This window comes from Oryzias latipes, chromosome 19 (genome assembly GCF_002234675.1).
Source record: "Oryzias latipes chromosome 19, ASM223467v1".
NCBI lineage: Eukaryota > Metazoa > Chordata > Actinopteri > Beloniformes > Adrianichthyidae > Oryzias > Oryzias latipes.
This window is the reverse complement of record NC_019877.2, coordinates 11259924-11320871: the sequence shown is the minus strand read 5'-3', so window position 1 is coordinate 11320871 and position 60948 is coordinate 11259924. Positions and strand designations below refer to the sequence as shown.

The 60948-nt window shown below is 36.3% G+C and overlaps 4 protein-coding genes across 7 annotated transcripts; 2 read left to right on the top strand and 2 right to left on the bottom strand.

The window, feature by feature from the left end:
* The first annotated feature begins 366 nt into the window (after positions 1-366).
* Positions 367-3369, top strand: LOC101172938 (leucine-rich repeat, immunoglobulin-like domain and transmembrane domain-containing protein 2). The gene is made up of 3 exons (XM_004080557.4): positions 367-550; positions 722-1503; positions 1596-3369. Exons 1-3 carry the CDS (start codon positions 441-443, stop codon positions 2372-2374), a joined length of 1671 nt encoding a protein of 556 aa, XP_004080605.2. The 5' UTR covers positions 367-440; the 3' UTR covers positions 2375-3369.
* Positions 3370-4151: 782 nt separating this feature from the next.
* Positions 4152-17854, bottom strand: cdhr1 (cadherin related family member 1). 2 transcript variants are annotated; one of them, XM_011488254.3, is made up of 18 exons: positions 17599-17854; positions 17088-17183; positions 16816-16961; positions 16680-16730; positions 16385-16474; positions 16166-16252; positions 15344-15460; positions 13513-13656; positions 13353-13431; positions 13134-13234; positions 12847-13050; positions 12462-12614; positions 11793-11957; positions 11182-11249; positions 9294-9522; positions 8404-8658; positions 6314-6545; positions 5722-5805 (listed from the first exon to the last, which is right to left on the bottom strand). In XM_011488254.3, exons 1-17 carry the CDS (start codon positions 17657-17659, stop codon positions 6348-6350), a joined length of 2244 nt encoding a protein of 747 aa, XP_011486556.1. In that variant the 5' UTR covers positions 17660-17854; the 3' UTR covers positions 5722-5805; positions 6314-6347. The 2 variants fall into 2 exon arrangements, with proteins under 2 accessions (XP_004080604.1, XP_011486556.1); XM_004080556.4 differs by lacking the exon at positions 6314-6545 and having other exon boundaries at positions 4152-5805; positions 17599-17849.
* A 2567-nt stretch (positions 17855-20421) lies between these two features.
* Positions 20422-24604, bottom strand: ghitm (growth hormone inducible transmembrane protein). 2 transcript variants are annotated; one of them, XM_004080433.3, is made up of 9 exons: positions 24474-24604; positions 23985-24150; positions 23496-23598; positions 23263-23374; positions 23025-23166; positions 22829-22937; positions 22272-22460; positions 21106-21277; positions 20828-21019 (listed from the first exon to the last, which is right to left on the bottom strand). In XM_004080433.3, the coding sequence occupies exons 2-9, from the start codon at positions 24114-24116 to the stop codon at positions 20932-20934; spliced, it is 1047 nt and encodes a 348-aa protein (XP_004080481.1). In that variant the 5' UTR covers positions 24117-24150; positions 24474-24604; the 3' UTR covers positions 20828-20931. The 2 variants fall into 2 exon arrangements, with proteins under 2 accessions (XP_020567581.1, XP_004080481.1); XM_020711922.1 differs by lacking the exon at positions 24474-24604 and having other exon boundaries at positions 20422-21019; positions 23985-24116.
* Positions 24605-24930: 326 nt separating this feature from the next.
* Positions 24931-31756, top strand: LOC101162162 (carbohydrate sulfotransferase 3). Of its 2 annotated transcripts, none has more exons than XM_004080432.4 (3): positions 24931-25435; positions 28750-28965; positions 29077-31756. In XM_004080432.4, the coding sequence occupies exons 2-3, from the start codon at positions 28886-28888 to the stop codon at positions 30293-30295; spliced, it is 1299 nt and encodes a 432-aa protein (XP_004080480.1). In that variant the 5' UTR covers positions 24931-25435; positions 28750-28885; the 3' UTR covers positions 30296-31756. The 2 variants fall into 2 exon arrangements, with proteins under 2 accessions (XP_004080480.1, XP_020567580.1); XM_020711921.2 differs by lacking the exon at positions 24931-25435 and adding an exon at positions 25639-27544.
* The last annotated feature ends 29192 nt before the right edge of the window (positions 31757-60948 follow it).

The following is a 60948-nucleotide window of genomic DNA, read 5'->3' as shown; positions in this document are numbered from 1 at the left end:
CTGACTCTGCTTTTTCTGACCTGAGAAAGAACCGGTGTTCAGATTATTGAGGTCAGGCTGAAGTCCTTCCCAGACATCTGTCTGTCTCGCTGCAGTCCTCTCTTTCAGGATTGCTAAGCCTGACCGGCCCACTTATTATAGCCCTCCTGTCATGTAAGCACTGTGACTTTGGAGGGGTGAATTAAATCAAACGGATACATTATGAAGTAATTCCAGCACTAACAATGAATAATGGAAAACCTTGCATAGGAAAAATTTCTGAAACACGCCGAACAATGATGCAGATACAGAAGTAGACCATTCCTATAAATACTGTTTTCCTGTCTCACTTGTCTCTTGGTGTCCTGTGTTAAGGAGGATTAAGGTAATAGGCTTTCTTCCACTCAGCTCATAGGCATGTTCTGCCCTCACAGGCCCATTTCACATGCTTGTCCAGGAACATGGATGTCTTTTATGTTGTGTTAGGTATCTCGCTAGTGTTTTGTGCTCTCAAACCTGGATATTCGTCTTGTCCCTTGGGTTGCTCGTGCACAGATGACAGCATGGGGAGGTAAGCTATCCCAGAAGCTAGAAATTTTTTCTTTTAAACTTTTTAGGCAATTTTTGGGACCCACTTGTTGGTCCAAAAGTACTGTAGCTTTGGGATGTTTTTCTTTGTTATTTTAAAATTCAAAAATACAAAAAAAAGACAGTGAGATTCTTTTCTTCAAATGTTTTTTAGATCTTTACTGTGCATGGGGACCTCCATGGACGAAATGCCGGAGGACATTTATGACAACTTTACCAAAATCCGAATAGAAAACTGTCGCCTGAGTGAACTACGTCAAGGCTCCTTTTCTCAAGTTGGGGACCTGGGGTTTCTCTGGCTCAATTTCAATGAGATCACCTTGATGAACATCAAGAGTTTGAAGGGTCTAACCAACCTGACAGAGCTAAGATTACAGGGTAACAAACTGACTTCTGTACCATGGACTGCATTTCAGGAAACGCCTAAACTAAAGATTTTGGATCTAAAGCACAACCGCCTGGATGCTCTGCCAGAAAATGCTCTCAAACACCTATCTTCCCTGACCTACTTAGATTTATCCGCCAATAAGCTCAGCATCATATCAAAAGAAGTGTTCATTAATTGGCCTCTTTACCGAACAGCAGAAAAAGTGTGGGACAAAGACGGGCTGGTCTCCAATGTGGTTCTGGCTCTGAACGAGAACCCCTGGTTGTGTGACTGTCGCCTCAAAGGCTTTGTTGAGTTCATCAGGGAGGTTGGCCCTCCAATCATTCTCATGAACTCTTACTTGAAGTGCTCAAGCCCAGATTCCAAAGCCAACAAGTTTTTCCATGAGATCCAGTTAAAAACATGCATGACGCCAGTGGCTTCTGCTCCAGAAACAAGCTTCACTCTACCTCTGGGAACAAACACGACTTTAACGTGCATAGTCAAGGCCAGGCCAGCTCCAACCGTCCAGTGGATGTACAGTCTGAAAATTGTTAGAGGATTTGTTGGTAAGTTATTTTTTTCATTGTGACTAATTATACAAAGTTGTGAGCTTATACCTTAAACTTTATGCTCCCTGTATTATCTATTCTCCTTACAGTTAAACAGACCCAACTAGATGAAGAGACGGTCTCTTCCCAGCTTTTGATCCCGTCTGTACACGTCGCAGACCGAGGGGTCTACACTTGCATCGCCAACAACTTTATTGGCAATTCCTCTGTCAGTGTTATCCTCAACATCAACTCCAACAACTCCTCTATGCCACTTCCTCCTGTCCCCATGGTGTCATCTAATGACAACACCCACATTGAAATCCGCATTGCGAAGCAGACTGTTTATGGGATCACCTTGGAGTGGTTCGCAACAACAGATAACCCTGGAGAAACATGGTTCACCATCCACTTTGGCAAATACAATTCACCCAAGAAGGAGATTATCTATATTGGCCCTGGCATCAACAGCTATACAGTTAGCAACCTGTTTCCTGTCACCAAATACGAGGTGTGTGTTACTCTGAAGAACCACCCACCCAGAGACAGTCAGTGTATTGTATTTATCACAGGAAGTGACATTAGCGAGCTGGAGCAAAGGGAGAAGCTCATTCATATCATAGTCATCGTGTGTGCTATGGTACTGGCTGTGCCAGCTGGCATGTACGCGTGCACCACAGAGGCGCGGTTCAGCTGTGTGGACCTCTGCCTGGATATGCGGAGGAAGTTAAGAATGCAACGAGAGAACACACAAGAAACAGAGAGGCATGCCACCTTTGACAGTCTCCAGACCGCCAGTGATGAAGCCTTCTGCCGGAAATCCCTGGAGAAAGTGAAGAGGCGCAAGTCTGAGGACAAGTGTAGAGGAGGAAGTGCAGCTCAGCTGTAGTAGCATCAGCTGAAAATTGGACAAAGACAGACAGTTTTTTTAAACTAAACATTTTTTTCAACTCTATTTTGTGCCATTTTTTTCTAAACAATGTCTTTGTGACAAGTGGAACTAGCTTGAAATATTAAATTGGTCTCATCTGAAAATGAAGATGCCTTCCATCTCTCAGTTAAGAATAGTTATTTTTGTCTTTTTATCTGGTCAAAATTAATACGTTTCATTGTATGTCTTTCTGAAACTATTCCTGTATTTCTATAGGTTTTATCAATTTATTATACCATATACACCAGAATAAAGACAATAATGCTAACCCACAAATTATTACAAACATTAATTTTATGAAGGTATTTTTTCTGTTGCGTCTGTTTTACTTAGGTCTTCAGTGTAAATGAGAACTAGTTCTAAAGTGACCTTTCTGGTTAAACAAAGGTTTGCTCACATCTTTACTACAAGAAAAACATGATTTTCAATTTTTTTTTCTCATCAAACCCCAAACATCTTATTTTTCACTGGTGAAAATTTTTTTTTAATGTGGATTAAGGAGAAGACAAATGCTGATATGGTCAGGTTTTTACAGTACAATCATCCGGGGGGATTTGTTGCGTAACCAGAACCCTCCCATGATTTTATGCATACACTGGTAAGAAGATTAAAGTGATTTTCTGACTTAATACTAGTCATTGAAACAGGATATTTCCATTTAATGCAACTTTAAATATTAATATGAGCAAAGGAAATAAAAAAACAAGCAGATGTTAATTAAGATTAAATGATTTTTTTGGATTTAATTAAAATTGTAAGGGATAACAATCTCTGCTAAGAGCAGCGATAAGGAAAGCTCAGATTTAAGACATAATTTATATCATAAATATAAAATATAAAACACATTTTTATTTTCTGGCTTTTAACACCACGTGAGTTGTGTGGTCCTCTGTTTTTTTATCTGTATTCTATCTGTATTTTTATGTGTTTTTATCTTGTTTTCAATTATTTTATTGTTGTATTTTGTTTGTTTTTATTTTGCTTAAAATTTTTATCTAATTTTAGTCACTGTACAGCACTTTGGAAACTGTTTGTTTCTCTATAAATAAATTGGATTGGATTGGATAATTGTTCTAACTATACGTTTCTAATTTACTCAGCACTTATACCTTCATTACACTGGTACATTTGAAAGTAAGATGCAAGTTTCTTAGTTTTGTGATTCCGTTTTTTAAGAAAGGATTTTCAGTCGCAGACACCCCTTTGATCAAATCAAATTAGTACCCTAAGGGCCAAAGTGGAAAATAACAGTACTGCCAAGTGGATCTGTTTAACGAGGAAGTTTTCGAAAAATAACGTATGTGTCTTAAAGTAGTCTTAAAAACCCACTTCCATCATCTTTTGATCTAATTTTTTGATTTAATTAATTAAAAACCTGTGTTGCTTTCTATGGCATATTTTCAGCAGAGCGACAATTTTCATTAGAAATTCGCCTCTGAGTTGTTGACGCCACCATTGGCGCGAAGAAACCCCGCCCCCCTGTCGAAGAAAAAGCGGTTTGCACACTCTCCAGCTAGAGAAAACCCACACATGCATGAGGAGAACATTCAAACTCCACATAGAAAGGTTCTGGCTGGGATACAAATCAGGGACTTCTTGGTGTGAGGTGGAAGTACAAACCACTAAACCAACGTGCAACCCACTTCTATAATATGTGAGCCCCAAACTTGACCACACATTGGCCCAAATTAATAAGGTTCCTTCCGTTTTTGGACAGATTGAAGCACACACCAAATTATTTTCAAATATTTATTTTAAATAAAGACGGTACAAAGACGGTACAAATAAGTAACGTTAAAGGACCAGGCGTGAATAATCCATGTTTAATTCTTATATAGTCAAACAGAACTTCTTTAAAGTTTGTATAAAGTTAAGATACAATCAAATACAAGTCATTTACTACCACCATCACAGCGCATTTGCCTACATTTGAAGGCATTCCAGAGTAACATGGAGAGTGAGGATCCCTAAACACAGACTTGACATGTTTTACTACAGCCGTGAAGGTAAGGACCAAGCGGGTTACTAACACGTGAGTTCAAAATGTTCCTACAGACAGCTGATTTTCTGCAGCTGTATGCCATGATGAGAGCTGGTTGGGGTGGTTTGCATCTTGTACTGCTACACAAAGGAATTTTTAAGCAATTCTTTTAATACTCAAAATTAATCAATGCTATACACATAACATGGACCCATGTACACTTATATTGAAGCATCTTTTCTAGTTTTTCAAATTAAGATAAGCATGCTTGTGTTACTATAGTGGCACATTGTATTTATAGAAAGGAGCAACTTCTCAGCTTTGAAGCGGCTGTTGTAACACCGTTAAATATTAACACACAGGTCCTTTAGCACTTTATAATAAGCTTTTTTCCCCCTCACATGACCGTGTCCTTTAAGCTGCTTCATTTAGTAAACAAGAAAAGTCTTTCTCTTCAGGATTTACTGAGAAAAAATCATACTGTGTATGGAAAACACTGTATATCCATTTTGCGCGTATCCTAAATCTTTGTAATTCTTTCCCGGTACTTTTTCTTACTATTAAGAAAAAGTAATCTTCCTCAAGATGGCAGTGCTGTGAATCTTTTGCAGTAGCAGCACCAGCTCCAGATCTCTTCTCTTTTTATATGAACTGGGTCAATTGAGGATGCACTGCAGCCCGATTTTTTACAGTCTTGACTTAAGACAAACATGTCTGCAAACCTTCCTGTTGTACCTGTAGCACAGGAATAGTCTCAACCAAGGTCTGTGCATCAGATAATGCACAGATGAGATGAGTTTACAGCAACAGAGTCACAAAGAAATGACCAATCAACTTCACAACCATCTATATCAATGTTTTTTTCTTAGTAGTAACCTTGATTGTTCTCATTGATTTTTTGCTCCAACTTCATTTTTAGCTCAGACACTAAAGCAGAGCTCATGTTTCCCTCTCTGCGACGGCCAGACTTCGCTTTCTTGGATCCTTTGGAGGCCAGAACACCAGATATTGTTGGGACTGCCCGGGGCCTCTCACTTGACCGTGAGCTGGACGGAGGTGGAGGCGGGAGACAAGGAGCTATAGGAGGTGGAGGCTTCAGTCGAGGACTACTGTTGGCTTTTGAGGGGCTGTTTTCTGGATCACTGATTAGAAACTTCTCTCCCGGGTTCGTAAACTTGATAACAGGCATTTTGAAGCTCCAGGGCTGCTGATCTTTAGCTCGCTTTTTAATGATGCGGCGTACAGGCCCAATCCTGTTCGACTTGGTGTTGCGCATGAACATGACCGTGGAGATCAGGGCTGTCACTCCAACCAGTACAGTGATGATGAAAATGACCATCCCTAATGCTCTCAAAGGATTGTCCCTACTTTTCATTAAAAAAGCTCCCATGGGCCCCTTGAGATGAGCCTGTAAAAAAAAAAAAAGCAAAAATTGAATTATTTGAATCTGAATGCAAACACTAATGTCCAATTTTCAAAAAACACACAAGCATGAGAAACAGATGCGCAAAGCACTGACAGAGGAGGGCCAAACACAACTACGAAGCACGTAACGCCGGTACACAATCACTTGTTCACATCAGTCCTTCACGATGAGAGTGCTAATACAAAGCTAGGATCCAAGCACAACACTGACTGACTGTTGGGAATGCGTCTGGCAGTGCAGTGCGTCAGGAGTTGTTATCTTTTTAAAAAAACAGAAGGTGACAACTCGACAACAGAAGAGTTAAGTTCGTGGTAGTAAAGAAATCAATTTTTCCAAAATTTCCCTATTAGTGATCAATAAAAACAAATTTGAATTTGAATGGAATTTCAAGTAATTGATAAAAGTGACACCATAAAAACACTATAAAAAGAGCTTTTTAAAAAACTCTTGAAATGTTTCAATACTCTTTTACAGACAACAGCCAGCCAACCTTTACAGCTGGAAAATGGCCCTCCAGCTGAGTCTCACTTTACTCTGCGGACCACTTTAATATAGTTGCTCTCTGGGTTGATTCGGGACTTTTTCACAGCGTTACAGTACAGGACTGTGGATATGCAGACAGTCGATAAAATGAGGGACGTGACAATGCTGAAAAAAATTCCAAAAACCGTCAGTGGACGCCTGCTGAGGCCCATCAAGTATGAAAAAATTCGACCTTTGACCTGAAAAACCACGATACACAACACAGAAACAAAACCAAAAAACACTGGGTCATCATGGAGACAGAACAAATGGACAGTGACAACATAAAGCACAGAAGAAGTGTGAAGTTATGAAGGAAAAAAGACAGTAATATACTTTATTTAACCAAAATTTTCATATTTAATATCTAAAATGATAAAACTGGCACAGATATGTAAATCATGCAATATTACAGATTACATAAATGGCTTTTACGATTTTTGTGTGACACTGCCACTGACAAATATCCTAAAAATTAATATAGCAGTCATTTAATGATTGTTGGGACCAAAGACGACAAATATATAAACCTTCCTGTTTTTGAGCTTTGTGGAAAGCCTCTGGAACAAACCTCAATTATCAAATATTTTGGACACTTCATTACTGATGATTGGCGGGATGACAGAGACATTCAGTGACAGTACTGTAAACTCTATGCTCAGGCAAATGTGCTGATGAGAAAATTCAGTACGTGTTCTCTTCAAGTGAAGTGTTCATTGTTCTGAGCTTACTGCACTCCTCTTTACACGACTCCTCTGTGGTGGAGTTATGAACATGGGACATTCTGTTAATTCATAGTGGCTTATAATGATGCCTTTAGGCTTTTGCTGCCCAGGTGGTACAGAGCCAGTCAACTGTTTGTGAATGCTCACATCCCCACCTGTGAAGTACTACCCACTACGTAAGCTTACACACAGCCTCATGGAATGCCTGGACAAATCTAAGAATTCAATTATCATGTCTCTGACTGATCCCAAAAGAACCTCATGCCGCTACATTTCCACCTTGAGTAAACACAGGGCACAGAGAATACTCTTTTTAAATGATTGTAAATTGTCGTTTTTTTGTTATTTTATTAATTTTTTTATAATGTATGTTGTATCTGTATTCTTCTATTCTTCTTCCACATCCAAGTCTGAAATAAAGTGAATTATTATTTAAATTTGATTGTAAACTTTTGCAAGGGTTTTTATTGAAAGGGAACAACAAATAGTCGCTGATACAAACATCAATAGTAGATTTACGTCCTCTGGTCATCCCATGATCACTTAGAGTTTTATAGTCTCACTCCAATCATCTTTTGATCTATTTTCAAAGCGTTCCCAGTGGTCTTTTAATCATGAAGAAGCCAAAGTTATTTTCTAGTACATTGTTTCTGGAGGGCAGCAGGAGTATACTTAGAAGTTCAACTATGAGTTGTGGGTGGGACCATTGGCACGCAGATTGCCCTTCCCCTTTCCATTATCCATCTGTTTACACTCTCTCCCGTTAGCTTACAACCTCTCAAAACCCCAACCTTACAATACAGTTGCAACAAAAATGGCGAGCAATATTGGAGCTATCCAGCTGTACAGTTTTGATCCAGATTCCAGCTCAGACAATGAAAATAAAGACGTAGTAGTCCAAAAGCGCATAAATCAGAAAGGAGCGGAGCAGGGAACCTGTGGCCCGCCAAGAGTATTTTCTACGTAACTATATGCTGTTTTTATAACGTCGTTTTTTTTAAACTGTTCCTGATTTGGATAAAGAAATACTCAGAAATGCAATGTGAGCTTAATTTTCCTAATAAATGTGTGGTTTGCCATAGCTGTTTTTCCATCACACCTACAAGTTTTTTCAAAAGGTGCTTTTTTTTGTCTGCTCCTGATTCACTATAATTTGAATGAAAAAATTCATTTGGAGCTATCAAACAAGAGAACAGTAAATCATTACATTGAAGGTTCTTTTCTTTTTTTAGACTTGTAGCAAAGCCTACTATTTATGCTAAACTGCTTCAGTCTATACTGCAGGCATGCAATAAGAAGAACTGCAAGCATCTTGTATCTGAATTGGTCTTACCGCCTCTGTGATATCGATATTGACCACCGCCGTTGTACTGAAGGACGGAGAGCCTCTGTCTCTAGCCTGGACCACCAGAGACCACCTGCATTCCTTCTGTTTGGTGATGTTCTGCACGATCTCCATGGACTTGATGAAAGGCTTTAGCTTGATTTCGCCTGTGTCTGCGTTAATATCAAACGCGTTGTCGGGATCGGCTGTCATGATGGAGTATTCAATGACATTGTTTGGAGACTCTGCATCCTCGTCCACTGCCTTGAAAAAGGATCAACAAAATTCACAATGTAATTAATTCAGCAACACAAACATTTTCTTTTCCTTTATTTTCTTACAGTCCATGATTTTTCTTTTTGAAAACTAATAAAAAGGCTTGAGATAGGGATTTAAACTTAAAGCCCCCCAAAAAAGTCTAAATTTAATCAGAAAAAAAAGAAAACTTGAATTTTCAAACTAAGACAGAAAACCGTTTTCACAGATGCATTTATATATTTAAAGATAGTTTTAACAGTACAATCATACCCACTTCTAACATATTTTAAACTTTGTTTTTTATGTCTAAGTTAAAATTTAAGGAAAGGGGTTGTAATGACCTTAGACATGTATAGAAAATTATTTTATCTGTTAAATTGTAAGGTCTCTCTCTAAATTTCTTTTATTGTTTGTAATTAAAAAATATATTAGTAATAGTTAAAAAAAATAGTATTATTTTATATTTCAAGAATACTATATTTTAAAATGTTTTTTTCTAAACCTTTTAGATTAGTTTAAAACACACAGCAGATAATAAAAAAACAAAAAAAACATTTGGAGACAACATAATCATCCTTTCCTACAATGTTATCATTATAGTCTGCTCAAAAATTAGATAAAAAAGATTCAGTATGATGCACCTCGACTTTGACAGGCATGCCAATAATCATGGTCTTCTCCAGGAGACTCTTGTCAAATTCTGGAGAATGGTCATTCATATCGAGGACGGTGACAAAGACCTCCGCCAGGCTGTACTTTCCCTCTGAATCCTCAGCTTTGACATAGAAGTTATACTTGGATCTGACCTCTGCATCCAGGCTGGTCCATGGCTGTGTGGTGATCAGCCCAGACGTTGGATTGATGGAAAACCTGCAGGTAAGATCCATCACTTCATGACTCACAGTAACAGATACGACATTAAAAGATTAAGAAAGTTATTAACAGGATAAACAAGCAAATATTTACAAGAAAAAAATTACAGAAAAAACTTTAAAAGGGTTTGGGAGACATTAATTTACAAAATATTTATTATTCTTTATGTAAATTTAGGCATCTGAGACTCAAAAAGAGTGATATTATGACAACTTTAAGTTAGCAACGGAGTATCCACTCTCTCTTTAATATGTCTCCATGAAAAGTTTTGTCTTTATGGGGCAAACAACGACAAAAGAGAGCGATAATTAAAGATAAGAAGATTTTTGTACCATTTCTTTTACAATGTATCATTACAACAACAACAAAACATCGAGAAAGTCTGCTTGCAAAGGACAAGAGAACGCCCCAAAAGCATTAAGCAGGAGAACGCCTCAGTTATGAGTAATTCTATAGGGGTCTTTCTAAGTGAAAAACTTTACCAACAGCGGATTTTAAGCCTAATATTATATTGCATTGTGACAGGCAGAACATACAATCTCATGCTGTAGTCCAGTGCTGACTTGTTAGCTAAAAACTGTATTATTCTCATCATTATAATGGCTGGCTAAATCAAGATACCTTAGAAAATGATAGGCACAGTTGTTATAAAAAAAAAGAAATAACCTATTGAAAGTCTGCAGCAAACAAATAAATTTTGTCCATGAAGTTAGGATTTGTCTTAGTACTCTTGGTGAATGCAGTTTAGAGTTAGAAACAATAATGGCAGCATTGATGGATGCAACGCTTTGTTGTAAGAAGTGATTATTGTGCTCTCATTAATAAATGATAAGAACAAATGTGTTTTTGTTCACTAATATATAATTTATTTGTCTAAATTGAATTATTTTAGTTCTGTGAAAATGTTTGAAATCACAGCTACTTAGCTAATTGAAGTAATTGACAAACTCTGATTGTGTTCATGTGTGTGGGTTTGTGTATAAATAAGCCAGTTTGAGTTACTTTAGTTTATGAATATTGTCCTGCAGGTCTAATCCTATAAATAAATTCATTTGCTTGAAGAACTTATAGAGACAAACCGGATGTAAATAAATTCTAAATAAATATATAAAGTCCCAATTTGAAAAAAAAAAATATTTTTTTGAAAATAAATAGCTTTGATTTTCATCAAACACACTGTAGTTTCTGAACATTTGGTTCAGCATCAGTGCCATTTAAAAAACGAGATGACTTTCCCATCCCATTCTCAACGGTGAGAATTCACAACTAGAACTGACAACTTTCACACAATTAACTCAAGCATAAATTCTCACTTTCCTTCACTGCATGCTGCTTTGCTTTGCAAAGCTACCGTTTTTGTACCTCCAGCTGTCACATTGCATGTTAATTGGCTCTGCCTATGAGAGACGGGCCAGGCCGACTATTTTTAACCTTCCAATCCAATTAGGAGATTAGCCAGCATCTTGCAGCCATTTTGGAGCCAGTCGCTTGTGCAGCAGAGGGGCCAATCAAACAGCTTTCCTTTTCCATCAAAGTCGTAAAGATGACTCAAGACCAGTGCCCTGCTGGCCAATGTTTTCCTCTTGAGTCAGACTTTGAAAAATGACATTTCATCACATTAAGTCACACAGCCAGGAGTAAAATATTTTTACTTACAAATCTGAGCCTGATCCATAAATTGTGTATTTGACTTCACCCCATGGTCCAGAGTCTGGGTCCTTAGCCTATAAACAAACAACACACCAAAGATACAGCTAAATTTAAAAATACACACAATCATCTTAAATATGTGCATTTAAAAACCTGACTTTTAATCCTTTTTTTGTTTATTTTACTCTGTGACACCATCTATACCTTTTTTTAAATTAATTATTTTTAATTGTTTATGCAATAGTGTGTGTGTGTGTGGGGGGGTCATTTAGTGTCCTGAGAGGGGATGTAAGTTTGTTTGACTTGCAGCGTAAACAAAAAAAAACAACAAAAAATACAAGCATGCGGTCTAAATGAAATGTGAGAGAAAAAAAGTAAGAGGTATAATAAAAAACAGCTTCTACACGCTGCAGTCAGGGTCCATGTCTAAATTTGGCACAAATGAATACATTTTATTGGAAGACACGGCAATAAAAAGAAGCTTTTATTTTAATCTGGCTCCAATCTGCTTTCAACTGATTAATTGCACTGAGCAATCTGCATTTACTGAGAGGGTAAATGGATTGTGTAATCACTTTGTTTTGAATTAAAGTACAGTTTAATTGGGATTGACTCACAATTACAGACACAACACTGGAGCCTCCAGGAGAGTTCTCAGGAACCCTAGCGATGTAATACTCAGATGTGAATGTGGGAATGTTGTCGTTTGTGTCCAGCAGGTTGATTACGATGTCAGCCGTGGCGCTAAATCGCTCCGGAGTGTCGATCTCCACTGCCAGCAGCTGCAATGAGGCGCACATACTTTTACGTTTGCATGAAGAAATGATGATTAAAAATCTAGATCTTAAAAACCAAAAATTAAACAAACATACAAGTTTGTTTAATACATGTATACAAGTTTAATACATGTATACAAGTTTTATTTTTGTTATTTGAAAAAGTTAAAAGTGGTTTTTATCCAAAAATTGTTAAAAGTTAAATGAATTTGGCTAATTTTCCTACAAATTATTTTGATGCACAATTTCATTTTACTCAAATAGCCGTTTTATCTTCCCACTCGTATAGTCCTTTCTAGCTGCATAGTAAAACAACAACAAAAGAAATATAACTAAAGTAACCCTAGCCTCCTGGTAAGAAGCAGACAAATAATGGGATAAAGTGTAGGAAGCTTTTCCATACCTATTAGCTCAAGTACAAAAAGCAGGACAACTGCATCATGGCTTAGTTTCAACACTATCTGCCCATAAGTCCTGGACTCAAAAACATGGCTTACTTTGCAGCATTACCTTAAAAGTGAGAGTGGGTCCTTTTTCAAAGTCAATGCCAGATGTGTCTTCAACAATAATAGTGACTTGGGCTTCATTCAAGACCGTCTGGGGAACCACTCGAAGGACTCGGCTCGGCCCGACCAATCTCAGTTTGAATTTGGCATTTGCTCCCTAAATAGCAAGCAGAAGATCAGTAGAGTTGAGACAAAGTTCATTTGGCAGTGAAAGGAATTATGGTGGAGAGGATAAACATGACAGTTGAAATGTAATACATGAGATTTGTCGGGGGAAGGAATAACCAGGGAGAGATGACAAAAAAAGTCAACAGATATAGTCACGTGACACCACATCCCACCATATGCTAATGATCAAAAAGGAGTGTGAAGTTTGGGAATACACACACCTGATCAGAGTCATTGACTGTGATCTTAAAGCCTCTGAGGATTTCCCCTGCAGGTGGATGCTCATACATAGTGACCTCAAACTTGCTTTGTGGTCCATTTTCTCCATAGAAGGTCGGAGGATGGTTGTTAAGATCCACCACTCGGACCGTCACTGTAGTAATGTCAAAGTCCAGGAGCTGGTTGTTAAGCCCAACTTCAGAGGCCTGGATCAGAGGAATATTTTTTAGTATATATTAGAATATAAAGGGAGAAATCAACATAAGTGGATGAGAAGACAAAAAATTACCTTGACTTTAATTTCATAAAGTTCTTTTTTCAACAAAGATGGATGAGTTGTCAAGGTGATGCATCCACTGGTGCTATTAATGTCAAAAACACCATCACTGCCTGAAAAATAAGGCAGAGCTTCAATGTGACATGTTGGAATCAGCATATCATCTTTAAACCATCAACTATGGAATGAAAAGGATAAAACATCACAACTATGATCAGTTTAGCATCTTACCATTCATAATAGAATAATGGATGGGGTTGGGATTGCCTTGATCTCCATCTTTTGCATATACTGTATATATTTCAGAACCCTGTAATAAAAGAAATAAAATGCACATTTAAACAAATGCAAGAAAGCTCTAATAATAAAGAGCAAAAAAAAGCATTCTTACAGGAACTGAGACTTCATAGATGTAACCAAAATATGGGGTTCCTACAAAGGATGGAGGCATGTCTTGCGAGTCAAGAACATTGATTGTAACGGTAGCTGTCGAGGTCAAAACCTGTTGCTTCCCTTTGTACTTTCCTCCTCCATCCTGGAAAAACAGACAGTATCTTTAGAAAGCAGGGTAATAATGTTTACATATTTTTTACATCTTGTTTAAAATGCCAACTAAACTGCAAAAGTGTCTTTCCCATTCTTTTACTTTTCACACTGCTAATCATTCAATTCTGCTGCTGAAGTACATCTCACCCATCTAAAGACAAAATGGGAATTATTGTAGATGTTGGATACCTCATCTACTGCAATCTAATCCTGTCAGAACAATTCATTAAATTATTACATCTACACAAAATTGCTTGTTATGGACAGGAAGCCATCAAAAAGCACTTTGAGCTGCTCTTTGGCAGAAGTGCTGTGTAAATAAAGTTAGATTTTAATTTGAAAATTTCGAACAAAGTAGTTGTTGTGTGCTATAGAAATAAACATTTACTTTACTTTAGTTACTGACCAAATAGCAAAGGTCAAGATGTAGAAAAAGAAAAAAACCTAAAAGCAAAAGTTTCATGGAAGGAATTCTGTATATCTTGTTTCCTTTGAGGTGCAACCTGTAGAGGTTTACAGCCGAAGCAAGGAACCTTGGAGGGATGCTTTAAATGTAACAAGAACTAATAAAAGACATATGCAGGCAAGATTCTATAGAATCAGTTCTGCATTGACTAGCTTTGAGGGGTTTTCAGTAAAATCTTACAACTTTACTCAAGTGTTTTGATATTAAATAAATGCTAGCAGCCTATGAGCAGCATTGCTGTTTTGTTAGATCAGAATGACATACATTTTAATAAACAGAAATTTCAAAATCTTTCCACCTTTTTTCTATGTGGGGCTACTTTATTTTTACTTCAATACTGAATTTATTACCAGGAGCATCACCGGAGTACCACAGGGGTATGTAATAATCCCTCTGTTTTATCCTTCAAAAAACTCAACTGTGCTTCACTGAAAGGTAAACTCTTAATAGGTTTGATCGTATGAATATAAATTGACAAATCAATTTATATTCATACGATCAAACCAGATCAATCTGTCTGAGACAAGTTGTTCATCAAATCGAATCTACAATACCATTAAAAAATAATTAAAAAGTGAAATAAATCAATTATATCGATACTGGAAAATATTTGGATTGAGGCATACAAACATAAAAATGACAAAGTGTTGACTTGTTTGTTTGTACACATATTTAATTTACACTTGATTATCTTGCAAGAAATACATGGAATCTGGAAAGTTTCACCTGCACTGTTCAGTACCCAAATATTTATCTCCAAGTCACACTGGTTGAATCGTATCAGCACCCACTATTTATAATATGAAACAAATCTTTGTTAAACCCCTAAATATTAACCTTTCGACACCAAAAAGTGACAGTGCAAACACTTCTAATCTGCCTCCAAGAATTCTAACCAAAAGAATACTAAAAGTAATCAAGAAAGATGTACAGAACAAGCAATATTTGATCAAGAAACCTACCGAGGAGACATTACTTTTTAAACTCTGGATGGAAACTCTAAAAACTCCTTTATCAAGATCAAAAGGCACAAAGCCAGAAGTGATTTCATTTTTAATTAGATCTGATTTGGATTTTGCAATCAAACTTTGAGTATTTGATCATCTCGATGTGAAAGCAACGATTGAATGTATGGACAATTACACCACAAAGAAACTCTGAGGCCTTATGACGGTGTTGCAGGAGCAGAAAAACAACAACCACCCCTCACCTTTGCGACCACTGTCAAAAAGTGTGTTGAAGTGGTCTCATAGTCCAAAGTCTCGCCGGGTTTAACTCTGAGGATTCCACTGTGGCCATCAATGGTGAACTTGGCAAACGGGGAACTCTGGTGACAGGAAGCACATCAACAGCAATCAAACTAATGACAGAGATGCTTTCAATCAACACAGACGCTCAGCCTGCTTCACTTCATCCATGTCATGTTCCAGACAGTTTATCTGACAGCTGACACATGAACAATACCAGCTCCTGCACTGTCAGCTGCTGGCCTGCACCAAAACTAAGCTCCAACTCAGCCCGCCATGCCTTGCTCAAATGTAATTGAATTTTAATCCACTGAAGTAACACCATTTCCAGACTGATATTATATGTGATTAATCTTTCTCTCTGTGCTCTGCCCTGTCACTCCAATGCCCTTTTCCCCTCTGTGACAGCCTGGCTCTCATCAGGTCAGTTTGACTTCTGGTTTTAACACAATGTGTTTGTTAAAACGGCCCAATACATCACTGTACTGTGATAAAAAGGCTGTCAAGACCTTCTTTTAACTTTAACTAAGATAACAAGAAAAAATGAAATTGGAAATGAATAAATGAAAGACTTTAGGATTTTTTTTACACTAAAAAATGATTTAGACTGAAGTTACAGAATAAATTTGCCATATTACTATAAATAGAATTCTGAAGTGTGAAACCCCACTTTTGTCAGGGTAGCTGTAGCCTTAATATCATCACAATGATTGAACTCTTAAATAAAATCTTCATCAGGCACATAGGTCATACTACTGTTATTAAAATGAAACATGAAAACTCACCTGTAGGTAGAATGAAACACTGCCCCCAGAGCCTAGATCTCTATCTACAGCATGAACTTTGTAGATGCTACTTCCTGCAGTAGTGTCCTAATGAGAAAAAAAAACCAACAGGTGTTTGGTCAACTTAAAAATGCAGCAAAGTCCAATTTATTTGACTAAACTTTCTTATTTAGAGATTTTTTTTTAAATAAGAATTGGTGTTCAAAAGGTATTCTGTACCTCAGGTATGTCAATGATAAAAGGCAGGTTTAGAAATTCTGGTGACTCATCGTTGGCGTCACTGACAAACACTCTGACTGTTTCAACAACCTGAAGAAACAAAGAGTTATATTTGCCTCCCAATTCAAGCAGAAACGACATCTTTCAACGTATTTAACTGCATCGTTTTGTAATTAACACATTTATGTATAGTTACAATGTGTCATTGTTATGTTGTAACAATACTGTAAGCGCAGAACATGATTTCAAGATGAAGAAAAAAGAAAACCAAAATAGCAATAAAAAAAAAACCTACTTTGTTTCTTCCATCTGTTATGCTCACAAGCACCGAGATCTCAGCTTGTTTCTACAAAAGGCAAATTAAAACAACAACATTAATAAAAAAAGTATTTCTTTGGTACCAAATTAAAAGTCATCATCTTCAGGCTCACCTCTCGGTCAAGCTCCTGAATTAATGTCACGTTTCCCGATTTGGGTTCCACCCTAAAATATACTGTGGAGCCCATTTCAAAGGTGAGACCATAAGAGACCGGATCCCCCTCTGGATCTGAACCATTCAGGATGTAGATTTGTGTTCCTGTAAACAAAAGCACTTTTTTATGACATTTCTATGGTTGCAATAAGTAACCACTCACAATGTTTTCCTCCTATGTCTTAATGAGCTTCAATACATAAATAAAACAAAAGTAATTGACCATCTTACCAACAGGTGTATCCTCAGAAATGCTGATCAAGGCCATATTCCCATTTGTGCTGCTGGGACCATTATCAAAGAAATATGGAGCATAATCTGATTGCCCTTTTTGAAGAAAAAAAAAACAGAATAGCATGTAATTAAATATTTAAATTAAAAAAACAAAAACTATTGCAAACTAATCTGTCCGAACCCTATAGGAATGTGACAATTACATTCACTTTTGGAGTGAACAAAAAGTTTTGAACAAAAAGTGCTAATATCTCACTTATTAACACTTGCTTAGCTGAAAACAAGAAGAAATAAGGGAAGATGCATTGGAAAAATGTTGTACTTTCATCTTAACTTTAAAGATTCAAACAAAAACATCCCTCTGTATTGATTTCAGTAAAGTACAAGCAGCACGAGCAGTGTGCTCTAACATGGGCATGTCCTCTTATGTTAGAGGATTAACCAGACAAGAGCAAGCCAAGAAGTCTTAACAACATAGAAGGAACCAAAACCAAAGGAAGAGCCTTACCCCAGCTGTACTGAAGCAGCAGGAGAAGCAACAAAGCTCGGGTTTTCTTGTCTTTCTTCATCCTGGTGCCGACGAAAGGCTTGGGTGAATCATGTGGAAGGCTTGGTGGAGGGAAAGCGAGCTGCGAGTGTCGTGCCCTTCTGCAGGCGTCTCAGCAGGCTCAGATGAAAGAGGCTGGGACAGATTCTCAGTCACTAATCCAGTGACGCATCCCTTCCCTTCACAGACATCTTCAACAACACTGCTCGCGCTCTGATCTCTCCTTAAAAAACTGCACACACAGGGGTAGAGGCTTCAGCTTTCACACATGGCTGTGATCCTTTCCAGCACACATGTAATAAAAACACACATCTAAGATTCCAGATTCTTCCAAATCAAAAGCTCAAAAGAACTTCCTTTGTTGTGTGATTTTGATTAACACAGAAAGCCACACGTGGCCTGAGCTTGGAAGCTGTTCACTCCTTTGAAGCACACTGACCAAGACAAACGTGAGCTGTGCTTACAGATCTCTGAGACACTTTACGGCCAAGAGGCTTTTTCTGGCATTTGTACTCCGCTCTACCTAAGATACCCCCTGACCCTTTATCCAATAAGCCACACTACAGAAAAGAGTTGATCATTTTGCTTTTATTTTTTAAATCTTAACTAAAATTGAAACTTAAAAAAACCAAAGACTTTTATGCTACATGAAGCTGTTAAAAAAAAGTTTTTTTGGTGAAATTTACAAGAAAAATTAATCAAAGCACTTTAAATACATAACACAGTTTAGGATTAAGTATCATGTTTTTTTATTTTTGAAACTAATTTTCACTCTGGCCATGAGAAAGACTTGCCACCTTTTTCAAATACCAGTTCTTGTGGAAGCTGGTGACATGCTAGCGTTCAGCAGAAGCTCCGATGAAGTGTGTTAACGGCAGTGACTCATGTGGAGGTGCAGAGTGCGCGTCTCCTGTACTGAAAGGTATAAAAATAACCTTTTGGCTTAGCGTCAGTTATTTGAGGTAAACAATATATGAATAAACAAAGAAAAAAGGCATGAAGCACAACATTTCATCAGAAAAATTAATAAATAAAATAAATTTAATGTGTTTTTTGTGTTTAAATTCTACTACTGACTTAAGGTTACTGAGCCATTTGAATTTAGGCAACAAAATGTAATTAATTTTGTTTACTTACGTTGCATGATGTCATGTTTCCTAGATATCAAATCCGATTTTTACTGTTGGACAGATGCAATAAAATTAGAACTAAACTTTCAACGTTATGTGTAAATCCTTTATTTTGTCCAGTAATAACAAATTAAATTATTCACTGAAACTTTTTACTGGGGAAAAAAAGGTTTAATGAAATATTAACCATAAAAATGTATTTAAGAACAACAAAAACATAAATAATGTTCAGTTAAGAGTGTTTAAAAGGAGCAATAACTCAGGTAACATCTAGGATTTGTGTGAATTTGATCAAAATCAGCAGACATTCACTTAATGAAAAAAATCAATTAGTGTGTTTCAAAGAAAAAAAAATTGTACTATAAAACATTTCAGTAATCGAACTGATCGTCATGGATATGTTGCTGCAATTGGGATTTATCAACACTTTAGTACAAGGAATGACAGCAAAAGTAAGTTTAGGGCTAAAAATAGCAAACACACTGGTGAAGTGTAATAACCGTTGTTCACAGGGAGAGCAGGAAATGTGTGAATGCCTGACAAGAGCACTAGAGATGATATGGTGGAAATATGATGCTAACATATACCAAAAACCCAACCTTTATTTAAACCATTTTCAACCAAACATTTTCAGAATTATTATTTTTATCATGTGCTGAAACAGTTTTATATCAAAAGAGAAGATTTCTTGCAATTAGATGAACATTTATTTTGTGCTCAATTAAACTGTAAATAGGAAAATATGTTTTTTTGGAATATAGAAATAAATTTCTTGATTGAAAACCACGTCTTAAAGGCTGTGTCACTTATAAGTTTGAAAAAAATGCAAAATATTATTTTTATGTAAACTATCAGTTGTAAACTTTTGAGTTTTTTATTGGAATAGAATATGCAAATGTACAAATATCCTAAGCTTGTTTTTCTCCATCAGATACTCAGAATCTGTCCTCCAAATAGTAAAAAGCTTGGATCCAAATGCCACATTTGTCATTACTCTAAAAAAATGACCGACAGAGGGGCAGCTTCCATCTCCTGGGATGGCTCTTCTCTCCCCACCGAAGCATTTGCCAATCTCATCCATTACTGCTTTTTATCCAATAACATTAGGTCATTTTCATATACAGCTTGTCAAACGCACATGTTCGACTCGTACACTCCATTCGAGAGGTTTAAAAGCAGTTTGGCAGGAGCGCATGCCACGTGAACACACTTAAACCAAACACCTACCTATTTACAGATGTTAGCATCTGTTGCAAGTGGCCTGGTTTGAAGGTTTAATTTTAGAGGAGCGGCCAGATGGTGGACAAGAGGATTAGCACTCTAAGCCTTTGTCATCTGCTGCTGCGCACTGACTGTTTGTGGGGAAATGGAGGACGGGGTGCACCCCGCTGGCGTATCAATCTGCTTCAAACCGCCTTAAGAGTGGATAGCAAATTTTTAAACATGTAAGTAGCTCTCTGTTGGATTAATTTGTGACGGCAAATAAGGGTTAAGGACTAAGACCCAACTAGAAATAAAGTGACCTGGTATAAAGCAAAGTTTTATCAAACTAGTTTTGTTTTATCTTGAAAAAGACATTTAAAATATATTAGTAAGGAAACAAAGCATGTCACACAACCCTCCTTCAATTTAACTTAAAAAAAAACAAAAGACATCATGTTTGAATTGTTTATTTGTTTATTAAACATAGAATTGAATTTACCACATTTTTCTTCTAGGTTAACTCAACCAAAATCCACTGATACTGTCTGTTAAAAAGTACAGCGTTGGTGAATTTTCTAGAACCGACAGCCCAGTCAGTTGGTGCCCGTGTAAAATATATTAGAGTCCACACACGCGGTGTAACCCAATACATTTCTCAACTTCAATGCCAGATGACAATAAATAAAAAAAGAAAACCAGAGTCAAGAAACATGACACTGACAGGTTCATCAAAAACATCCATCGCCGTAAAAACGATGAACTCCCAAAATCAAGTGAGTGTCCTCTCTTTTTCAGTGCGTCTTCTTAACTCATAACTGGTGCCAGTCCCCTTCAGTCCAGAAGCTTTCTTCTTCATCTACCATTCTTCTTGCACTTACATTTTAACACCTGATGTTTGTTGATAGGAATTCAAATGAGTTTTTTTCTGGTTTGAGGAAAGAAAGAAAGGCCATCCTGACGTTTACTTCCTTTTACCACCTCCTCCGTTAGCCAGAATCATCACCAGCCTCATGAAAATATTGAGGGTGTCCATATAGATCCCCATGCACCTGAAAGGTTGAAACACACATCGTTATTATTTAAACACAAGTCAGCACCCCGCATGAAAGTTTGTTGTAACTCCAGAGTGACTTACGCATTGATGGGGTCATATTTCTGCACGCCGTAGAGCGGGTGGGTCTCCGCCTTCTTGATAACCTTCTGTGTGTCGTAAAGGAGGAACATGCTGAACAGGACCAGGCCGCCATAGACGGCGACGGAATACAGGCCTGCTCCGAACGCAGAAGTGGGTGGGAGGAACATGGATCCTACGGAGAAACAGAACTTTTTGAAATCTTTAAATGCGTGTAATTTAAAAGTAAAAAGATGCTGGCTATATCCTGAAAATCTCATCAATGTTCTTTACACTGAAAATGATTGATGTTTACTCTATGATAAAGCACACATTGGCACACAGATACGTCATTATCTATGACATTTCTCACTTCATCTGATTCATGTAGAAGTAAAATCTGTAAAATGTTGCATACATTTTACATGCATAAAATGCATTTAGCTCAACACCAACTAAGTAATGTAGAGCAAATGTGAATTTAGAAACAATGTGAACATTTCTGTATGACAGCTTCATTTTTCTGTTGGTGCTTTAACTTCTTTTATTCACTCAGAACCAGACATACTACTCAACATTTTTAAATAGAGTTCCAGAGACATGAAAAAGGGTTTTAAGTCACATTAAAGTACAAAAGATTGCAATGATTTTTCTGAATGGCTTCTAGTGAAACTCAAATGTCACAGACTCAATTTATACTCAGTTCATTTGTCAAAAAAGAGGAAAGTCTTTGAGAAACATAGAAACCAAGTACAGAAACACTGTAAAGCTTTTTTGAGTAATGCTCAATGGTCTTAAAAATTCAATGAAAATGCATATAGCCTATTGATTAAAATGGATGCGATTTCACACTTATATTTTTGATCCTCAGACAACTATAAACACAAATTTGCATAAGTTCTGACAGAATTTTCCAAAACTCGTGTAAGATTGGGCTTTTGTTAGATTTTACTAAGATTCCTTTACGGTTTTCTAAAAAAACATTATTGCAGACCCAGTGTATGAGACAGGTAGAGTGCACATTTCTCACACTCTGCATGAGTCTTTAAATAGAATACACACATTAGGGTGTAACAGCCAACACCACACTGAAAAAACCCAAGAGACCAGTTAAAGCAACACAAGTGCTGTAACCATTCCTGTTATAATCTCACTTCTTTGACAGATACTTGAAAATGACCAATACTAACCCAGAGATGAGGCAAACACCACCCCAAAGCCAACAGCCAGCGGCCCTCCCATGTTGAGGAACTTCTCACTGGGGGCACACATGGCCACAGTAGACAGTCCTCCCACAATACCAGCTGTATACCAGGCAGCCCTCATCATCAGAGGCCCTCCAAGGAGGGTCAGTGGAGCAATGACAGCGCCCATCACACCTGAGGATGAACACACCACACGTCAATCCAATATCTAAAGTCCGTGTTTGAGCGCCCTCTGGTGTTTCTGCTGTGGAACTACATGACTGATTTGATATTACCGGTACATATTTGACACATAGCACAAATACAACTAACTACATTAACCTTTTACTGTAAGACATTAAACAATGTGACATGGTAAAAGTTGTGCAGCAATAAACTATATTTCTTTCTAACTTCAGGATGATGAAATGAACAGAAATGTCACGGAGCACTGAAAGGTTCTTTTTTTGTTTTAAGTGTTCTGCTCAGTCCTTTGGCTTCAAATGGTTTCAAGAGTGAAGTGGGAAAGGGGCTGAGTGGGAAAAATGGAATTCTATCCTCACCTGCATGGAGCATCCAAGCAAGATGTTTGGGCATTGGGCTGTGCTCATATGAAATGGACCTAACCAACATTCCCGCACCAATCATTGCAGCAAAAGTTGCTCCAATTGCCTGGTAAAAGATAAAGGAATAATCAAAATCACTTAAAATACTTTTTATTTAAAAGAAAATGCATTGTTTTCAAGTAGCAAAACTTACAAGCCATGATCCTTTCATCATTAGACCCATTAGTGCTGGTGTCCTGCTCACAGCAACTGCTGACAGAGCCGTTAGTCCAACGCTGCCTGCAAAGTACATGTAGGTGGAGTGGATTCTGTCCTTCACGTACTGAGGCCAGATCCTACACAAAGATAAAATGTCCATTTAGATGGTTTTTTCTACCATAGTTAGCTAGTGAGTACAAAACTGTAAAGGTAACAAGGAAAAATATACTAACATAGATTTCTCAAGGGCACCAATTTCATTGGACATGCCCAGTCCATAATAGCACAGAGCTCCAAGACCTACTGCTGCACCTCCTGCAAGAATGATCCTTCCCATGCTGTCAACTTGAAAAAAAAAATAATAATAAAATAAAAAAGAAATATACACAATCAGTGAATTATTATTCAACACCAAAATGTTATTTTTAATCATTCCTGACTGGAATAACAACAAAAACATGTTTACTTTTGATGGCTGTATCTGTTGCTGGCTCAAAAGCTGCTTCTTTAATTTGATCCTTTGCAGTTTTCACACGGCGGAACCCAAACCTAGCCCGTGAGGAAAAACCCTGTGAAAATAAATGAAACAATAACATGACTAAATTCAATTTAATAAATTGTAAAAAACAAAAAAAAACCATAATAATAATAAAGCATATTTTCTGATATGAAATTCTTTAGCAATTTGCTTTTACATTACAGACATCTCAGTTTTAACTTGTATCTTGATTACTTCAGAATTGTTACGTGTTTTCTTTTTTGTTTGCTTTATTTCTGTTTTATGTACTACCCTTTGATATTGACTATTCATGTGGAACATAATAATGGTCTAAATAAAAGTTTGAATAAACAAATTCCCCGTTTTTAAACTGATTTATGTATCACAGAAAATTAAACAAAACAAAAGACTATGATATTAGCAAACATATTCGCCTCCTTCAAGGCTTTTCCGTACCTGCTGCGGCATGAGAAGGGGCGGGCAGGCCTTCCATGTGGGTGCCCTCAAGGATGAAGAGCTTTGGGTCAGCACAGGACGGAGCCCGACGAGCGGGAGACTCTTTAAGCAAGTCAGCCTAGCCACCAACATGTTTGTCTCTTTTTTGAATTTAAGCTAGCTTGGTCTGAAAGACAAGCGAAATTTTGATTTCAAACGCAAACAGTGGCTCCACTTAGCCCACAATAAACAACATTCGGGTGAAAAAATTAACATATCAAACATGATTTCCCTCATAAAATAAAATAAAAGCATGATGAATAACTATAACTAGTTTTCAGGTACAGAAAGGCAACGACGTAAGTGCGTCAAGGAATTAGCAACGTCTACCAACGACTTAGAGAGCCATTACTTAGAGCCATTACTCATACATAGTAACTGAATTAACACGAAACTGTCATTAGTAAAACAAACATAGCAAAGTTTACCAGGTGTATAAACAGCACTTACAACGAAACCCTTTTCCTTCACCTTCCTAGTCCGAAATGCGCAAGTTTCTGACGCAACTGTTTTGCAAGCAACCTTACCCTTCGTGAAAATTCTCGATTGTTACGTCATCTGCATGCGACGTGTTTGGTGGGAAATGTAGTTCAGAATTTATTTCTCTTTTGTAATCAATTCAAAAAGCCACACATAAAGTTTTAGTTATCTTATTATTTAAATATTTTTGAAGGTAGAAACAAATAATAAAAATAATACTGGATTTTGAATTATTTCATGTAGAAGAAAAATGATTACGATATTAATACAAAATACGCTTTTTGATGATACTATTGTAAAGATATTTTTTTGTTTTAAAGAAAAAGACACTTTTTTATTATCTTAAAATAATCTATTATTGTTGTGTTCCGTCATATTTATTCTCATGTGCACGTGATGCCTTTGTCCACTAGGTGGAGTACTAGTCCTCTTTTCAAAAGTTGTATCAAAGTCCCCTGAAATCTAAAATCGAGGTTAAAATCAACACTTTCCTTGGTTTTAAGATCTAGAACCAAACTTGGATTTACTGTCGTGTTATGTACAGTATGTTAAATGATCTAAAATGCATATTACATCAGCAGACTCTGTCAGTCTCTGGACTCTGTCATCGTACCTCCCGCTTCAGGCTCCGCTCCTCTGCACCAAAGTTTCTCGTGAGAGTCACTGAGCTGTTGAAAAGACTTGTCATTCATTTGGCCGCCGTCCTAATCTGCAGCTAACTCAATATGCTTCTACTTGTCCCACATGTATCATTTATTAAAACTTGTCTTGCGACTTGTGCTGTATCCGTTCGTTTTTCTTTTTTTTTTCGTCACGCGCAAGTGAGTAAACGGAGAAGTAATGGAAGTCGTCTCTTTCTGGAGTTGTACTGTGAGAAGAGGCTGAACAAGTGAAGCGCGACTCGGAGTACAGACCTGCAGCTCATCATAATGGTTGGTAATAAATAGAAACAAAGATGTTCAACGTGCACAGTTTATCATTGAGCGCTATAGCATTAGACCAACATTGATTGACACGTGGTTGATGCGTAAATTTATATAAATGAAAGTTGTTGGAATAGTACACGTGTAACTGTTATTATAGGTAATACATAAAAACATGCCAGCATGGTGGTTTAATTTGAACCCCTTCAGATAACTAATCATCTGGTTTAAAAGTTTACATTTCTCTGCATTTATTTCGTTTTGGCATTGACGTGCATGTTTTTGTTAGGATAAAAAAACCCACTCTGTTGACGTATTGTAATGTTCTATAGTACATTTGGTATCTGAACGCTACATTCCTCTGTTTTGCGCGTTGACCCCTGGGAGACGGAAGCTGTTTCTCTACATGTAAACCTTGTCTTGTCTTTTTTAACATTTTTTTTGTGTAGCCTTAAAAAGAGATCTTTAAATGTCTATGTGTCTATACTAGAAGTCAAAATGTCTTTACAATTACCAGTAGTTGTTAAAAGAAGGTTATCTTAGGTAGTTTTAAAACTAATTACACTAGTAAATCAAGTGAAAAACTTTTAGTGTAAAAAAAGTTATGTAATTAATTTCCCATTTGCATTTTGAGTTATATTTTATGTTACATTTTTACTCTGTACTTATGGACTAAAGTGACTTGGTATGAGGGTTGCGTTTTCAGTTGTGCATGCCATGCTTTCACTTTACTAAAATAAAATATATTATTAGCTATCATTATTGAGCCGTGTCGTCCTCATCTAAATGTCAAATCCAGTGCAGTAAATCTTTCACTTCAGATTTTATATTCTGCTTCCATAGCTGTTACACAGGAAGTGCCTTAAAAGTGGTACACAAGTCATATATACTTCTGTCATACTATAAAGTAAAGGATTGTTTTTAACTAACATTAGCAAGTAATCAGTAATGCATTGCCATTTGGAAATAACAACACTGCTCATACACAAATAAGGTTGAACAGTATTGAGCTATGGGGTCGACGTTGACAACCACTGATGCCAAAGTAGCCCACTAATGCTAAAGTTTAGAACTTTAGTTATTTTTTGTTTTTTAAATAGTCTGTGTAAATACTACAAGCTTAATCATTAAACTTTAGAAAAGAGTTATTTCAGCTAATTATTCAATTTTTGTTTTTTTCTTAATGATCTCTTTTGATGTATGAAGAAAATCTTTCATACAGCTTCCGTGCTGCACCAGAGTGTACATGAAAGTCCAGTGTATTTAAATGCGTCTTTGTGCTTGGCTGGCGAGGGTGTAATTTGTCTTTTCATGAGATTTACATTAAATAAGAAGCAGCTATTAAAAGCAGTTGTAACAAGATGATAAATGGTGCAGTGGCGTTTTTTTCTTTTTTTTTTGTGAGCAGATGATCAAATGTGTCATATGCCTCAGTGGTTTGTGAACATTCATGAATGTCACTTCTCGTGAGTTCCTTTTCTTTTTCTTTTCCAACAGCAGATGCAATAAGCAGAGATAATTGGTGTGCTACTAATTTACTTTATAAATGACAAAACACCAGATGACTTATTTTCTTGACAAACTGTTGATGTGGAATATAAATATATATATTATGTTATATTATATTAAATAAAATATATGGGAAGTGCTTAGGATTGTCAACATGGAGGTGAAATGTTTCTGGTTTGAATCCTCATTGAGGCTTTTCTTCCTTTGCTTGTATCCTCTTTTAGTGAAACGCATAAAAAGTGTGATGTGTCAACGACCTCGCCGTTTATGTTGTGCCATATCATCCCCAAAAAGGGGAGTGGTGTGGGCAGAGCCCCCTCGTCTTTGTGGCATGTGGCAGTGTGGTGCAGCAGGGGGATGACTTTCCCTTCCAGTGCAAATGTGCCTGGGAGTGCTGGCTGTTCACCTTTTCAGTGCACAGGCTCTTCCACGCTCTGCTGCCGTTACAAACATCCTGTTCTTACTGTGAGAATTTCACACACGGTCTCCAACCATTCCTTGTGTTCAGACTGCAGTCTTTTTGAGCTGATCCTGTACCCAAACTGGCCTAAACAGTGGTGGCAACATCGTGCTAATTCTGGACTCCTCGTGAGGATACATCCACTAAAGGTCATTCATTGGGCCTTCCTTTATAATAATAGTCTGATTCATCCTTTAAAAGACTGGAGTTTGTTGAGTGAAGAGGCTTGGGAGGTGCATGTGATTCTACTAATGACCAACAGCAGTATGTCAGAAATTTGTAAATTTCTTTTATGTGGAGACGGTCTCAGAGTTTTGCTGTGTTATTGACCTGATCACTCATAGGCAGCTTTTTTAAGTCAGGTCAAGCTGCTATTCATCTTTTTTTTAAAAACTGTAATCTTTTCCCAAATACATCCACCCTTATCTGTAGTTGACGGCCAACTGCCTATCTTCTGCACACTTGTCTCAGTTCTGGATAGCCCCCAGCCTCAAAGGCACCACAATGTATGCGTCTGTGACAAGCTGGCTTCCCTTTTTCAGTTTTACCACTTCATATTTATACCTCTCAGCACATGACCATCCGTCAGTCACACTCTCATGTTACAGAGACAGAAGTATCCCGAGTCAGTAATGGCCTCTGCTCAAGTTATCTCCCAAGCGTTGATAAGAAGAGCAGCTGGCAGTTTGGACACCAGACCGCCAAGCTGCTTACATCTGCAGGGTAGGGGTGAGAGGGTGGAGAGCATCACTTCAAGCTAGATTACATTGGGGTTTTGTGGCAAGTCGTTTTGGAGTTGTTGGATTACAGTTTAATTAGTACAATTGAGCTTGATTGCACTCTGTCAGTCAAGCCTCCCTTTGCTCTCTCGGCTGTACTTTATACACATACTAGCAACCAAATGTCTGTCTCTGTGTACACCCAAACCCAGTCTAGCATGTTGGGTGGGCAGGTTCCTGAAATGCACTGGTGCACCTAATGATAACAAGAGCTTCCTCATTGCAAGGATGACTGAAATTAAGATATTTTTAACAACTATCTTTTTTCTTTTTCTATTAAATGCAGTTTCTAACTTTCACATTTATTTTACCAAAAAAAGTTCATTTTAAAAGATATATCTAAAACATCTTTAAAAGAAAAGGAGAAGCAGTGGTGGTGTTAAGAAGTTGTACATGACAGTATCACGAAGCAGTTTTGTTTATCAGTACGGTCTACTTCCTTTTTATGACTCATATTTGACAAAAGCACTAAACATTTCTGTAACAGAAGTGTTAAGGAAAAGTGCTACATCACTTCCAGCTTTTCAAATTTGCAAATTGTGTAACTGTCGCGTTGTGTTTATTTCATTTGACAGGATGAGGCGAAGGCTTTAACAGAGAATGCCATAAACTGGAAGCCTCTTTGACGAGGTATTTGGAGATCTGCAAGACTGGGAGAATCTACCAAGAGAAAGCCTTTAAAGCTATATAAAAAATCAACCGCATCCAAGAATGAGGATCAAGTACACCATACTCGTTGTCTTCTTTGTGACTCTTGTAATAATTGAAAAAGAAAACAAGATCCTCTCAAGGTATGTACATCTAAATGTCAACAGTTTTTTCATGAGAACAAATGTCAGGCTAAATAACATGAATTTATTTTTACTTTTAAAGATGATAAAACTGTTTCTCTGTTTTCTTAGAGTGTCAGATAAGCTCATCGTAAAGCAGACCCCCCAAACCCCTCTACAGCCCAGTGCCTTTGTCAATATTCTGCTGAAGTACAATGCAACCTTCACTTCACTTGGCAAGGACTTCATGCTCATGAAGCGGCGCCTGGAGGACCACACTGTGGTCCGAGATAGGACGAGAAGGACAAAGAAGCACATTCTCTTGTTAGCTACCACCAGGACAGGTTCTTCCTTTGTGGGTGAGTTTTTTAACCAGCAAGGCGAGAACATGTTTTACCTGTTTGAGCCTCTCTGGCATGTTGAAAAGATGCTAACCTTGGACACTGGCGGTACCAATGCCACGGCTGCAGCAAAGGCGTACCGAGAAGTTCTTCAGCAGCTCTTTCTGTGTGACTTCTCCCTCCTGGAAAGCTTCATTGAGCCCCTCCCTGTAGACCACATCACCACAGCGCTTTTTCGCAGGGAGTCCAGCAGTTCTCTGTGTGAAGAGTCCGTCTGCAGCCCGTTCATAAAAGGCGTCTTTGAGCGCTATCACTGCAGAACCAGACGCTGTGGGCCTTTGAACCTGACCATGGCATCCAAGTCTTGCCAACAGAAAGATCACAAGGTCATCAAGTCTGTAAGGGTGCGCCAACTTGAGAATCTCCGTTCTCTGGCCGAAGACCCTCGTCTTGACATGAAATTCATTCAGTTGGTTCGGGATCCTCGAGCTGTTTTGGCATCACGCATGATAGCTTTTGCAAACAAATACAAGAACTGGAAAGAGTGGGCTACGGGTGGGAGAATACCTATTGATGATGATGAAGTGCGAAAGCTTAAAGGAAACTGTGACAACATCAGACTTTCTGCTGAAGTTGGCCTGAAGCAGCCACCATGGCTGCGGGGCCGTTACATGCTGGTGCGGTATGAAGACATTGCTCGATTCCCAATGAGAAAAGCAACAGAGATGTACAAGTTTTCAGGGATCCCCTTCACTTCTCAGGTGAAATCCTGGATTCTGAGGAACACTCATGCGTCAAAGGAGGCTGGCGGAGTCTACTCTACACAGAAAAACTCTTCTGAACAAGTAGAGAAATGGAGGTTCAATCTGCCATTTAAAATAGCTCAGGTTGTACAGAGAGTATGCGGACCAACTCTGAAGCTTTTTGGATATAAATTTGTAAGCAGCGAAAAAATGCTCAAAGACAAGTCCATTAGTTTAATTGAGGACAGAAGGTTTAATATTTTTTAGATTCGGCCAAAAACAAACTTAAAGGACAAAGGCAAAGGTCGGAATTGAAAACTATTCTTGCAATAAAGTATTATTTATTGAGATTTTATACTAATACATATTTCTATCATTTTGACAGTTTTCTATTCAAAACATTTTACTATTTAATACGGTTTTATGAGAATTATTTTTTTGGAATTTGCTATAAATGTTGATGAAATGGCAGTGAAAACTAAAATATCCATCTGATATCTGCAGGCCTGGCTGACTTTGAATTCTGAATACTGTTGGGTTTATATAACTGGTACATGGCAATCCTAATGTCATTTTGCTTCTCTTCATCAACTAACTCCAGTTTTACCAAATTTAATAGTGTCTCAAAGAACTTAAATTTGTTTAACAATACGTATGGCTGAATGGGAAAATTAAAACAGGTCATTTGGCAATTTTCTGGGTATTGGGGGTATAGTAACGTCCATAGACTTGACCATATAGACCAGTCATTAACCAAAAACTGAAGTGGTGTGGCATTATCAACTGGAGTTTAGCTGGTCCGGTAAAGTGAGAGCTTTGTTGGAGCTACACATTGCCTACCCTTTCTGTCACCTAAAACCCTAATTATGTACAACCCCTCTACCCCTCACACAAACACACATACAAACCAATTAAGCAAAAAGTTTTATGCCCCAAAAAAAGAAAAAAAAATTATGAAGAAATAAGAGCTAAATCGGGTTTTGGGGAAGTCTGACTTTTACCATTGGTGTGTGAATTGCTTCCTCCTAATAACCAGCCTCCAGTGGTCATTTGGGAAACTGCCACATTTGGTGTTTCTGGGTCAATCTGACACGTAAAAAAGTTTCTGATGTTTATTGCTTTATTTTTATTATTCATTAAAACAGTGTTTATTTATTTATGCTTTCAATAAGCACTCACAATTATATCCTAGCTCACATTTGCCCACACCCATACTTTTCTGACAGGCTGGAAGGGTGAATCAATCTTTGGATCCAACAAAGGTCTCACTACTATTTGCTCAGGTTTTGAACTCAATTCAACATGGCTGCACCATTTTAGGTATCATCTGGGCCATCTAAAATCCTACAGATGACATTGGAGATTATCAATCTACTTCAGTCTATGGTAATTTACTTTTATTTTTTTTCTCTTTTTCAGTTCTATCACACTCCGCTAGAGTATTTTTTGTTGTTGTTCTACCTTGTTAAGTGCCATTGATTGTAAATGAATGAAAAATCTTTTTTTTTAAGTGTTTTTAAAGACTGTGAGGTTCTGTTACTTATCTGTCACCGCTACTGTATGCCAACATTCCAACTGCAGCTGGTTTGCAGGAATTTTTCAAAGTTTGCTTGTAGATCTCTATTGTGGTTTTCCAGAATGGAGATGTGAGTCCCTAAAATTACAGCTATAAAAACGCTCAATATTTTTGTTTTTGGGTGAGCCACAATAAATCTACCTTTACATAAACCCTTAAGCCTCTAATTTTTTAAGACAGTTCACAGTTAAGGCGGGAAAGTGTTGCATTTGGGGCAATACATCCCCAAATGTTATTTTTATTTATTTATTTTGAATAATAGAAACTCCATGGTTTTGTGAGGACTCAAATGTTTGCAGGTAAACAAAAACCTGTCAAAACAATGCATAAACATTGCATTTAGCTTCACTCAGATAAAGAAATTAGCTCAGTGGTCTTAATAAAACACTAAACCATTGACCTTAATGATATAGTCTCAAAATACATTTTCAAAGTTAGCTACATCTACAAGAATAGAGATAAGAATCAAATGCTTAAACATGGCTTTAAAATAGTTCTGCTAATGGTATATTTCTACAGTTTTTATTGTGCTACATCTTTACAAAAGAGACATTGCGTTAACAAGAGATACTCATGAATAAAAAGGGTTTGCAGTGCAGATTTACCAAAAAATAAATAAATAAATAAAACTGTTAAAGCTAAATTAAATTACACTTTTTTATTCCTATACTTTTCTGCTGGTTATGCATTAAATAATTTCAGGGTAAAACATAAAGTTAATATCATATATTTATTATTATGGTTTGATTGGACCTTCGGGCTGATAATTAAAGCTCCTTGTCATGTTGGTTGACAGTTTCCTTGTGCAAAACATCTGGTAAGTTACTATTTTGGGCAATTTTGATTTATATATCATTCATTCATGACATATATTTCTTTAACCCTTGTGCTATCCTATGGGGTCCAGATGACCCGATCCTTACATTGGTGTGTTATGCCTACCATGACAAGGGTGGATAAAGGTGAAGAGGATTTCATGTAATCCATGGACACCAGTGAAGATCACAAATTAGTGAAGAAAAAAGGTTTAGCGCACTGTCTTGTAGGGATTAGATGACTCCACTCCCAATGTTAAAGTTGTTAAAGTGCCTAGGATGGCACAAGGTTTACACATGTGTCAGAGGAAGGATTTTCTGCCAAGTGCAAGAAAACTATATTAGTAAAGAGGAGTGCTGGACCAAAAAACTCCCTTGAAAATGACTTTACAGACTATTTGCTTAAAACAACGTTTTTCTTGTCTTAGATTTGTGAGCCTGATGGCCAAGAGCCTCATACTACTGTCAAACATTTGAATTTTCTCATTTGCAGTCACAATCATAGGTTAAACCTAATCTAATCCAGATTAAATAAACAAAACTGGTGATGTTTCCATTTAAATCTACTGTATAGTGTTGGTTTATTCTGTTACTTTTACAAGATGGATAGTGCTCAGAAAAGACATTATAGGTTTCCATTTTATAGAAAATGAAAGTCAAATCGATGCTGCAAAATAAGGAAATCACTTGAGACAGCAGCATTCCTCTCATTGTTTTTTGCCTTAAATATTTTTTATGGTATTCAACAATCAATAGGGGCCAGTTTGGCAATGTCAAAAAAAATTGATGCAACTGTCATAGAAAAAAAGCTTTAAACTGAAAACAAAAACAAAAAAGAGATTTAAACAAAAAATACTTTTTTTAAAATTTACAAATATATTTACTTCTGCTTTTTTTAAATAATACCAAGTATTGAGCTTTCAGCACAATGCCTTGGTTTGTTTCGTTGGCAGCAGGATGGAGGGATACTGCAGAGGCAGCTGCCCCGACTGCCAGTATGTTTACCACTAGCCCAGCTATTTAAGTCTGCCAACCTAGCAATTACTCAAATTTTACATATAATGTGGTCTAAGTCATTTTTGTCCACCTGACCCCACCCGCATACAGAAATGCCCTATATAGTTTGCATAAAACCTTAACTTTTTTTGTCAAAAGCATGAATCCACTCTGCTCTCACATACTCCAGCACAGCACCTCTTTTGTAAACTGTCAATGGTTTCAAGCATAATCACAGATCATGATCTGGTTAGCTTGGTACCTTTATCCTCACACAAAGTTCAGCAAGGGCTTGGGTATCTGAATCCAAACGTACTGAGAAAAGGGTTCAGTATTCATAAACTTTTTCACTGAGGTGTCTTTATGTGGGACGTGTGGAGGGTGGAGTCACAGCTGGGTTGGGGCAAATATAGAATCACCACTTTCCACTGAATTAAAGCCTACTCAGCCCCCCTCCTCAGCTGTAAAATGAGGGCATTTAGGTAACCACACCCTCCTCCTCTCTTAAATGATGCTTTACCACATCAACCAGGATGGGATTGAAATACACTAAGCAGCCCATACCAGGAATTCTGAATGAAAGCCTGCTGCATGATCTGTAATAAACAGACACAAAATTGAGGTAATTCAGAAATGTTTCTGAGATTCATGTAAAGCTTACGCTGCCGTAGAAGATGATCATGAATGAGTAGAGGAAATAAATCAGAAGTACTCTGCAAATGATCTCTCACTAAGTGATGTAATTCATAAAGCTGCACTCAAAATGAAGTGACAGTATGAGGCGTGGCACAGACAAGAGAAGACAGAGAAAATGAAGAGATATGTGAACAAACCATGTTGTAGAAAACTGGTGTATTGGTTTTTAACTGGTTGTAAATCTTCTAAACTAAAATGAAAAATGTTTCATAGAAGAGATGAAAACAACTTTTGATTTTTTTAGTTAAAACCTCCTTCTTTTATGAACCTTTCTGCTTTTAGTTTGCAGGATATGACATACATGAGGCTTGAGGAAACTGAGGTTGTATATGTAGAGTTTCCTTCACATGCACTCTAAACAGCTTGTGTTTAAGCCGTTCTTTGCTGGTGTTCTGCTACTAACAGACATCCTCGTAGAACATGACATTTATCTGCCCACTCATTTCACATGGAGAAGTTAGCTGCCATTTCATTGTGCAGAGTCACTGAATACTTCAGAAATGCAGATTAAGCAACTAGATTTTAGGTTGCTGCATCCTTTGGGTTAATGCTTTTATCTAAATATATTTTAGTTAATAATTTTCCATTTTAGAAGTGTTGTTTTCAAGGAGTAAGTCATGACAAAACGAAAGTCTGACAGGAAATGTGTGCTTATTTGTGTCTTCCTGGAGGCACAATGATGTGGTGACAATGTAACCACGTAGCTAAAGATGCAGAGAGCTCAAACTATCTAACAAACTAGATTCTTGAAAAGCTTTTAAAGTCACACAGAAAGTTGTGAATAACTACAGAAGCTAAAAAATAATGAGGAATCTTTCCATTAAATTATCAATCCTCGTCTATAATCAACTTAAAATAATATTATAGCTTAATAAATTAATTGTTTTTACCTAGGGGTTTTTACACACAACACATATTGGCGGAAGAAATAAGTATTTGCTGATTTTTTAGGTTTGCCCACTTATAATAACAGTTTGCCATCCTCATGGTAAAAATCAACTTTAAAAATATGTATTAAGCATTTTATTTGAGAGAAATAAGTATTTGAACCCCTGTAACCTTGAAGATTTCTGGTTCAAACTGACTAGTTAGAGTCTCCGAAACAACCTGCTATCTGAATTGAAGAAACCTGTTTGAACTAATCACCTGTAGGAAAGACAACCGTCCATAGAATCAGAGTCAGTGAGTCAGTCAGACACTTCAACCTGGGAAGGACGAAAGACTTTTCAGTGGACCTAAAGAAGAAGATTGTAGACCTGCACAAGACTGGAATGAACTACAAAACCCTCAGCAAGAAGCTATGGGTTAAGGTGACAACTGAGAACCTCCTTCCCTGCATCAGGAGGCTTAAAATCGTTTGTGGATGGGTCTTCCAACAGGATTATGACCCAAAACATGAAGCCAAGGAAACCAAGGCATTAAGAAGAAGCATATCAAGAACATGTAGTGAACCAGCCAGTCTCTGGACCTCAATCTTATAGAAAACCTTTGGGGAGAGCTGAAGTTCAGTGTGGACAAGTGACAGCCACCTAATCTGAATAATTTAGAAGTCATATGGAAAGAAAGAGTGGACCAAAATTCCTCCTGATTTGTGCAGAAACTTGATCATCAACTACAAGAAACATCTGAATTTGGTGCTTGATTTTAAGGGTTTTGCAACAAAGTCTGTCTGGCAAGTGGGTTCAAATACTTATTTCTCTCAATGAAATTTAGATTTATGTTAATTTTTTTAATTTGATTTCAGTGATATTTCTTTTAGTGATTTTCTCATACTGTTCAAATGAACCTACCATTAGGATGACTGACAGACTGCCAATTTCTTTTTAAGTAGGCAAACATGCAAAATCAGCAAGGGCTCCAATACTTATTTCCTTCACTGTATTTTTTTTAAGTCCTCTTAATATTGTTCTGCAATGGATATAAAAATTTAATTTGATCACAACACTTTAATGAACTTTTTGTTGTATTGAAACTAAAATTTTTAAGCATGACTTTATAACGATTTCTAGAATGCTGAGTTTCTTCTCAGGTTTAGGTCCTTCCATCTTCCTGTGTGTTCCAGATTAGCAGATCAACAATGCCCGTACTTCTCCACATAAGTCTGGACTTTTGGTCAAATTCATCCACAGTTGATTAAAAGGCACCATTTCCTCTTTTTTAAAACCCTCTGGACGAGCAGCTCAGCCAACAGCACAAGTGGCCAAGTGTCCCTGTGCTTGAACAGTAGAGATGAAAATGACTACTTGGCACTTTTAAGCTAAATTATCTGATCCCTTTATTGTCTATTTATTTTAATTACGGTAATCTTTTTTTTTTGTTTATCTTAAGGACCAGAGTGGATGGAGGAGAAGAGCATTGACTGGGGGTAGGATGTTGTGTAGAGACACAGAAAGAGAAAGAGGAGAAAAAAAAACCAAACCAAATCTCTTATGATGTAACGAAAAGCCGTTTTTTCAGCTTTTTACAATTCCACATTCTCGTTGTAAAATGAGCCTCGAAAAGCCACAAAAACTAGAAGGAGCTGCATTTCCAGAAGAAAATGCAGGGTTGAATGCTGTATTGCTGAATGAAAGCAGAAATATGATGAAAAAGCTGAACATTGTAAAAGTAGAATGTCTAAAATAGGTCAAACATTGTAGAAGGAGTTAAGCATGAAAGCTGTAATTGTTGAAAAAATGGCTGAAATTTCCTGGAATATTTTCGAAAATTAAAGCACCAAAAGTCAGAGGTGAACATTGTAAAAGTAAAATGACCAAAACGGATCAAAATTTGTAGACGGAGTTAAGCATGAAAGTTGAAATTGTTGAAAAAATGGATGTACGGTTGAAAATTTGAAGATGATGCTAAAATGGCTAAAGGTGCTAGCATCAGCATCATCAACTGACTCCAAAAAAACACGTTGTTTGAGAGTATTATATTGGTAAAAGCTACATGTTCTAAGTTGATAGAAAATCCACTCTTTTCAAAATGGCGGCTTTTCTATTGATTTTATCTCCATAGCAACCATTTTATGTTTGGGTCGCCTGGAGATGAGGAACAAATCAACGTCGGTTTCAGATGAATCGGAAAAAGTAAACTTTTGGACGTCCTTAGCAACGAGCTTTGTTTGCTAACCACGCCCACATTCCTTATATGTCCAGATCCAGTGAATTTCAATATGTTCAGTTACAGCCATGGATGAAATTTATTGCAACATTTGCTTCAGATTTTGTCAAAAAATGCCCACCAAACAGTAGGTGGTGTTGCCATCCCATAATAATTTCAAAACGTATGTTGAAGTCCAAAGCCTTGTGAGCATTTCAATGTTTGAACGGTGCCTCTAGCTGAAAGCATGTTAAAGTTATAATGCTTGAAAGCAACAAAGGTTTTCAAGGATTCTCCATGTATTTAAATGAAGCAAAAATCTTGGAAAATCCTGGAAAATCTTGGAATATCTTGAAAAGTTCAAAGATTTGAAAGACTAAAAGTCGTAGCTGAAAGGAATAAGCTGAAAGGGTTGAACATTTTAATAGTAGAATGGTAAAAATAGGTGAAAGTTTGAAGAAGTTTAAAATTGCCTCACATTTTGGCACAAAATGGCCGCCAAACTGTAGGTGGTGTTGCCATCCCATAATAATTTTGAACCTTATGTTGAAGTCCAAAACCTTGTGAACATTTCAATATTTGAACGGTGTCTCTAGCCAAAAGAATGTTAAAGTTACAATTGTTTAAAGAAGCAAAGGTGTGGCCAATGGAGCAAAAACATTGGAAAATCTGGGAATATCCGGGAATATCTGGAAAAGTTCAAAGATTTGAAGGACCAAAATGTCATAGCTAGAATAAGATGAAAGAGCTGAACATTTTCATAGTCGAACGGTTAAAATAGGTGAAAAATTGTAGAAGGAGTTTAACTGTGAACTTCTGAACGAACAATTCTCCATGTATTTCAATGGAGCAAAAATTCCCGGAAAACCTGGAATATCTTAAAAAGTAAAAGGATTTGAAAAACCAAAAGTCATAGCAGAAATAAGATGAAAGAGATGAACATTTTAATAGTAGAATGGTTAAAATAGGTTAAAAATTGTAGAAGTAGTTAAACGCCAAAAAACGGCGGAAGATACTATAAGATACGATAATAATAAACTAGAAGGAGCTGCATTTCCAGAAGAAAATGCAGGGTTGAATGCTGTATTGCTGAAAGAAAGCTTAATTTGTAAAAGAAATGGCTGAATTGAGCTGAAAGAGCTCAACATTTTAAAAGTAAAATGGTTAATATAGGTGAAAACCTGTAAAAGAGGTTAAGCACAAGAATTCCCTATGTAATTTAATGGAGCAAAATTCCTGGTAAATCCTGGAATATCTTAAAAAGTTCAATGATTTGAATGACCAAAAGTAATAACTGTAATAAGTTGAAAGAGTTGAACATTTTAAAAGTTGGTTGGAAGAAAATTTTGAAGCGTCCGAACCGGGTGTCGAACCTGGAACCTCATGCACCGTAACTTCCCAATGTATTTTAATAGGGCAAAAATTCCCGGAAAAACTGGAATATCTTAAAAAGTAAAAGGATTTGAAAAACCAAAAGTCATAGCAGGAATAAGCTGAAAGAGCTGAACATTTTAAAAGTTGAATGGTTAAAATGGGTTAAAAATTGTAGAAGGAGTTAAGCGCCAAAAAACGGCGGAAGATACTATAAGATACGATAATAATAAACTAGAAGGAGCTGCATTTCCAGAAGAAAATGCAGGGTTGAATGCTGTATTGCTGAAAGAAAGCTTAATTTGTAAAAGAAATGGCTGAACTGAGCTGAAAGAGCTCAAAATTTTAAAAGTAAAATGGTTAAAAAAGGTGAAAACCTGTAAAAAAGGTTAAGCACAAGAATTCCCTATGTATTTTAATGGAGCAAAAATCCTGCAAAATCCTGGAATATCTTAAAAATTTTAATGATTTGAATGACCAAAAGTAATATCTGTAATAAGTTGAAAGAGTTGAACATTTAAAAAGGTGAATGGTAGAAAAATTTCAAGTGTCCGAACCGGGTGTCGATCCGGGAACCTCTTGCACCATAACTTTCCAATGCATTTTAATAGGGCAAAAATTCCCGGAAAAACTGGAATATCTTAAAAAGTACAAGGATTAGAAGTACCAAAAGTCATAGCAATAATAAGCTGAAAGAGCTGAACATTTTAAAAGTTGAATGGTAAGAATAGGTTAAAAATTGTAGAAGTAGTTAAGTGTCAAAAAACGGCGGAAGATAGTATAAATAATAATAAATAAAGAGAAACAGGAAAACAAAGGGTTGAATGCTTTACAGCATTCAACCAACTAGAAGGAGCTGCATTTCCAGAAGAAAATGCAGGGTTGAATGCTGTATTGCTGAATGAAAGCTTAATTTGTAAAAGAAATGGCTGAACTGAGCTGAAAGAGCTCAACATTTTAAAAGTAAAATGGTTAAAAAAGGTGAAAACCTGTAAAAAAGGTTAAGCACAAGAATTCCCTATGTATTTTAATGGAGCAAAAATCCTGCAAAATCTTGGAATATCTTAAAAATTTTAATGATTTGAATGACCAAAAGTAATATCTGTAATAAGTTGAAAGAGTTGAACATTTAAAAAGGTGAATGGTAGAAAAATTTCAAGTGTCCGAACCGGGTGTCAATCCGGGAACCTCTTGCACCATAACTTTCCAATGCATTTTAATAGGGCAAAAATTCCCGGAAAAACTGGAATATCTTAAAAAGTACAAGGATTAGAAGTACCAAAAGTCATAGCAATAATAAGCTGAAAGAGCTGAACATTTTAAAAGTTGAATGGTAAAAATAGGTTAAAAATTGTAGAAGTAGTTAAGTGTCAAAAAACGGCGGAAGATAGTATAAATAATAATAACTAGAAGAAGCTGCATTTCCAGAAGAAAATGCAGGGTTGAATGCTGTATTGCTGAATGAAAGCAGAAATATGATGAAAAAGCTGAACGTTGTAAAAGTAGAATGTCTAAAATAGGTCAAACATTGTAGAAGGAGTTAAGCATGAAAGTTGAAATTGTTAAAAAAAAATGGCTGAACTGTCCTGAAAAATCCTGAAATATTTTGAAAAGTTAAAGGACCACAAGTCAAAGGTGAACATTGTAAAAGTAGAATGACCAAAACAGGTCAAAATTTGTAGACAGAGTTAAGCATGAAAGCTGGAATTGTTGAAAAAATAGATGTACTGTTGAAAATTTGAAGATGATGCTAAAATGGCTAAAAGTGCTAGCATTGGAATCAGCATCATCAACTGACTCAAAAAAACACATTGTTTGAGAGTATCATATTGGTAAAAGCTACCTGTCGAAGTTGACAGAAAATCCACTTTTTTCAAAATGACGGCTTTTTTATTAATTTTATCTCCATAGCAACCATTTTATGTTTGGGTCGCCTGGAGATGAGGAACAAATCAACGTCGGTTTCAGATGAATCGGAAAAAGTAAATTTTTGGACGTCCTTAGCAACGAGCTTTGTTTGCTAACCACGCCCACATTCCTTATATGTCCAGATCCAGTGAATTTCAATATGTTCAGTTCCAGCCATGGATGAAGTTTATTGCAACATTTGCTTCAGATTTTGTCAAAAAATGCCCACCAAACAGTAGGTTGTGTTGCCATCCCATAATAATTTCAAAACGTATGTTGAAGTCCAAAGCCTTGTGAGCATTTCAATGTTTGAACGGTGCCTCTAGCTGAAAGCTTGTTAAAGTTATAATGCTTGAAAGCAACAAAGGTTTTCAAGGATTCTCCATGTATTTAAATGAAGCAAAAATCTTGGAAAATCCTGGAAAATCTTGGAATATCTTGAAAAGTTCAAAGATTTGAAAGACTAAAAGTCGTAGCTGAAAGGAATAAGCTGAAATGGTTGAACATTGTAATAGTAGAAGGATTAAAATACGTGAAAGTTTGAAGAAGTTTAAAATTGCCTCACATTTTGGCACAAAATGGCCGCCAAACTGTAGGTGGTGTTGCCATCCCATAATAATTTTGAACTTTATGTTGAAGTCCAAAACCTTGTGAACATTTCAATATTTGAACGGTGTCTCTATCCAAAAGAATGTTAAAGTTACAATTGTTTAAAGAAGCAAAGGTGTGGCCAATGGAGCAAAAACATTGGAAAATCTGGGAATATCCGGGAATATCTGGAAAAGTTCAAAGATTTGAAGGACCAAAGGTCATAGCTGAAAGGAATAAGATGAAAGGGTTGAACATTGTAATAGTAGAAGGATTAAAATACGTGAAAGTTTGAAGAAGTTTAAAATTGCCTCACATTTTGGCACAAAATGGCCGCCAAACTGTAGGTGGTGTTGCCATCCCATAATAATTTTGAACCTTATGTTGAAGTCCAAAACCTTGTGAACATTTCAATATTTGAACGGTGTCTCTAGCCAAAAGAATGTTAAAGTTACAATTGTTTAAAGAAGCAAAGGTGTGGCCAATGGAGCAAAAAGATTGGAAAATCTGGGAATATCCGGGAATATCTGGAAAAGTTCAAGGATTTGAAGGACCAAAAGTCATAGCTGAAAGGAATAAGCTGAAAAGGTTGAACATTGTAATAGTAGAATGGTAAAAATAGGTGAAAGTTTGAAGAAGTTTAAAATTGCCTCACATTTTGGCACAAAATGGCCGCCAAACTGTAGGTGGTGTTGACATCCCATAATAATTTTGAACCTTATGTTGAAGTCCAAAACCTTGTGAACATTTCAATATTTGAACGGTGTCTCTAGCCAAAAGAATGTTAAAGTTACAATTGTTTAAAGAAGCAAAGGTGTGGCCAATGGAGCAAAAACATTGGAAAATCTGGGAATATCCGGGAATATCTGGAAAAGTTCAAGGATTTGAAGGACCAAAAGTCATAGCTGAAAGGAATAAGCTGAAAGGGTTGAACATTGTAATAGTAGAATGGTAAAAATAGGTGAAAGTTTGAAGAAGTTTAAAATTGCCTCACATTTTGGCACAAAATGATAGCCAAACTGTAGGTGGTGTTGCCATCCCATAATAATTTTGAACCTTATGTTGAAGTCCAAAACCTTGTGAACATTTCAATATTTGAACGGTGTCTCTAGCCAAAAGAATGTTAAAGTTACAATTGTTTAAAGAAGCAAAGGTGTGGCCAATGGAGCAAAAAGATTGGAAAATCTGGGAATATCCAGGAATATCTGGAAAAGTTCAAGGATTTGAAGGACCAGAAGTCATAGCTGAAAGGAATAAGCTGAAAGGGTTGAACATTGTAATAGTAGAATGGTAAAAATAGGTGAAAGTTTGAAGAAGTTTAAAATTGCCTCACATTTTGGCAAAAAATGGCCGCCAAACTGTAGGTGGTGTTGCCATCCCATAATAATTTTGAGCCTTATATTGAAGTCCAAAACCTTGTGAACATTTCAATGTTTGAACGGTGTCTCTAGCCAAAAGAATGTTAAAGTTACAATTGTTTAAAGAAGCAAAGGTGTGGCCAATGGAGCAAAAATATGGAAAATCCGGGAATAACCGGGACTATCTGGAAAAGTTCAAGGATTTGAAGGACAAAATGTCATAGCTGGAATAAGATGAAAGAGCTGAACATTTTAATAGTTGAATGGTTAAAATAGGTGAAAAATTGTAGAAGAAGTTTAACTGTGAACTTCTGCACGAAAAATTCTCCATGTATTTCAATGGAGAAAAAATCCTGGAAAATCCTGGAATATCTTAAAAAGTTCAAGGATTTGAAAAACCAAAAGTCATAGCAGTAATAAGCTGAAAGAGCTGAACAGTTTAATAGTTGAATGGTTAAAATAGGTTGAAAATTGTAGAAGGAGTTAAGTGCCGAAAAACGGCGGAAGATAGCGTAAGAGGAAAACAAAGGGTTGAATGCTATACAGCATTCAACCAATAACTAGAAGGAGCTGCATTTCCAGAAGAAAATGCAGGGTTGAATGCTGTAGTGCTGAATGAAAGCTGAATTAGCTGAAGAAATGGCTGAACTGTACTGGAAAAACCTTGAAAAGGTAAAGGTACAAAAGTCCTAGCAGGAATAAGCTGAAAAAGTTGAACATTGTAATAGTAGAATGGCTAAAATAGGTCAAAGTTTGTAGAAGGAGTTAAGCATTAAAGCTGAAATTGTTGAAAAAAATGGCTAAACTTTTGAAAATGTGAAGATGTTGCTAATATGGCTAAAAGTGCTAGCATTGGAATCAGCATCATCAACTTACTCAAAAAACCACATTGTTTAAGAGTATCATATTGGTAAAAGCTACATGTTCTAAGTTGACAGAAAATCCACTTTTTTCAAAATGGCAGATTTTCTATTAATTTTATCTCCATAGCAACCATTTTACGTGTGGGTCGCCTGGGGATGACGAACAAATCGACGTCAGTTTCAGACAAATCGGAAAAAGTAAACCTTTGGACGTCCTTAGCAACGAAGTTTGTTTGCTAACCACGCCCACATTCCTTATATGTCCAGATCCAGTGAATTTCAATCTGTTCAGTTCCAGCCATGGATTAAGTTTATTGCAATATTTGCTTCAGATTTTGTCATAAAAAGGCCACCAACATTAGGTTGTGTCGACATCCCATAATGATTTCTAAACGTATTTAATAGTCCAAAGCCTTGTGATCATTTTAATGTTTGAACGGTGACTCTAGCTACAAGTATTTTGAAGTTATATTCGTTTAAAGAAACAAAGGCTTCTGATTTGAAAAACACAAAATGGCTGCCAAACAGTCTCCATCCCATAATGCCTTCAAACCTTGAAGTTGTTATCCAAAGCACTAATCATTTGACAGTAAAAGTGGAGCCACATCCTGCAGCAGGAGACATTCAGGCAAATGCAGAGCTTCAAGATAAATTCTCTCAACTATGAACGTGCCATTAGTTTTTGCACACACATCTATGTATAATGGAGAGATTTATTGATCATCAGCTAGCCAGCTGAATGATACAGCATTATATTTTCATTAAACCACTAACTTATGTGGTGCAAAAACATGATAGTCACTTCTCGTAACAGCCACCTAACTCATGGTTTGGGAATCAACACTTTCCCATGAGCCTTCACTTTTGAAAAGTCGAGGGAATTGAAAGACCAAAAGTGGTGGTAAAAAAAAATTTGGAGGTAAAAAAATTGTAAAATGAGTTAAACAAGGCCTGAAATTATTACAAAAATGGCTGAATTAATGACAATTTGAAGATTTGAAGGAAAGGAATGAGCTGAACTGTTTCATAAAATGGTTAAAGTAAGTAAAAACCTGTAAAAGAAGTTAAGCACAAGGATTCTTTATGTATTTTAATGGAGCAAAAAATCCTGGAAAATCCTGGAATATCTTAAAAAGTTCAATGATTTAAATGACCAAAAGTAATAACTGTAATAAGTTGAAAGAGCTCAACATTTTAAAAGTAAAATGGTAAAAAACATTTAAGGGTCCGAACCGGGTGTCGAACCCGGAACCTCGTGCACCATAACTTCCCAATGCATTTTAATAGGGCAAAAATTCCCGGAAAAACTGGAATATCTTAAAAAGTAAAAGGATTTGAAAAACCAAAAGTCAAAGCAATAATAAGCTAAAAGAGCTGAACATTTTAAAAGTTGAATGGTAAAAATCGGTTAAAAATTGTAGAAGTAGTTAAGTGTCAAAAAACGGCGGAAGATAGTATAAATAACTAGAAGGAGCTGCATTTCCAGAAGAAAATGCAGGGTTGAATGCTGTACTGCTGAATGAAAGCTGAATTAGCTGAAGAAATGGCTTAACTGTACTGGAAAAACCATGAAAAGTTAAAGGTGCAAAAGTCCTAGCAGGAATAAGATGAAAAAGTTGAACATTGTAATAGTAGAATGGCTAAAATAGGTCAAAGTTTGTAGAAGGAGTAAAGCATTAAAGCTGAAATTGCTGAAAAAATGGCTGAACTGTTGAAAATTTGAAGATGAAAAAGCTGAACGTTGTAAAAGTAGAATGTCTAAAATAGGTCAAACATTGTAGAAGGAGTTAAGCATGAAAGTTGAAATTGTTAAAAAAAAATGGCTGAACTGTCCTGAAAAATCCTGAAATATTTTGAAAAGTTAAAGGACCACAAGTCAAAGGTGAACATTGTAAAAGTAGAATGACCAAAACAGGTCAAAATTTGTAGACAGAGTTAAGCATGAAAGCTGGAATTGTTGAAAAAATAGATGTACTGTTGAAAATTTGAAGATGATGCTAAAATGGCTAAAAGTGCTAGCATTGGAATCAGCATCATCAACTGACTCAAAAAAACACATTGTTTGAGAGTATCATATTGGTAAAAGCTACCTGTCGAAGTTGACAGAAAATCCACTTTTTTCAAAATGACGGCTTTTTTATTAATTTTATCTCCATAGCAACCATTTTATGTTTGGGTCGCCTGGAGATGAGGAACAAATCAACGTCGGTTTCAGATGAATCGGAAAAAGTAAATTTTTGGACGTCCTTAGCAACGAGCTTTGTTTGCTAACCACGCCCACATTCCTTATATGTCCAGATCCAGTGAATTTCAATATGTTCAGTTCCAGCCATGGATGAAGTTTATTGCAACATTTGCTTCAGATTTTGTCAAAAAATGCCCACCAAACAGTAGGTTGTGTTGCCATCCCATAATAATTTCAAAACGTATGTTGAAGTCCAAAGCCTTGTGAGCATTTCAATGTTTGAACGGTGCCTCTAGCTGAAAGCTTGTTAAAGTTATAATGCTTGAAAGCAACAAAGGTTTTCAAGGATTCTCCATGTATTTAAATGAAGCAAAAATCTTGGAAAATCCTGGAAAATCTTGGAATATCTTGAAAAGTTCAAAGATTTGAAAGACTAAAAGTCGTAGCTGAAAGGAATAAGCTGAAATGGTTGAACATTGTAATAGTAGAAGGATTAAAATACGTGAAAGTTTGAAGAAGTTTAAAATTGCCTCACATTTTGGCACAAAATGGCCGCCAAACTGTAGGTGGTGTTGCCATCCCATAATAATTTTGAACTTTATGTTGAAGTCCAAAACCTTGTGAACATTTCAATATTTGAACGGTGTCTCTATCCAAAAGAATGTTAAAGTTACAATTGTTTAAAGAAGCAAAGGTGTGGCCAATGGAGCAAAAACATTGGAAAATCTGGGAATATCCGGGAATATCTGGAAAAGTTCAAAGATTTGAAGGACCAAAGGTCATAGCTGAAAGGAATAAGATGAAAGGGTTGAACATTGTAATAGTAGAAGGATTAAAATACGTGAAAGTTTGAAGAAGTTTAAAATTGCCTCACATTTTGGCACAAAATGGCCGCCAAACTGTAGGTGGTGTTGCCATCCCATAATAATTTTGAACCTTATGTTGAAGTCCAAAACCTTGTGAACATTTCAATATTTGAACGGTGTCTCTAGCCAAAAGAATGTTAAAGTTACAATTGTTTAAAGAAGCAAAGGTGTGGCCAATGGAGCAAAAAGATTGGAAAATCTGGGAATATCCGGGAATATCTGGAAAAGTTCAAGGATTTGAAGGACCAAAAGTCATAGCTGAAAGGAATAAGCTGAAAAGGTTGAACATTGTAATAGTAGAATGGTAAAAATAGGTGAAAGTTTGAAGAAGTTTAAAATTGCCTCACATTTTGGCACAAAATGGCCGCCAAACTGTAGGTGGTGTTGACATCCCATAATAATTTTGAACCTTATGTTGAAGTCCAAAACCTTGTGAACATTTCAATATTTGAACGGTGTCTCTAGCCAAAAGAATGTTAAAGTTACAATTGTTTAAAGAAGCAAAGGTGTGGCCAATGGAGCAAAAACATTGGAAAATCTGGGAATATCCGGGAATATCTGGAAAAGTTCAAGGATTTGAAGGACCAAAAGTCATAGCTGAAAGGAATAAGCTGAAAGGGTTGAACATTGTAATAGTAGAATGGTAAAAATAGGTGAAAGTTTGAAGAAGTTTAAAATTGCCTCACATTTTGGCACAAAATGATAGCCAAACTGTAGGTGGTGTTGCCATCCCATAATAATTTTGAACCTTATGTTGAAGTCCAAAACCTTGTGAACATTTCAATATTTGAACGGTGTCTCTAGCCAAAAGAATGTTAAAGTTACAATTGTTTAAAGAAGCAAAGGTGTGGCCAATGGAGCAAAAAGATTGGAAAATCTGGGAATATCCAGGAATATCTGGAAAAGTTCAAGGATTTGAAGGACCAGAAGTCATAGCTGAAAGGAATAAGCTGAAAGGGTTGAACATTGTAATAGTAGAATGGTAAAAATAGGTGAAAGTTTGAAGAAGTTTAAAATTGCCTCACATTTTGGCAAAAAATGGCCGCCAAACTGTAGGTGGTGTTGCCATCCCATAATAATTTTGAGCCTTATATTGAAGTCCAAAACCTTGTGAACATTTCAATGTTTGAACGGTGTCTCTAGCCAAAAGAATGTTAAAGTTACAATTGTTTAAAGAAGCAAAGGTGTGGCCAATGGAGCAAAAATATGGAAAATCCGGGAATAACCGGGACTATCTGGAAAAGTTCAAGGATTTGAAGGACAAAATGTCATAGCTGGAATAAGATGAAAGAGCTGAACATTTTAATAGTTGAATGGTTAAAATAGGTGAAAAATTGTAGAAGAAGTTTAACTGTGAACTTCTGCACGAAAAATTCTCCATGTATTTCAATGGAGAAAAAATCCTGGAAAATCCTGGAATATCTTAAAAAGTTCAAGGATTTGAAAAACCAAAAGTCATAGCAGTAATAAGCTGAAAGAGCTGAACAGTTTAATAGTTGAATGGTTAAAATAGGTTGAAAATTGTAGAAGGAGTTAAGTGCCGAAAAACGGCGGAAGATAGCGTAAGAGGAAAACAAAGGGTTGAATGCTATACAGCATTCAACCAATAACTAGAAGGAGCTGCATTTCCAGAAGAAAATGCAGGGTTGAATGCTGTAGTGCTGAATGAAAGCTGAATTAGCTGAAGAAATGGCTGAACTGTACTGGAAAAACCTTGAAAAGGTAAAGGTACAAAAGTCCTAGCAGGAATAAGCTGAAAAAGTTGAACATTGTAATAGTAGAATGGCTAAAATAGGTCAAAGTTTGTAGAAGGAGTTAAGCATTAAAGCTGAAATTGTTGAAAAAAATGGCTAAACTTTTGAAAATGTGAAGATGTTGCTAATATGGCTAAAAGTGCTAGCATTGGAATCAGCATCATCAACTTACTCAAAAAACCACATTGTTTAAGAGTATCATATTGGTAAAAGCTACATGTTCTAAGTTGACAGAAAATCCACTTTTTTCAAAATGGCAGATTTTCTATTAATTTTATCTCCATAGCAACCATTTTACGTGTGGGTCGCCTGGGGATGACGAACAAATCGACGTCAGTTTCAGACAAATCGGAAAAAGTAAACCTTTGGACGTCCTTAGCAACGAAGTTTGTTTGCTAACCACGCCCACATTCCTTATATGTCCAGATCCAGTGAATTTCAATCTGTTCAGTTCCAGCCATGGATTAAGTTTATTGCAATATTTGCTTCAGATTTTGTCATAAAAAGGCCACCAACATTAGGTTGTGTCGACATCCCATAATGATTTCTAAACGTATTTAATAGTCCAAAGCCTTGTGATCATTTTAATGTTTGAACGGTGACTCTAGCTACAAGTATTTTGAAGTTATATTCGTTTAAAGAAACAAAGGCTTCTGATTTGAAAAACACAAAATGGCTGCCAAACAGTCTCCATCCCATAATGCCTTCAAACCTTGAAGTTGTTATCCAAAGCACTAATCATTTGACAGTAAAAGTGGAGCCACATCCTGCAGCAGGAGACATTCAGGCAAATGCAGAGCTTCAAGATAAATTCTCTCAACTATGAACGTGCCATTAGTTTTTGCACACACATCTATGTATAATGGAGAGATTTATTGATCATCAGCTAGCCAGCTGAATGATACAGCATTATATTTTCATTAAACCACTAACTTATGTGGTGCAAAAACATGATAGTCACTTCTCGTAACAGCCACCTAACTCATGGTTTGGGAATCAACACTTTCCCATGAGCCTTCACTTTTGAAAAGTCGAGGGAATTGAAAGACCAAAAGTGGTGGTAAAAAAAAATTTGGAGGTAAAAAAATTGTAAAATGAGTTAAACAAGGCCTGAAATTATTACAAAAATGGCTGAATTAATGACAATTTGAAGATTTGAAGGAAAGGAATGAGCTGAACTGTTTCATAAAATGGTTAAAGTAAGTAAAAACCTGTAAAAGAAGTTAAGCACAAGGATTCTTTATGTATTTTAATGGAGCAAAAAATCCTGGAAAATCCTGGAATATCTTAAAAAGTTCAATGATTTAAATGACCAAAAGTAATAACTGTAATAAGTTGAAAGAGCTCAACATTTTAAAAGTAAAATGGTAAAAAACATTTAAGGGTCCGAACCGGGTGTCGAACCCGGAACCTCGTGCACCATAACTTCCCAATGCATTTTAATAGGGCAAAAATTCCCGGAAAAACTGGAATATCTTAAAAAGTAAAAGGATTTGAAAAACCAAAAGTCAAAGCAATAATAAGCTAAAAGAGCTGAACATTTTAAAAGTTGAATGGTAAAAATCGGTTAAAAATTGTAGAAGTAGTTAAGTGTCAAAAAACGGCGGAAGATAGTATAAATAACTAGAAGGAGCTGCATTTCCAGAAGAAAATGCAGGGTTGAATGCTGTACTGCTGAATGAAAGCTGAATTAGCTGAAGAAATGGCTTAACTGTACTGGAAAAACCATGAAAAGTTAAAGGTGCAAAAGTCCTAGCAGGAATAAGATGAAAAAGTTGAACATTGTAATAGTAGAATGGCTAAAATAGGTCAAAGTTTGTAGAAGGAGTAAAGCATTAAAGCTGAAATTGCTGAAAAAATGGCTGAACTGTTGAAAATTTGAAGATGTTGCTAAAATGGCTAAAAGTACTAGCATTGGAATCAGCATCATTAACTGACTCCAAAAAACACGTTGTTTGAGAGTATCATATTGGTCAAAGCTACATGTTCTAAGTTGATAGAAAATCCACTCTTTTCAAAATGGCGGCTTTTCTATTGATTTTATCTCCATAGCAACCATTTTATGTTTGGGTCGCCAGGACATGAGGAACAAATCAACGTCGGTTTCAGATGAATCGGAAAAAGTAAACTTTTGGACGTCCTTAGCAACGAAGTTTGTTTGCTCACCACGCCCACATTCCTTATATGTCCAGATCCAGTGAATTTCAATATGTTCAGTTCCAGCCATGGACTAAGTTTATTGCAATATTTGCTTCAGATTTTGTCAAAAAATGCCCAGCAAACAGTAGGTTGTGTTGCCATCCCATAATAATTTCAAAACGTATGTTGAAGTCCAAAGCCTTGTGAGCATTTCAATGTTTGAACGGTGCCTCTAGCTGAAAGCAAGTTATAATGCTTGAAAGCAACAAAGGTTTTCAAGGATTCTCCATGTATTTAAATGAAGCAAAAAATCTTGGAAAATCCTCGAAAATCTTGGAATATCTTGAAAAGTTCAAAGATTTGAAAGACTAAAAGTCGTAGCTGAAAGGAATAAGCTGAAAGGGTTGAACATTGTAATAGTAGAATGATTAAAATACGTGAAAGTTTAAAGAAGTTTAAAATTGCCTCACATTTTGGCACAAAATGGCCACCAAACTGTAGGTGGTGTTGCCATCCCATAATAATTTTGAACCTTATGTTGAAGTCCAAAACCTTGTGAACATTTCAATATTTGAACGGTGTCTCTAGCCAAAAGAATGTTAAAGTTACAATTGTTTAAAGAAGCAAAGGTGTGGCCAATGGAGCAAAAAGATTGGAAAATCTGGGAATATCCGGGAATATCTGGAAAAGTTCAAAGATTTGAAGGACCAAAAGTCATAGCTGAAAGGAATAAGCTGAAAGGGTTGAACATTGTAATAGTAGAATTGTAAAAATAGGTGAAAGTTTGAAGAAGTTTAAAATTGCCTCACATTTTGGCACAAAATGGCCGCCAAACTGTAGGTGGTGTTGCCATCCCATAATAATTTTGAACCTTATGTTGAAGTCCAAAACCTTGTGAACATTTCAATATTTGAACGGTGTCTCTAGCCAAAAGAATGTTAAAGTTACAATTGTTTAAAGAAGCAAAGGTGTGGCCAATGGAGCAAAAAGATTGGAAAATCTGGGAATATCTGGGAATATCTGGAAAATTTCAAGGATTTGAAGGACCAAAAGTCATAGCTGAAAGGAATAAGATGAAAGGGTTGAACATTGTAATAGTAGAATGGTAAAAATAGGTGAAAGTTTGAAGAAGTTTAAAATTGCCTCACATTTTGGCACAAAATGGCCGCCAAACTGTAGGTGGTGTTGCCATCCCATAATAATTTTGAGCCTTATGTTGAAGTCCAAAGCCTTGTGAACATTTAAATGTTTGAACGGTGTCTCTAGCCAAAAGAATGTTAAAGTTACAATTGTTTAAAGAAGCAAAGGTGTGGCCAATGGAGCAAAAAGATTGGAAAATCTGGGAATATCCGGGAATATCTGGAAAAGTTCAAAGATTTGAAGGACCAAAAGTCATAGCTGAAAGGAATAAGATGAAAGGGTTGAACATTGTAATAGTAGAATGGTAAAAATAGGTGAAAGTTTGAAGAAGTTTAAAATTGCCTCACATTTTGGCACAAAATGGCCGCCAAACTGTAGGTGGTGTTGCCATCCCATAATAATTTTGAGCCTTATGTTGAAGTCCAAAGCCTTGTGAACATTTAAATGTTTGAACGGTGTCTCTAGCCAAAAGAATGTTAAAGTTACAATTGTTTAAAGAAGCAAAGGTGTGGTCAATGGAGCAAAATAATTGGAAAATCCGGGAATATCCGGGAATATCTGGAAAAGTTCACGGATTTGAAGGACCAAAATGTCATAGCTAGAATAAGATGAAAGAGCTAAACATTTTCATAGTCAAACGGTTAAAATAGGTGAAAAATTGTAGAAGGAATTTAGCTGTGAACTTCTGCACAAAAAATTCTCCATGTATTTCAATGGAGCAAAAATTCCCGGAAAACCTGGAATATCTTAAAAAGTAAAAGGATTTGAAAAACCAAAAGTCATAGCACAAATAAGCAGAAAGAGCTGAACATTTTAAAAGTTGAATGGTTACAATCGGTTAAAAATTGTAGAAGGAGTTAAGCGGCGAAAAACGGCGGAAGATAGGCGTAAAGAATAACTAGAAGGGGCTGCATTTCCAGAAGAAAATGCAGGGTTGAATGCTGTATTGCTGAATGAAAGCTGAATTTGCTAAAGAAATGGCTGAACAGAGCTGGAAGAGCTCAACATTTTAAACGTAGAATGGTCAAAGTGGGTAAAAAACTGTATAAGAAGTTAAGCTATAAGATTTCCCATGTATTTTAATGAAGCAAAAATCCTCGAATATATTTAAAAGTTCAAAGATTTGAGAAAAAAAGTCATAGCAGGAATAAGCTAAAAAAGTTGAACATTGTAATAGTAGAATGGCTAAAATAGGTCAAAGTTTGTAGAAGGAGTTAAGCATGAAAGCTGAAATTGTTGAAAAAATGGCTGAACTTTTGAAAATTTGAAGATGTTGCTAAAATGGCCAAAAGTGCTAGCATTGGAATCAGCATCATCAACTGACTCCGAAAAACACATTGTTTGAGAGTATCATATTGGTCAAAGCTACATGTTCTAAGTTGATAGAAAATCCAGTCTTTTCAAAATGGCAGCTTTTCTATTGATTTTATCTCCATAGCAACCATTTTATGTTTGGGTCGCCTGGAGATGAGGAACAAATCAACGTCGGTTTCAGATGAATCGGAAAAAGTAAACTTTTGGACGTCCTTAGCAACGAACTTTGTTTGCTAACCACGCCCACATTCCTTATATGTCCAGATCCAGTGAATTTCAATATGTTCAGTTCCAGCCATGGATGAAGTTTATTGCAATATTTTCTTCAGATTTTGTCAAAAAATGCCCACCAAACAGTAGGTAGTGTTGCCATCCCATAATAATTTCAAAACGTATGTTGAAGTCCAAAGCCTTGTGAGCATTTCAATGTTTGAACGGTGCCTCTAGCTGAAAGCATGTTAAAGTTATAATGCTTGAAAGCAACAAAGGTTTTCAAGGATTCTCCATGTATTTAAATGAAGCAAAAATCTTGGAAAATCCTGGAAAATCTTGGAATATCTTGAAAAGTTCAAAGATTTGAAAGACTAAAAGTCGTAGCTGAATGGAATAAGCTGAAAGGGTTGAACATTGTAATAGTAGAATGGTAAAAATAGGTGAAAGTTTGAAGAAGTTTAAAATTGCCTCACATTTTGGCACAAAATGGCCGCCAAACTGTAGGTGGTGTTGCCATCCCATAATAATTTTGAGCCTTATGTTGAAGTCCAAAGCCTTGTGAATATTTCAATATTTGAACGGTGTCTCTAGCCAAAAGAATGTTAAAGTTACAATTGTTTAAAAAAGCAAAGGTGTGGTCAATGGAGCAAAATAATTGGAAAATCCGGGAATATCCGGGAATATCTGGAAAAGTCCAAGGATTTGAAGAACAAAATGTCATAGCTAGAATAAGATGAAAGAGCTGAACATTTCCATAGTCGAACGGTTAAAATAGGTGAAAAATTGTAGAAGGAGTTTAACTGTGAACTTCTGCACGAAAAATTCTCCATGTATTTCAATGGAGCAAAAATTCCCGGAAAACCGGGAATATCTTAAAAAGTAAAAGGATTTGAAAAACCAAAAGTCATAGCACAAATAAGCAGAAAGAGCTGAACATTTTAAAAGTTGAATGGTTACAATCGGTTAAAAATTGTAGAAGGAGTTAAGCGGCGAAAAACGGCGGAAGATAGGCGTAAAGAATAATAAATAAAGAGAAACAGGAAAACAAAGGGTTGAATGCTTTACAGCATTCAACCAATAAAGAGAAACAGGAAAACAAAGGGTTGAATGCTTTACAGCATTCAACCAACTAGAAGGGGCTGCATTTCCAGAAGAAAATGCAGGGTTGAATGCTGTATTGCTGAATGAAAGCTGAATTTGCTACAGAAATGGCTGAACAGAGCTGGAAGAGCTCAACATTTTAAACGTAGAATGGTCAAAGTGGGTAAAAAACTGTATAAGAAGTTAAGCTATAAGATTTCCCATGTATTTTAATGAAGCAAAAATCCTCGATGTCTTTAAAAGTTCAAAGATTTGGGGGAAAAAAGTCATAGGGGGAATAAGCTGACAAAGTTGAACATTGTAATAGTAGAATGCCTGAAATAGGTCAAAATTTGTAGGACTTAAGCATGAAAGCTGAAATTGTTCAAAAAATAGCTGAACTGTTGAAAATTTGAAGATGTTGCTAAAATGGCTAAAAGTACTAGCATTGGAATCAGCATCATCAACTGACTCCAAAAAACACGTTGTTTGAGAGTATCATATTGGTAAAAGCTACATGTTCTAAGTTGATAGAAAATCCACTTTTTTCAAAATGGCGGCTTTTCTATTGATTTTATCTCCATAGCAACCATTTTATGTTTGGGTCGCCTGGAGATGAGGAACAAATCAACGTCGGTTTCAGATGAATCGGAAAAAGTAAACTTTTGGACGTCCTTAGCAACGAACTTTGTTTGCTAACCACGCCCACATTCCTTATATGTCCAGATCCAGTGAATTTCAATATGTTCAGTTCCAGCCATGGATGAAGTTTATTGCAATATTTGCTTCAGATTTTGTCAAAAAATGCCCAGCAAACAGTAGGTTGTGTTGCCATCCCATAATAATTTCAAAACGTACGTTGAAGTCCAAAGCCTTGTGAGCATTTCAATGTTTGAACGGTGCCTCTAGCTGAAACCAAGTTATAATGCTTGAAAGCAACAAAGGTTTTCAAGGATTCTCCATGTATTTAAATGAAGCAAAAATCTTGGAAAATCCTGGAAAATCTTGGAATATCTTGAAAAGTTCAAAGATTTGAAAGACTAAAAGTCGTAGCTGAAAGGAATAAGCTGAAAGGGTTGAACATTGTAATAGTAGAAGGATAAAAATACGTGAAAGTTTGAAGAAGTTTAAAATTGCCTCACATTTTGGCACAAAATGGCCGCCAAACTGTAGGTGGTGTTGCCATCCCATAATAATTTTGAACCTTATGTTGAAGTCCAAAACCTTGTGAACATTTCAATATTTGAACGGTGTCTCTAGCCAAAAGAATGTTAAAGTTACAATTGTTTAAAGAAGCAAAGGTGTGGCCAATGGAGCAAAAAGATTGGAAAATCTGGGAATATCCGGGAATATCTGGAAAAGTTCAAGGATTTGAAGGACCAAAAGTCATAGCTGAAAGGAATAAGATGAAAGGGTTGAACATTGTAATAGTAGAATGGTAAAAATAGTTGAAAGTTTGAAGAAGTTTAAAATTGCCTCACATTTTGGCACAAAATGGCCACCAAACTGTAGGTGGTGTTGCCATCCCATAATAATTTTGAGCCTTATGTTGAAGTCCAAAACCTTGTGAACATTTAAATGTTTGAACGGTGTCTCTAGCCAAAAGAATGTTAAAGTTACAATTGTTTAAAGAAGCAAAGGTGTGGCCAATGGAGCAAAATAATTGGAAAATCCGGGAATATCCGGGAATATCTGGAAAAGTTCAAGGATTTGAAGGACCAAAAGTCATAGCTGAAAGGAATAAGCTGAAAGGGTTGAACATTGTAAAAGTAGAATGGTAAAAATAGGTGAAAGTTTGAAGAAGTTTATAATTGCCTCAAATTTTGGCACAAAATGGCCGCCAAACTGTAGGTGGTGTTGCCATCCCATAATAATTTTGAGCCTTATGTTGAAGTCCAAAACCTTGTGAACATTTCAATATTTGAACGGTGTCTCTAGCCAAAAGAATGTTAAAGTTACAATTGTTTAAAGAAGCAAAGGTGTGGCCAATGGAGCAAAAAGATTGGAAAATCCAGGAATATCAGGGAATAAATGGAAAAGTTCAGGGATTTGAAGGACCAAAATGTCATAGCTTGAATAAGATGAAAGAGCTGAACATTTTCATAGTCGAACGGTTAAAATAGGTGAAAAATTGTAGAAGGAGTTTAACTGTGAACTTCTGAACGAAAAATTCTCCATGTATTTCAATGGAGCAAAAATTCCCGGAAAACCTGGAATATCTTAAAAAGTAAAAGGATTTGAAAAACCAAAAGTCATAGCACAAATAAGCAGAAAGAGTTGAACATTTTAAAAGTTGAATGGTTACAATCGGTTAAAAATTGTAGAAGGAGTTAAGCGGCGAAAAACGGCGGAAGATAGGTGTAAAGAATAAAAAAAACTAGAAAGAGCTGCATTTCCAGAAGAAAATGCAGGGTTGAATGCTGTATTGCTGAAAGAAAGCTTAATGTGTAAAATAAATGGCTAAACTGAGCTGAAAGAGATCAACATTTTAAAAGTAAAATGGTTAAAAAAAGTAAAAACCTGTAAAAGAGGTTAAGCACAAGAATTCCCTATGCATTTTAATGGAGCAAAAATCCTGGAAAATCTTGGAATATCTTGAAAAGTTCAAAGATTTGAAAGACTAAAAGTCGTAGCTGAAAGGAATAAGCTGAAAGGGTTGAACATTGTAATAGTAGAATGGTAAAAATAGGTGAAAGTTTGAAGAAGTTTAAAATTGCCTCACATTTTGGCACAAAATGGCCGCCAAACTGTAGGTGGTGTTGCCATCCCATAATATTTTTGAGCCTTATGTTGAAGTCCAAAACCTTGTGAACATTTCAATATTTGAACGGTGTCTCTAGCCAAAAGAATGTTAAAGTTACAATTGTTTAAAGAAGCAAAGGTGTGGCCAATGAAGCAAAAAGATTGGAAAATCTGGGAATATCCGGGAATATCTGGAAAAGTTCAAGGATTTGAAGTACCAAAAGTCATAGCTGAAAGGAATAAGCTGAAAGGGTTGAACATTGTAATAGTAGAATGGTAAAAATAGGTGAAAGTTTGAAAAAGTTTAAAATTGCCTCACATTTTGGCACAAAATGGCCGCCAAACTGTAGGTGGTGTTGCCATCCCATAATAATTTTGAGCCTTATGTTGAAGTCCAAAACCTTGTGAACATTTCAATATTTGAACGGTGTCTCTAGCCAAAAGAATGTTAAAGTTACAATTGTTTAAAGAAGCAAAGGTGTGGCCAATGAAGCAAAAAGATTGGAAAATCTGGGAATATCCGGGAATATCTGGAAAAGTTCAAGGATTTGAAGGACCAAAAGTCATAGCTGAAAGGAATAAGCTGAAAGGGTTGAACATTGTAATAGTAGAATGGTAAAAATAGGTGAAAGTTTGAAGAAGTTTAAAATTGCCTCACATTTTGGCACAAAATGGCCGCCAAACTGTAGGTGGTGTTGCCATCCCATAATAATTTTGAGCCTTATGTTGAAGTCCAAAACCTTGTGAACATTTCAATATTTGAACGGTGTCTCTAGCCAAAAGAATGTTAAAGTTACAATAGTTTAAAGAAGCAAAGGTGTGGCCAATGGAGCAAAAAGATTGGAAAATCTGGGAATATCCGGGAATATCTGGAAAAGTTCACGGATTTGAAGGACAAAATGTCATAGCTAGAATAAGATGAAAGAGCTGAACATTTTCATAGTCAAACGGTTAAAATAGGCGAAAAATTGTAGAAGGAGTTTAGCTGTGAACTTCTGCACGAACAATTCTCCATGTATTTCAATGGAGCAAAAATTCCCGGAAAACCTGGAATATCTTAAAAAGTAAAAGGATTTGAAAAACCAAAAGTCATAGCACAAATAAGCAGAAAGAGCTGAACATTTTAAAAGTTGAATGGTTAAAATCGGTTAAAAATTGTAGAAGGAGTTAAGCGGCGAAAAACGGCGGAAGATAGGCGTAAAGAATAAATAAAGAGAAACAGGAAAACAAAGGGTTGAATGCTTTACAGCATTCAACCAACTAGAAGGAGCTGCATTTCCAGAAGAAAATGCAGGGTTGAATGCTGTACTGCTGAATGAAAGCTGAATTAGCTGAAGAAAATGGCTGAACTGTACTGGAAGAACCATGAAAAGTTAAAGGTGCAAAAGTCCTAGCAGGAATAAGCTGAAAAAGTTGAACATTGTAATAGTAGAATGGCTGAAATAGGTCAAAATTTGTAGGACTTAAGCATGAAAGCTGAAATTGTTGAAAAAATGGCTGAATTGTTGAAAATTTGAAGATGTTGCTAAAATGGCTAAAAGTACTAGCATTGGAATCAGCATCATCAACTGACTCCAAAAAACACGTTGTTTGAGAGTATTATATTGTTAAAAGCTACATGTTCTAAGTTGATAGAAAATCCACTCTTTTCAAAATGGCGGCTTTTTTATTGATTTTATCTCCATAGCAACCATTTTATGTTTGGGTCGCCTGGAGATGAGGAACAAATCCACGTCGGTTTCAGATGAATCGGAAAAAGTAAATTTTTGGACGTCCTTAGCAACGAACTTTGTTTTGCTAACCACGCCCACATTCCTTATATGTCCAGATCCAGTGAATTTTAATATGTTCAGTTCCAGCCATGGATGACGTTTTGTGCAATATTTTCTTCAGATTTTGTAAAAAAATGCCCACCAAACAGTAGGTTGTGTTGCCATCCCATAATAATTTCAAAACGTATGTTGAAGTCCAAAGTCTTGTGAGCATTTCAATGTTTGAACGGTGCCTCTAGCTGAAAGCTTGTTAAAGTTATAATGCTTGAAAGCAACAAAGGTTTTCAAGGATTCTCCATGTATTTAAATGAAGCAAAAATCTTGGAAAATCCTGGAAAATCTTGGAATATCTTGAAAAGTTCAAAGATTTGAAAGACTAAAAGTCGTAGCTGAAAGGAATAAGCTGAAAGGGTTGAACATTGTAATAGTAGAATGATTAAAATACGTGAAAGTTTGAAGAAGTTTAAAATTGCCTCACATTTTGGCACAAAATGGCCGCCAAACTGTAGGTGGTGTTGCCATCCCATAATAATTTTGAACTTTATGTTGAAGTCCAAAACCTTGTGAACATTTCAATATTTGAACGGTGTCTCTAGCCAAAAGAATGTTAAAGTTACAATTGTTTAAAGAAGCAAAGGTGTGGCCAATGAAGCAAAAAGATTGGAAAATCTGGGAATATCCGGGAATATCTGGAAAAGTTCAAGGATTTGAAGGACCAAAAGTCGTAGCTGAAAGGAATAAGCTGAAAGGGTTGAACATTGTAATAGTAGAATGGTAAAAATAGGTGAAAGTTTGAAGAAGTTTAAAATTGCCTCACATTTTGGCACAAAATGGCCGCCAAACTGTAGGTGGTGTTGCCATCCCATAATAATTTTGAGTCTTATGTTGAAGTCCAAAACCTTGTGAACATTTCAATATTTGAACGGTGTCTCTAGCCAAAAGAATGTTAAAGTTACAATTGTTTAAAGAAGCAAAGGTGTGGCCAATGGAGCAAAAAGATTGGAAAATCCAGGAATATCCGGGAATATCTGGAAAAGTTCACGGATTTGAAGGACAAAATGTCATAGCTAGAATAAGATGAAAGAGCTGAACATTTTCATAGTCAAACGGTTAAAATAGGTGAAAAATTGTAGAAGGAGTTTAGCTGTGAACTTCTGCAAGAAAATTTCTCCATGTATTTCAATGGAGCAAAAATTCCCGGAAAACCTGGAATATCTTAAAAAGTAAAAGGATTTGAAAAACCAAAAGTCATAGCACAAATAAGCAGAAAGAGCTGAACATTTTAAAAGTTGAATGGTTAAAATCGGTTAAAAATTGTAGAACGAGTTAAGCGGCGAAAAACGGCGGAAGATAGGCGTAAAGAATAACTAGAAGGGGCTGCATTTCCAGAAGAAAATGCAGGGTTGAATGCTGTATTGCTGAATGAAAGCTGAATTTGCTAAAGAAATGGCTGAACAGAGCTGGAAGAGCTCAACATTTTAAACGTAGAATGGTCAAAGTGGGTAAAAAACTGTATAAGAAGTTAAGCTATAAGATTTCCCATGTATTTTAATGAAGCAAAAATCCTCGAATATATTTAAAAGTTCAAAGATTTGAGAAAAAAAGTCATAGCAGGAATAAGCTAAAAAAGTTGAACATTGTAATAGTAGAATGGCTAAAATAGGTCAAAGTTTGTAGAAGGAGTTAAGCATGAAAGCTGAAATTGTTGAAAAAATGGCTGAACTTTTGAAAATTTGAAGATGTTGCTAAAATGGCCAAAAGTGCTAGCATTGGAATCAGCATCATCAACTGACTCCGAAAAACACATTGTTTGAGAGTATCATATTGGTCAAAGCTACATGTTCTAAGTTGATAGAAAATCCAGTCTTTTCAAAATGGCAGCTTTTCTATTGATTTTATCTCCATAGCAACCATTTTATGTTTGGGTCGCCTGGAGATGAGGAACAAATCAACGTCGGTTTCAGATGAATCGGAAAAAGTAAACTTTTGGACGTCCTTAGCAACGAACTTTGTTTGCTAACCACGCCCACATTCCTTATATGTCCAGATCCAGTGAATTTCAATATGTTCAGTTCCAGCCATGGATGAAGTTTATTGCAATATTTTCTTCAGATTTTGTCAAAAAATGCCCACCAAACAGTAGGTAGTGTTGCCATCCCATAATAATTTCAAAACGTATGTTGAAGTCCAAAGCCTTGTGAGCATTTCAATGTTTGAACGGTGCCTCTAGCTGAAAGCATGTTAAAGTTATAATGCTTGAAAGCAACAAAGGTTTTCAAGGATTCTCCATGTATTTAAATGAAGCAAAAATCTTGGAAAATCCTGGAAAATCTTGGAATATCTTGAAAAGTTCAAAGATTTGAAAGACTAAAAGTCGTAGCTGAATGGAATAAGCTGAAAGGGTTGAACATTGTAATAGTAGAATGGTAAAAATAGGTGAAAGTTTGAAGAAGTTTAAAA

Coding starts and splice junctions, on each gene's coding strand:
- LOC101172938 (XM_004080557.4), top strand. CDS start 441: ATGGATGTCTTTTATGTTGTGTTAGGTATCTCGCTAGTGTTTTGTGCT. Junction 551..721: donor ACAGATGACAGCATGGGGAG/GTAAGCTATCCC, acceptor AATGTTTTTTAG/ATCTTTACTGTGCATGGGGA. Junction 1,504..1,595: donor AATTGTTAGAGGATTTGTTG/GTAAGTTATTTT, acceptor TTCTCCTTACAG/TTAAACAGACCCAACTAGAT.
- cdhr1 (XM_004080556.4), bottom strand. CDS start 17,659: ATGAAGAAAGACAAGAAAACCCGAGCTTTGTTGCTTCTCCTGCTGCTT. Junction 12,615..12,846: donor CAGTCAATGACTCTGATCAG/GTGTGTGTATTC, acceptor CTTGCTATTTAG/GGAGCAAATGCCAAATTCAA. Junction 11,250..11,792: donor CCAGTGTTGTGTCTGTAATT/GTGAGTCAATCC, acceptor GTTTGTTTATAG/GCTAAGGACCCAGACTCTGG.
- LOC101162162 (XM_004080432.4), top strand. CDS start 28,886: ATGAGGATCAAGTACACCATACTCGTTGTCTTCTTTGTGACTCTTGTA. Junction 28,966..29,076: donor GAAAACAAGATCCTCTCAAG/GTATGTACATCT, acceptor CTGTTTTCTTAG/AGTGTCAGATAAGCTCATCG.
- ghitm (XM_004080433.3), bottom strand. CDS start 24,116: ATGTTGGTGGCTAGGCTGACTTGCTTAAAGAGTCTCCCGCTCGTCGGG. Junction 23,375..23,495: donor AACAGATACAGCCATCAAAA/GTAAACATGTTT, acceptor TTTTTTTTCAAG/TTGACAGCATGGGAAGGATC. Junction 21,278..22,271: donor GGTGTTTGCCTCATCTCTGG/GTTAGTATTGGT, acceptor GTTTCTCCGTAG/GATCCATGTTCCTCCCACCC.